The sequence below is a fragment of the Octopus sinensis genome, linkage group LG11, assembly GCF_006345805.1.
Source record: "Octopus sinensis linkage group LG11, ASM634580v1, whole genome shotgun sequence".
In the NCBI taxonomy this organism is placed as follows: domain Eukaryota; kingdom Metazoa; phylum Mollusca; class Cephalopoda; order Octopoda; family Octopodidae; genus Octopus; species Octopus sinensis.
The window spans coordinates 18477866-18549954 of record NC_043007.1 but is presented as its reverse complement, the minus strand read 5'-3'; the positions used below and the strand labels follow the sequence as shown (position 1 = coordinate 18549954).

At 37.5% G+C, this 72089-nt stretch overlaps 3 protein-coding genes across 6 annotated transcripts in view; all 3 read left to right on the top strand.

Annotated features, from left to right (window-relative positions):
- Positions 1 to 13687, top strand: part of LOC115217503 (probable ATP-dependent RNA helicase DDX28) — a 22658-nt gene extending 8971 nt beyond the window's left edge. For all 3 annotated transcript variants that reach the window (XM_029787220.2, XM_036507166.1, XM_036507165.1), the window contains exons 7-15: positions 714 to 785; positions 2993 to 3068; positions 3980 to 4086; positions 5324 to 5482; positions 6748 to 6844; positions 7384 to 7529; positions 9529 to 9621; positions 11497 to 11649; positions 12732 to 13687. In XM_029787220.2, the coding sequence (XP_029643080.1) occupies positions 714 to 785; positions 2993 to 3068; positions 3980 to 4086; positions 5324 to 5482; positions 6748 to 6844; positions 7384 to 7529; positions 9529 to 9621; positions 11497 to 11649; positions 12732 to 12824 (996 nt within the window). In that variant the 3' untranslated portion in view covers positions 12825 to 13687. The remainder of the gene's footprint in view (positions 1 to 713; positions 786 to 2992; positions 3069 to 3979; positions 4087 to 5323; positions 5483 to 6747; positions 6845 to 7383; positions 7530 to 9528; positions 9622 to 11496; positions 11650 to 12731) is intronic.
- Positions 13688 to 14932: 1245 nt separating this feature from the next.
- LOC115217504 (transmembrane protein 223) lies at positions 14933 to 22337 on the top strand. The gene is made up of 2 exons (XM_029787221.2): positions 14933 to 15513; positions 22022 to 22337. Exons 1-2 carry the CDS (start codon positions 15000 to 15002, stop codon positions 22306 to 22308), a joined length of 801 nt encoding a protein of 266 aa, XP_029643081.1. The 5' UTR covers positions 14933 to 14999; the 3' UTR covers positions 22309 to 22337.
- A 5095-nt stretch (positions 22338 to 27432) lies between these two features.
- Positions 27433 to 63899, top strand: LOC115217437 (flocculation protein FLO11). 2 transcript variants are annotated; one of them, XM_036507161.1, is made up of 17 exons: positions 28503 to 28602; positions 29781 to 29785; positions 32480 to 32649; positions 34444 to 34896; positions 41202 to 41969; positions 42422 to 42652; positions 45097 to 45324; positions 47121 to 47357; positions 48879 to 49005; positions 50070 to 50179; positions 51347 to 51496; positions 52514 to 52638; positions 53447 to 53541; positions 54753 to 54807; positions 55006 to 55167; positions 57014 to 57137; positions 62201 to 63899. In XM_036507161.1, the coding sequence occupies exons 3-17, from the start codon at positions 32483 to 32485 to the stop codon at positions 63693 to 63695; spliced, it is 4527 nt and encodes a 1508-aa protein (XP_036363054.1). In that variant the 5' UTR covers positions 28503 to 28602; positions 29781 to 29785; positions 32480 to 32482; the 3' UTR covers positions 63696 to 63899. The 2 variants fall into 2 exon arrangements, with proteins under 2 accessions (XP_029642996.1, XP_036363054.1); XM_029787136.2 differs by lacking the exons at positions 28503 to 28602; positions 29781 to 29785 and adding an exon at positions 27433 to 27576.
- Positions 63900 to 72089: the final 8190 nt, after the last annotated feature.

Below are 72089 nucleotides of genomic sequence, written 5' to 3'. Positions count from 1 at the left end.
CTGTGTAGTAAGAAGTCTGCTTCCTAACCACATGGTCTCAGGTTCAGTCCCACTGCATGGTGCCTTGAGCAGATGTCTTCTACTGTAGCCTGAGCCTTGTAAGTGGATTTGTTACATGGAACTGAAAGAAGCTTGTCATGTGTGTACGCGCATGTGTGTGTTTGTGTGTTTGTGTCTCCTTGTTCACTGACAAAATTCTGTGCTAGCAGAATATTTTGACAGATTAAATTTAAATGTTGAAGTGAATCTAACGGTTTTTGTGTGTTTCTTAAATGGCTTATAAACACCTTTCACACTGCAATTGTTTTCGTTCCAGCACACGATCTCAGATCAGGTCACTTGCTATGCAAGTACATCTCCGTAATTTCTAATATTTCTTTCCTGGTATTAATAATAATATATTATTATATAAAATATATATAATCGCTCGTATTAAATATATAAATACTTTAATAGTATTAATACTTTGATACAATTGAGCACTCAATATAAATTCAGTATATAATATTCTCATTAAATATATTTAACTAAAGATTTATATCCTTTCTGGGTTGATAAAATAAGTAACAGTTGAGCACTGGAGCCAATGTAATCAACCTACATTAGGAGTTTATTCCTAATGACAATTTTCTACAATAGCCTTTTGTAACTTCAGTATTTTCACACAAACTTTTGATTGTCCTTTCCATTCACTTTTTCATTTTTATTTCTAGTCTGTTATAAAGGACCTGACAAAAATTATGCCTTTAGAACCTCAGTTAATTCTTGGAAAAGTTGGATCAATGGTAAGATCTTTTGTCCTTAAAAAGAACTAATTCATCTCATTATTTCCTTAACTCAATCATACCCCACCCCCCACTTTATCTTCTATTTGTCTTGATCATGACTTTAACTACAGTCTATTTCTGTAAGTCATAAATTCCACCAGTAAAGATGCATCATCTAGTGGTTAAAATTTTGCACTCATAATTGTAAGATTGTGGTTTCAATTCCAGGACTGGGCAGTTCATTGTGTTCTTAAGCAAAACATTTCATTTCATATTGCTCCAGTCCACTTTGCTGTAAAATATGTAACCTTGTGACAGACTGGTGTCCCGTTGAGAGGTAGTGTTGTGATTTCAGTCATTTAGGTGCCATGGAAACTGGATAACCAGCCCTGTGAGTCCTAGGACTTGAAACAATAATGTCCAGAAAATGATAATAATAAATAATTGCACGTAAAAAGCGCCATCCAATCATGGCCATTGCCAGCCTCGCCTGGCCCCCATGCCAGTGGCACGTAAAAAGCATCATCCGACCGTGGCCGTTTGCCAGTCCCGTCTGGCACCTGTGCCAGTGGCACGTAAAAAGCACCTACTACACTCACGGAGTGGTTGGCATTAGGAAGGGCATCCAGCCGTAGAAACACTGCCAGATCAGACTGGGCCTGGTGCAACCTTCTGGCTTCCCAGACCCCAGTTGAACCGTCCAACCCATGCTAGCATGGAAAGTGGACACTAAATGATGATGATGATGATGATGATGCACTACTGTCTTCATCGTGAACAATACTTGTATCATAAGATCCTTTCAGTGTTCCATCATATTTCTTTAGTAATTAATAAACTTCATCCTCCTCATCATTATCAATTTATGTCTGCTTTCCCTGCTGGCATAGGTTGCACGATTCAGTTTTTATTTGAAATCACCAAATCACTAATCATTTGGGTCCTCTACCATCTCCTTAGTGAGGCTCATTCTTCGCTATTTCATCCCGCTTCATCCTAGGCCTCCAACTTCCACAGGTTCCATCCACATTTGGTGATTGGCACTTTGTCATGCAGCTGTCCTCATCCATTCACATCACATGACCATACCAGGCAGTCTCCTCTCTACCACTCTACATATGATGCCCCTTATGCCCAGTTTTTCTATCAATACATTTGAACTTTGTTGTACACGCACACTGATATTGCACACCCAATAGAGCCTGCTGGTTTCATTTCTTTCTGGTCTTCATATTTGCTCTGCATTTGCAGCCCAAGTTTCACACTCATGTAGCATTGTTGATTGTACACCAGCATCATTTACTCTTCCTTTTACTCTGAGAGAGAAGCCATTTTATACTAACAGAGCTTGTAGCTCTCGGAACTTTCTCCAGGCAGTTCATATCATAGTGACTATACTTTCTGAGCAATCTCCTCCACTGCAAAATAGATTACCTAAATGACAGGCACAATCTGCAACTCACCACTAAGGATCCTCCTGGGTTTTTGAGAAAATCTATTTTTTTGTTGTGTTCTTGGTGTTTATTGTTCCTACATGAAGGCACGTGGCTTTGTGGTTAGGGCATTCGGCTCACGATTGTAAGGTCGTGAGTTCAATTCCTGGCGACACGTTGTGTCCTTGAGCAAGACACTTTATTTCACATCGCTCCAGTCCACTCAGCTGGCAAAAATGAGTTGTACCTGTATTTCAAAGGGCCAGCCTTGTCACACTGAATCTCCCTGAGAACTACGTTAGGGGTACGTGTGTCTGTGGAGTGCTCAGTCACTTGCACGTTAATTTCATGAGTGACTCTGAAAGGATGGAAAGTGAGGTTGACTCTACTTTACATCATTTTGGAGTCAATGTGATTGACTTACCTCCTCCCTTTCAATGTGCTGGCCTTGTGCCAAGATTTGAAACTACTAATTATTATTATTCAGTAGTCTTATTTTTATCACGTACTTTCACTGCACTACCAAGCGCAGCTCTGTGTGCCTTGGGTATGTGCTGTGGTTTGTTGTGATACACTTATTTTTACTGTATTGAAAGTGTTTTACGCAGGATGTGTCCAGTGCCTAGTAGTGCTATATACTAACATATACTTGTTAGTCCTGGTGTTTTTGTTATGTATTTGTCTGAATATTATTATTATTATTGTTGTTGTTGTTGTTATTATTATTATTATTATTATTATTATTATTATTATTATTATTATTATTATTAGTTTCTCTGTATCTAATGTTAGGAACAGTTGGTCTTGAATAAAAAGATGGACATTCTAGTAACAACACCTGGAGCTTTGCAAGCAATGTTGGCAAAAAGTAAGTATTGGGACTGACATTTCTAGCAACTGTCTTTTAATAAATCATGAAGAAATGCGTATCTACACAGCACTAACCAAATCCATCTTAATCCCTCTAAGCTACAATCACTACCTTAACCTGAACATCAGAATCTTCATCATACCCACACTAGAACCCACCTTGTTAAACGACATTTCCACCCGACACTTTCAAAGTGTCACATTACGTTCTCACACTTCTATATACTGCATCCCATTCTTTGTACCCATGATTGTCGCACAATACACACCACTTTACAAACCTCACTGCTACGCACTGTTCCCTCTCGAGCCATGCCTGGCTCATAAGGGCCAGTTTCCTTGGCGTATAAGTTCCCCAAATGGACGGGATGCCGGTCCATCGCAGGTGAGCTGCTAGATGCAGGCGGAAAGAGTGAGAGAAAGTTGTGGTGAAGGAGTCAGCAGAAGTTCACTATTACCTTCTGCTGGAGCTGCGTGGAGCTTAGGTATTTCTCTCATAACACACACATTGTCCGGTCTGAGATTCGAACCCGCGATCCCTCGACCGCCCGTCTGCTGCTCTAACCACTAGGCCATGTGCCCCCACACTGCCATGCACTACTTCCTACTCTGCATGCTTACACTGTCTCATGCACTATATCTCACACAACATACCCACACCGTCACACTACATCCACTACAACATATCCACATTAGAACTCACACTGTTAAACGACACCCCTCACAACAAGCACATAGTATAATTTTCCACCCAAACTACTCTAAACATTCTGCACATATTATGTACCATCACAATAATCATCATCATCAACACCATCACCACCACCACCATCATCATCATCATCATTACCATCATCACCAACATTCACCAGTCACAATGAAGCTCTTTTCTAATTTTGCCACTTTCAGACAAAATAAAGTTCCATAACCTCCTGCAGCTGGTATTAGATGAAGCAGATACATTATTGGATGACAGCTTCCATTCCAATATTGTCAGCATCCTTAATCACATGAAAGTATGTATTTAGTTTCTTATGTATTTAATTTCTGTAGAAATTGGTGCACCAATGTACTGTCAGCGGAATCATTTAGGATTTCACTTTGCAATCATATGACTCCAAGTTTGATCCTGTTGTGTAGAACTTTGGGTAATTTGGGAAATAGAAACTCACATACATACACATATATATATATATATTGAGAGAGAGTCTTCAGTGTATTTCCCCACTGGACTAGATGCCTGTCCATCACAAGAATATAGGAATAATCATTTTTGGTAGCTGAGTGGACTGGAGCGATGTGAAATGAAGTGTTTTTCTGAAGAACACAATGCATCACCCAGTCCAGGAATTGAAACGCCGCTGGACAGTGGTGTATGTGCATTGACTATGATACATAGATGGCTATTTTAATTTAATGTTGCTTCAATTGTATACATTGGCTTTTTATTCAGCCCAGCATCTATTTGCAATATCAGTCACTATACTATTCGATCTTTCCTATGTTAGAGGTGACAGATTTCGTTTGAGCATGTGGTTGCAAGTAAACTGGGATAACATTTCATTTCTATTCTTTATATATTGTGTTTTTAAAAACGACATGTCTCTAAGAGATTTTATCTTGGACAGAAACTGCAATATCTTGCCTCTCGATGGTGTATATGTGTGTGTGTGTATATATATATATATATATATATATATATATATATATATATATATATATATATATATAGATTCAGTTGAATATGGTACTTAAGTTAAAGGCACCAGAATTTAGCATGGTATTATCCATATAATTCAAAATGGGGTGATTACTATCAAAATAAGCAACAAGGATATCCAGAGGTAATGCTGTACGATCGTTTCATGCAGCTGAAGATTGCTCTACATTTTAAAACTGATGTAATATTTGCATTGTTTAATTAAATGGAGTCGCATGAAACGATCGTACTGCATTACCTCTGGATATCCTTGTTGCTTATTTTGATTTTATATATATATATATATATATATATATAAATATATAGATAAGTTGAGTACAGAAATTCGGGGTGAGTACTTGATAATTATAAGCACCTGTGTATACCGTTTGGTGGTGTAGGTGGTGGAGTAAATTGATATAGATATATAAATATATATGAAGTATGATATATAGATGGGTGTCTTAATTTAATACTGCTGTTCACTGTTTTCTGTTTCAGTTTGTTGCTATCCTTCTGATTGTCTTGTCTCGATTTGTTCCTTTATATTACAGGCACACATCAAAACCATTTCACCTGCAGATCTCAGTGCTGCTGCTGCTGCTGTTTCTTCTTCTGAACACCCACCTATTTCAGTGAGTGGCACACAAATAATTCTTGCAAGTGCAACATTACCAACAAGTTTGGATGCAAAGATTGGTAACATTATTCCAGTAAGTTTTCCTTTCTTATATTACTTTTGGTTCTGGTTGGTTTCATGTTGCCGTTACTCTGATACTACCTTCTCATTCCTTCTCTCATCCCCTATATAGTCTCCCACCCCATTTCCAGGCTCCACACTTTCCATTACTTCCAATTCTTCCTTCCTAGAATATTGGCCCTTTGGAACTCTTTCTCTACACTCATCAGTTTGCAACTTATTCAAGACGAATAAGAACCTCACTGAACCTCAAGAACCTCACTGGGTCATAGCCCCTGCAAAGGCCATGAGATCACCCTTTTCTTCCACATCTAAAAAGCTACCTTCCTTCTCTCTCTTCCATGTCCTCTATCTTTCTCCTTTCTCTGTTTCTCTTCTTCTTTTCCCCAATCTTCCTCTTCCTTCTCTCTTTTCCATTCTACCATTCTCCCTTAAATCCATTGCATGCATATGTATGTATGTGTGCACATGTTCTATCAATGTCATCTAATCATCATCATCATCATTATTATCGTTTAACGTCCGCTTTCCATGCTAGCATGGGTTGGACGATTTGACTGAGGACTGGTGAACCAGATGGCCGCACCAGGCTCCAATCTGATCTGGCAGAGTTTCTACAGCTGGATGCCCTTCCTAACGCCAACCACTCCGAGAGTGAAGTGGGTGCTTTTTATGTGCCACCAGCACGTGGGCCACCACTAAGTTGGCGCATCTAATCTTCTAAACCAAGTACTATTGTTTGTTCCTTCTTGAGCCACGCCTGGCTCATAAGGGCCAGTTTCTCGGTTTCCTTAGCATATAGATTCCCCACCTGGATGGGACGCCGCTCCGTCACAGGTGAGCTGCAAGATGCAGGAGGAAAGAGTGAGAGAAAGAGTCAGCAGAAGTTCGCCATTACCTTCTGCTGGAGCTGCGTGGAGCTTAGGTGTTTTGCTCATAAACACTCACATCGCCCGGTCTGAGATTCAAACCCGCGATCCCTCAATCACGAGTCCACTGCTCTAACCACTAGGTCATGTGCTTCCACAAACTAAGTACCTTAGACTTGTATAGCTCACCTATGTAATGAATAAGTACAAAAGTGGTACATTTTGTCTCTGTATGTGGCTACCACACAGTAGTACTTTCTTCTGCAAACAGTAGGCACACTGTAAAATTACCAAATGTTTTGTTAGTTGTTTTACCCCATTTTATTCTGTTTAAGAATAAAGTCTTCAATGCTGTCTCAGTCATATTCTTCCCCAACTTTCCCTTACAACTTTACTCGTTATCTTACAGCTAGACACCTTTACCAGAGTGACTACAGAATATTTGCATCATATTCCACCTCACATCAAGCAGAAATTTGTCAGACTTTTACCTTCTGAAAAACCAGGTAAGTAACCCTAATGAATATCCATCATTAAGGGGAGCTGTTTGATCTTCGTAAGTTTTTGTGTGACCTTTGATGCCTTAACTACACTTTTATGTGTTTCAGTCATTTGACTGTGGCCATGCTGGAGCACCGCCTTTAGTCGAGGAAATCGACCCCAGGACTTATCCTTTGTAAGCCTAGTACTTATTCTATCGGTCTCTTTTGCCGAACCGCTAAGTTACGGGTATGTAAACACACCAGCATCAGTTGTCAAGTGATGTTGTTGGAGACAAACACAAACACACAAACGCACACACATATATATATATGATGGGCTTCTTTCAGTTTCCATCCACTCACAAGGCTTTGGTCAGCACAAGGCCATAGTAGAAGACACTTGCCCAAGGTGCCACACAGTGGGACTGAACCAAAGGCCACATGGCTGAGAATCAATTTTCTTAACTACACAACTATGCCTGCATTTGTATATGAAACTAATTATTATTCTGTTATGAAATGTGAGAAGATTAAATAGTAACAAAGAAAGATTTTGCTTTCAGGTTTTGTATTGAAGTTTGCCAAAAAGAATAAGATGTCTTCGGTGATGTTATTTTGCAAGGACAATTCTAGCAGTTATTGGTTATACAAGTTCTTAGAGGAAAATGGTGTATCAGCTGCTCTGTTTAATGGAAACGTCTTTGCTGAGGTTAGTGTGATCTCTTGAATAATTAAACTCTTTACCTATTTTAACACTTTTCTGTATCTTTTATTTTGTTACTTTACATTCTGTTTGCCATACTAAAATGTAAGGTCGTTTTCACAAATTTACACATCTCATCAACCTCTGGTCATTTACTGTCTTGAATATGTGGGTGCCATAGTGTATAAGTGATCAAAATCACAACATATCTTCTGAACAGGACCCCAGTCTATCACAACTGGTTAAATCTGGCTTCTGACACCTACCCTTCATTGATGTTCTAAAAATAGGCAATCACATCATTGAAATCTTGAGGCTACAAGTTAATGACTGTTAATTCAAACAATGTGAATAAATAAGCATTATATTCAACAGAAAAATCTGAATGCTAAAGGGTTAATCTTTTTGATTACCAACCCACCAGGGATTGCTCCTGGTTCTTTGATACAAACTTCTTGGAAAGTGAACTCCTTTGTGAGCCACTCTCCAGCTTTCTATAGCTATGGTGCGACCTCACCCGGAATTTGCATCACCAGTCTGGAACTCCTATCTTGCCCAGGATATTAATCGTCTGGAAGCCGTTCAGTGACGTGCAACCAAGAGAATACCCTCCATCAGGCATTTGCCATATTCTGAACGCCTTACTTCCCTGGGCATGGATACATTGAAACTCCAACGTCTGGCAGCGAACTTGGCAGACACCCATAAAATTATTAATCATCTTACAAACAATAACTCTGAGCACCTTTTCAAACTCCACCTGTCTAACACCCGTGGATATATTTACAAAGTCAGAAAACAGCACAGCTCCCATGACTTCAGGAAACATTTTTTCACGCTGAGAGTTGCTGAAGCATGGAACAAACTACCGCATCAGTTGTTAGTTGTCGGAGTACCACATCCTTCAAAACTTCCATGCTTCCTGAGATTCGCCAACACTACAAACCTGATTTTCTCCCCGCCATACACACGCAAGCATGTATCTGACTCATATACTGTTCGCTTTCCAGACATTTGTACATTACTGCATCTGCTTTATACGCACTTTTGACAAGTTGTGGTGCACCTGAGCACTGTATACAATAATTTCATTATTATTATTATTGAATTTAAACCTAACATCAAAATTTCATGATGTAGCCAAATCACCAGCTGAAGAATAACAATAGTTATTTCATTAAATTCTTCATCATCCTTCAGGTTCTGTATTTTAACAGAAATATGATAATAAATGGGTTAAACAGTAAAAAACAATATTTTATAATATACACTATGCTTATTCTATATCTTCAAGTAATGAGGGAAAGAACAAGGGTGATATCAAATATATTTTTCTGGCATATATTCACTTCAAGCTGAAGCATCCAGCAAGCGTCTTATAGCATGGCTCTTAATTATGCGATTATGTTTCAGTCATTGGACTATGGCCATGCTGGGGTACTACTTTAAAGGATATAGTTGATTAAATCAATCCAGTACTATGTTATGTTAAGTTCTTATTCTGTCAGTTTCTTTTTGCCAAACTGCTAAGTTACAAGGATGTAACTCACACACACACACACACACACACAAATACATACATACATACACACACACATATGCACACAAATACACATACACACATGACAGGCTTCAGCACAGTTTTTGTCTATAAGTTCACTCGCAAAGTATTCATTAACCTGAGGTTATAGAAGACACTTGACCAAAATGCTGCATAGTAGGAGAGAACCCCAAACCACCCAATTGCCAAGTGGATTCCTTAATCACACACCCATGCCTGTAATATGTTAATTCATTGAACAAGGATCAGCTATGAACCAACTTTTAAGGGATTATGTTTTGTGTGGAACTTACCTACAGTTTTATTATCCTGTATATGTTTTGTAAAATGAAGCATGACACATTTTGCCATTTTATAACTACATTGTTTTTTGGAGGTTTTTTTTTTTTTGATGGTAATGAATTTATGTTTATTAGTTTAATAAAAAAATGTTTTCCTTTTCAGGAAAGGAAAGATATTTATCAGAAATTTATGAATCAAGAATTCAGTATTCTAGTCTCTACAGACATTGCTTCCAGAGGTTTGGACACAACACATGTAAGTATGCTGGAATTATAATGGAATTAAACAAAGAAACAATTAGTTGAATTGGTAGAGTGATGGACAAAATGCCTTGTGGTACTTTACTTAATCAGTTATGTTCATAGTTCAAATCCCACTGAGGCCAGTTTTGCCATTCCTCCTTATGGAATGGATAAAACAAAATATTCTAGTATACTTCTCTTTTATTGAGCTTCTTGTAATTTGAAGATATACCCTGACACATCCCCACCACCATCTACTTTTTCTTTCAACTGGGGTAGGTGCTTATCTCTCCTATCACAAGAGACCTTTTCCTGTTCTCTATCATACTATAAACTTTCATCACCTGGCATAAAGCCACCTCCCTCAATACAACTCCCCACTCTGTTGCTGGATCTTGTCTTCTGAGTTACTTGTTGACCTCATTGGTGCCAGAGCCTCATAGAAAGCACCCAATGCACTCTGTAAAGTGATTGGCATTTGGAAACAGACAGTAAAACTCGGTGCTCTCTTTTGGCTTGCCAGTTCCTGTCAAACCATCCAACCCATGCCAGCATGGAAAACAGATGTTAAATGATGAGGATGTGGTTGATATAATCAACTGCTGTTTGCTTCCCCAAGATGTGGGGTTTTCTGAGTAGCTTATACACCATTTGTTTTTTAAAATATTAAGTTGTTGCATATAAATCATTGAAAGTGGGCAGTCTTAAAGAAACCTATTGAAAATCTATGTTGTTGCACTTACTGCAGTAAGGGGTACCCATGTTGGAGAGTAGAAACTCTGAATCAAATGTTATAGAGAGGAGTAGAGACACTTAATTCTATCAGACAGCTTCTCTAGCGTCTGTGGCACAATAAATATCAAGTCATCCCATAAGTTCTGTCCAATTTTACCATTTTAAAAAATTGAATGAAATTTAATAGTATTTTAGAATGTCTAATGGAATTAAAAATTACTTTTATGCATTTGTGTCCATTTAAACTAATTAAATATTATGAGTACAAAAAAGGAAACTCTGCAACTGAAGCGACTCGAAACATACACTCAGTTTATGGGAAAGAATGCTTGAATGAAAGAACTTGCAGAAGATGGTTTGCAAAATTCAGAAGTGGAGATTTCGGCCTTGAATGTATGTCTGGGTGTGTCTCTCTTACTATATGTGTGTCACTGTATGTCAGAATGTATGTGTGATAATTTTTATTTTCATTTGGATTAAAACACACATCTACACATACTTATACATATGTGACAACTGCAAAAAGCAATGAGGTGAAAAGCCATGTATGTCTGTGTGTTCTGTCTTCTTTTTGTATTTGAGTCTCATCACATTTTGTATATGAATGTGTCTGTGAGTGTGTATGTGGCTCAGTTTATGTTTCTTATTCTACAGCCACACCAGCAATCCAATGTCAACCCGTCACCTTCCGTAACATTTCAACAGTTCAGTTCCCTGTTGCCATCTTCCATTGTAGCCCATTCGCAGAATGTACCCATTTACATACATCTCTATTACACCTACATTCATTCAACTGTCAACCATACAATGGGTTGTGTTACATGCAGCACCGACCACCGCAAAGGAGAGTATATCCACTGACAGCTTTCCAGTGCATTCAAAAATCACTTACTCACCAACCCCAATTTTCCATGACAGGTTAGGACCTGGATTGCTCCAAATGGACGCATGACATGTCGCTTAGTCGAATTAGCCCATCATTTACTCCACAAATGTTTTGTTGTCAATGCTTCACTTTCCTGTACCACCTGTTTCAATATAACTGTAATATATATATACAAACTATGCCATTTTAAACCTGAGCAACGCCAGGTATCTCTGCTAATATATATATATATATTCATTTATTTATTTTCTGTTTTTTTGTGTCTAGGTGCAAACTGTTATGAACTATGATTTCCCTCATTTTGTCTCCGATTACATCCACCGTGTCGGGCGTGTTGGACGTCTTGGTTCAAATGCAACCTCTGAAGTAATTTCTTTAGTGGCACACAAGTATGAAGTGGAAATAGTGTGGTTGCTTGAAGTAAGTATCTCTAACTAATTGACAATAATATTGCTTATTGAAGCCAGCCTTCTTTTTTTCTTTTTTTTTTTTCTTTTTTTTTTTTCTTCATGTTTTTAAGAGATTTGTCTGATGAAGAAATCTACAGTGATTTAGTGAATTCAGAGTCAGAACTTGCATCAGCACATATTAGTTGCTTACCCTTGACAAAGGCACAGACATCACTGGGGTTAAGAAGTTTGCTTTCCAATCACTTGGTTCCAGGTTCAATTCCACCATGTCGCACCTTGAACAAGTGTGTGTTCTACTTTAGACTCAGGCTAACCAAAGCCTTGTGAATGGATTTGTTAGATGGAAACCGACAGAAGCCTGTCATATATGCATATATACATATGTAGTGTGTGTGTTACTCTCTCCTTGTCTAGACATTGCATAATAGCTGTAAATGAGAGTCATTATCATATAAGGGGTGTCATTCACATCTGTCCATGTGGAAACGTTATCTTTCTTGAAAACAGTGCTCCAGCATAGCCACCATCCAATGACTGAAACAAGTAAAACATAAGAGATAATTCTTTGCTCTCCATCCATATGTTGCTTTGAGCAATTTAGCTAAAAAGACCAACCCTTTACCAGCTCGGTTATTGCAATGCCATATTCTTTTTGCATCTTCAATTTTATAATTACGGAGATGTACTTGCATAGCAAGTGACCTGATCTGAGATCGTGTGCTGGAACGAAAACAACTGCAGCGTGGAAGGTGTTTGTAAGCCATTTAAGAAACACACAAAAGCCATTCGATTCACTTCAACATTTAAGTTTAATTTGTCAAAATATTTTCTTCGCTTTAAGACCGCGACCTGTTCACTGACAAAACTCCGTGCTGCATCTCCGGATTTTTGTCAGTGAACAGGTCTTATAGCGACGAAAATATTTTGACAAATTAAACTTAAATATTGAAGTGAATCGAACGGCTTTTGTGTGTTTCTTAAATGGCTTACAAACACCTTCAACGTTGCAATAATTTTATAATTGAAGACAGCAAAAAAACATTTTGGCAGAATTTGACTTTTAATGTTTCTTTTTCCCTCCTTTATTTCCAGATGGCGGCTCGGAAAATGACCCAAATCCACAATGTCAATGCAAATATCAAACGCAAACTTGTAGGGCGGCATGCACAGACAGATGGAAAATAACTAATTTGAAAACTTTTAAGGATTTTGAGACTGTGTATGTGTGTACAAGTGTGTGTATGTGTATATATATATTTGTGTGTGTGAGTGTATGACAATTTCTTATCAAAGACAATGTTTATGGTGATGAAATATGTGTGCTGTGCATTTGCTCACTCCTTTCATCAAACCAATCTTGCTTGAACAGGTGCACCATACATCACATGTCAGGTGTTGAACTAATTACAGAGCAATGTGAAAGGAAGTGTTTTGCTCAAGAACAACAACACACTACCCGGTCCAGGAATTGAAATCACAATCTCACGATCATGTGCGCAACACCCTAACCACTGAGCCATGTGCCCTCACATATATACCTTAGGACTCTCATTGATTTGGCATATGAGGGCTCTGCAAGCCAGCTACATCTTGTTCTCAAAGTGTGGTGGTGTTGGTGTCTCATTCTGCTGAACAGCCTGTCTGATGAATATTATTATAGTGGGCATTGTTTGTGCAGAGCCAGTTCCACTCTCATCTTTCAAACTTGTATTGGTTTGGTGCAACAAAAGCCCAGTGGTTACCAGGAAGCAGGATTTGTGTGGAATTACCTTCTCCTAGAAAAGCAGTTAAAAAGCTGAAAAGCCCTGGGTTTGTTGAATGGCCTGTGAGTGACATTCTTCCAATGACTTGTTAATTAACTCATAGCTGGGGCCCTGGCAAGTGCTACTACTCCAAGTTAGAGTAAAACAGTGACCATTATGGTTCCACATTCCTTGGAACCCTTAAACCAAGGCCTCTATACCAAATGCAGTTTAAAGTCACACCAAGGACTCTGTGTGTGTGTAATATACACATGCACACAAAATAAATTCTTTTTAAAACAAGTTGTTATGTTTTGGCGTTTATTTCTATATTGATTTCTTTTTAATCACTGCTAATTAAACTTAATCATCAATATAAACAGTTGAATCTTCAATATCATCATATTACACACCTTGTGATTGTTTAGACCCAAGTGAGTCCCAATTGAATGGACCTATGATTAAGCACAGTATATCTATGATTATACTATCCAATATATTTCAATATTAAAGAAATCCAGCATCTTTACTCCATAAAGCCTCCAGGAAAATTAACTGACTGTATTACACTTCATAAGCGAATTCAAAGATCCAATTTTTTGTAACACAACTTAAACTTTTCTAAGAACACTGATTCAACTGTACATCATACTAACCAGACAGTACATGGAGGAAAAGATGGTAGCCTTTTTTTTTTTAAGATAATGATAATTAGTCACAAACATAGGGGCAACAGCACAGATTCGGAGAGAATATGGTCAAATTATCGACACTTGTTAGTATTTTCTTTGCCGTCATGTTTCCAAAGTCAATAAAGTTAACTTTGACAAGATTCGATCTCAGAACATGAAAGACAGCAACTAAATATCATAACAAATTTGATCTGGTGTGCTACTGATTTTCCCTTTTTTTTTATATCCCACTCAAAAAAATAAAAATGACACTCGGTCACATATTTAGGGGTGGAAGCACCACCTTGAATGGCACCGTGACCTGCTGATCTTGAGGAGACCTATTGAGTCACATACATCAACATCAAAATAAAAATCAAATGGAAATTGTAGCTGTGATACCTGTGCCAGTGGCACGTAAAAAGCATCATCCGATGCCAGCGCCGCCTTGACTGGCTTCTGTGCCAGTGACACGTAAAAGCCGCCAATCGATCGTTGCCGGTGGTACGTAAAAGCACCCACTACTTTCATGGAGCGGTTGGCGTAAGGAAGGGCATCCAGCTGTAGAAACACTGCCAGATCAGACTGGTACCTGGTGCAGCCTCCTGGCTTCCCAGACCCCAGTCGAACCGTCCAACCTGTGCTATCACGGAAAACGGACGTTAAACGATGATGATGTTGATGATATCGACCTTAATATTTGACAACGATTTTATTCAGTACCAGAAGAGTTAAAAGCAAAGATGACCTCAATGGTATTTGAACTTAGAACGCGAAAAGAAGTAATTAAATACTAAGTTTGCCCGTTGCTCTACCGATTTTGTGTTACCGTTTAACCGATGAGGTCAAGGTCATGTTCTTAGATTATTTCCCTTCGTTACGGGAGAATAATCTCCCTTCGTACTTTTGCTCTTCATTGAATCCATAACAACCGCAGTAATTCGAAGATGCATGTGTTATTGTATCGAAGTTTGTGTTTAGGACGATGTTCTTCATTCAAACCTGTGTTTAGGTTCAAAGACTCAATATGCAATCAAAGATATATTGGCCAAGTGAATAACCTCATTAAACCCGGCAACAAACCATCTCTTTCGGCGATACCCTTGAGATCGCACCTTGCACCTTTACTCTCAACTTTCGTTTTGAATAGACACATCTTTACTTCTGCTTCTCGTCAGCTTCCGACTGGACTACCGTTCGAAGTAAACGACCGAGTGACTGAAGACACTTTAATATATTCATATAAGAACGATAAATTTTACAAACTTCTGGCTTTCCTCGGTATTTTACAGTTCTTTTTCTGGGTCCACCTGGCCGGTTTCTCCTACACAACATTGAGAGACGTGAAACCCAAAGAACAGGAAGCAAATGAGAATTCTACTAAGCCACCCTGGTGGAAAAGAATTAATTTAGGAGAGAACAAGTATCGAAACGGCATAGCTTTACTTTGTATATCTGTTGGTTGGTATTTTTATTCATATTTTTTGTGTTTGTTAGTTTCTTTCTTTGTGGTGATTATGATGTGGAGCTACCTTCTGGGCGAATCGTGTCTGTAACACGAAATTATATCTATTTCTTTATTACCCACAAGGGGCTAAACATAGAGGGGACAGACATAGGTATTAAGTCGATTACATCGACCCCAGTGCGTAACTGGTACCTAATTTATCGACCCCGAAAGGATGAAAGGCAAAGTCGACCTCGACGGAATTTGAACTCAGAACGTAGCGGCAGATGAAATACTTTGCAACTAAATGAGTATCATGAGGAGCTGGGGTTTAACCTTTCGGTGGATTTGGCTCTCCGTATAAGAATCCTGGTTTGTCTGGTATTCTCAGTCGCTTAATAGCCGTAGAATCCGGTTTACCTCCGGCCAAGTGAGCCGAGACACACCTGAACTTTTTAAAACTTTGCAAAGAGCCTTTGAAACAAATGTACGGGTAAATGTTCTTATTTGGCATTCTTTCGAAATAACTCGACGAAATTATGCCAGCAATGTCTCATTTCAAACTTGAAGAAAAAAAGCCTTGCATATTTGTTCTTACCTGCTTCAGGTGTTTATGTAAAATCCGCAAATTTCCAAGCAGAAAACAGAATCGAACTGTCATTTGCTTCCACGGAAATACCAGAAGTGGAATGTTTTGATTTTGTCCAAGTTATATCGAAGGAATGCCTCTTATTTTTATTTTATCCTTTCCTAGAAGGAGCCTATATGTATTCACTCGACCTGCTAAAAACAGTAACTAAATATCTATCAACTCAAACACTACCACCCTAAAAAAAGGGATGGTGGAGGAGACATTAAATGATGTATTCCTAGAAACCCACCAAAAGACAACGTTATCATAGATGAAAATGCCTTTGACCATTGGTCTGCTTGAGCAGGGTTGTTCTGAGGGTAAACAATATCTGTACTGAAAATCACAGTTGTCCGAGTGAGTTCGATATTGTCTTATAGGTGTTGATATGTGAGTTTTGTAATGATACATAACCTCGTAGTGCAATTAGCTATAAATAGGTGTTACGAAGAGAAATGGTATCTTTTCGGTTTGAACGGCAGTTTTTTAAAATAATTTCCACGTAACTAAGCACTTTTAAACTTTGTATACTGGTAGAATGTGTTTATAAAAAATCTTTTTCTCTTGGCTTTATTGAGAAAATTATATAGTTTGTAAGATATTTGTTGTTTTTTTCTTCAATTTCTGAAATTTCAACTAATCAATGACGTCCATTGAGGTAAAAAAAACATTCTGTGCCGTATGAATATGTCCCTCGTTTAAGAAACAGATTGGGTTTATTTACATTTCTGAACAAAAAAAGATACCCCAACCCTAACCCTAAAATAGATTGAAATGCAATAGATCGATACTAGGGTCATAATTATGGGTGACAATTTCATATGACACCGCTAGAAAAAACTGCTGTTCAAACCGAAAAGATCCTGATACTCTGTGATAGGTGTTGATATGTGAGTTTTGTAATGATACATAACCTCGTAGTGCAATTAGCCATAAATAATAGGTGTCACGAAGAGAAATGTTGTAGGCAACCGAGTACATTGAATAATTAAGGGATTTTCATTAATTGCTTAGCCACTGGTCAGTTTTGTTTTATCTCAACCTATGATCAGAGACATTTCTGTCTTAACTATTCTGTCGTTTTTTTCCCAGCCACATGTATCTAAGACTACACTGACTAATGTGTCCATCGTTTCTTTAATACAATAGGATGTGATTTTAGAGAGATTAGTTAGTATTCTAGTGGATTATGTAGAAATCTTGTTTGGTTGTGCTTCATTAGCTTACACGCTGGTTCAAATCCTGGCACAACCCCTCTCTCTTTACTCTTTTACTTGTTTCAGTCATTTGACTGCGGCCATGCTGGAGCACTGCCTTTAGTCGAGCAAATCGACCCCGGGACTTATTCTTTGTAAGCCCAGTACTTATTCTATTGGTCTCTTTTGCCGAACCCCTAAGTGACGGAGATGTAAACACACCAGCATCGGTTGTCAAGCAATGCTAGGGGGACAAACACAGACACACAAACATATACATATATATACATATATACGACAGGCTTCTTTCAGTTTCCGTCTACCAAATCCACTCACAAGGCATTGGTCGGCCCGGGGCTATAGTAGAAGACACTTGCCCAAGATGCCACGCAGTGGGACTGAACCTGGAACCATGAGGCTGGTAAGCAAGCTACTTACCATAAAGCCGCTCCTGCACCTGTGAAAATAATATATTATTCTTTTGCATCACTGCAGTATTCACTGTCAGGACACTAGGTTTATAGTACTAATGTTTCATGTTTAAGTGACTTCTCTGATCTAATTTCCAATGAACAATGGACATGGGAATACATACTGAGAACCCTGTGGCATCAAAGCTTGGAATGGACTATCAATGACCATTCAGAAACTCAGACCATCTGATTCAATGCTTTCTACCATAATTTTTCTTTACTGCTAGCCATCTCTCTTTCTCTCTCTTACCATTACATCTTTCAGTCCTTCAGTATTTCTGTTACATTATTCTCTTCTATCATTCTTCGTTAACAATATCCCAGTTCCTCATCTCCTACACTATCACCTCCTTATCACCCTTTTTTCCATCATGCCTCTTTTCTAGTCAGTCTCCTTGCCAACAACCAGCATGCAGCTGCCAATCACTGTCTCTCAGAGTTATAGAGGACTCTTTAGGTTTCCCCGAGGACACAGCAATCTCTCTAATGTTGATGCCACAATAAAATGCACCCAGTAAACACTTTAAAGTAGTTGGCATTAGGAAGGGCTTCTGACCATAGAAACCACTCCAAGATTGGAAAATGTGAGCAAGATTTGATGTTACTGTCTTTCAATTCATCTAAGGAAGCAGTAACTCCAAATAAGAATTGACTTGGACTATAACAACCCATCCAACAAATGTTAGCATAGGAAACAGATATGATGATGATGAAGAGGAGGCTATACTGCTATATTCTACGTAGGCTTACAAAGAATAAGTCCTGGGGTCAATTTGCTTGACTAAAGGCAGTGCTCCAGCATGACTGAAACAAGTAAAAGAGTATCTTTTATATAATAGATAAAAAGAAAAGATAAAGACCTCCCACCCTTTGGTCATGAATAACCATGGGATTGCACCTAGAAAGTTCCCCTCAGAGGCACAAGTCCAGGCAAGTTTGTTTATAGGAGACCAGTAGTCGCCCATGCATACCAGCCGATACAGCTTGGCACCAGTCACATTGCAACTCATTTCTACAGCTGAGTGGACTGGAGCAACGTGAAATAAAGTTTCTTGCTCAAGAACACAACACACATGATTTTCAGTCCAGTGCACTATTACTTCTGCCGTCTACCATACTCTTATGTTTATTCATTTTATTATTATTATTTTTTATTCTCCTGTTGTAAATGACAGATACAGGTTCTGCAATTTCTTGCTGAACAACCTTCATTGATGATTTGTTTGTATAATGTTTGTGCTGCACATTAGCTTCCTCCTTCCTTCAAATCAACATTGCAGCAGTGTGTTGTTAGATATCAGCTGTCAAAGTAATCATAGAGCAACATGAAATGAAGTGTTTTGCTCAAGAACACATCATGCTGCTGAGTCTAGGAATTGAAACCTTGTGCATGGCAATGGTGATGGCAACACTTTAACCAAAAGCCACGTGCAATCACTTTGTGATAAGTGATAAATAACAACAGAGACAGTTGACAACTGACAACACCTGATGTTGTACATCAAGGAAAATCAGAATCTATGAATGTTATGTAACAAAAACACATTCTTATGTCTTTATGGTACTAAGCCCTTCATCACTAACACAAGATTGTTTTCAGAATCCACATTCATCTATCAATTCATTTATTTTTGTATTATAAGCTTCTTCTATCTCTGGTCTGTGTTGTGTAGATTTCTGATGGTCTGATCTAAAAGTAGCAAAAGAGTTACCATATTTAATGGTATATATGACACACTTAAAAAAAAAAGGCCCGAAAGAATCACTTTGGGTCCTACATGCGAAGCTTTACACTCCGGGTCCTATATGCGAAGTTGCTCCAGTTCACTCAGCTATAAAAATGAGTTGCAATGTCACTGGTGCCAAGCAGTATCGGCTTTTGGCTTTCCTTTCGATAACATTGGTGGCATGGAGAGGAGAGGCTGGTCTCCTATAAACAAATTTGTCTGGACTTGTGCTTCGGAGGGCAACTTTCTAGGTAGAACCCTGTGGTCATTCATGACCGAAGCGAGGTCTATATGTTCTAATATACCAAAAAGTATATTTTTGTTGAATATGCGCTGCTAAAATTGGTTTACGTCTGGCATGCCTGTGCATCATCTAATGCAATCAAATATGTATACTCTGTTTTCACCTCAACAAGTGCTTGAAATTTTGTCCTTGCTGTAAAAGGGTGTACAGATGATTGATCTGATCTTATTTTAATTGTTCGTGACAGATGAAAGCCGAAGTTAATCTCTGTAAAATTTGAGCTAAAAATATTCCAATCAAGTAGCTGGCCTGGCTAGAGTTATGTCGAAGGGAGACAAGTAAGAAATGCTCTGCCAAGATGGGAGATAATTAAATTCTGTCAATATCACATCAACATAAGCAAATTTCTTTATAAAAACCCTTTATCAAAATCAGTCAAAAAAAAAACTACATATAAGAGGCAGAAATAGAAGGCAAAAGACACACATCTTTACTACTTCTATACCACCTCTACTTCGCTAGCGAAAGTGAGTTGGTACTTGTACCACGCTTATGCTAGTTGTCTTGGATGCTCCCATGAGCAGACAGACAGACATCCTCTTGATTTTGATTTTTCCACTCGTAACACAACAGAACATCGAATCGAAGATGTGGTAACTGAAGGTAAGAAGAACTACACCGGCAGTCAGCTGGTACTTGTTTTCAGTGTTGAATAGGCTAGAGTAACATAAAAAGTACCGTAAAAAAAAAAATCAAATTTCACAAATTCATAAACACACTAAAACACAAAGGCACTTGAAAATTTTTCTTTACTCTCTAACATTTTAAACTACCCGTTTCAACACTGCTAAATCTCCAGAATTTGAAAACTGGGAAGTCATCACAATTATCAAACTTAAAATGGGCAGTTTCCACACAATCTTATGCCAGCTTAATCTTAACTTAAAAATCTTAGAATAATTAAAACACTACAAACCCTCACGTTCTTATTTCCAGCTCGTGATAAGGATTGAAACCACTGCACTCATCCACCACAATACTAGCAAACTATTCATGTACTATCTTTCATTATCTCACGACCATGCCAAGACTTGTCCATATTTTTTCTGAGATGAAAAAATATGGAGAGTAAATAGAATAATTAGTCTAACCCTTAAGTACCTTAAAATGACAATGTTATCATTCTTCAGTGCAGTAGGTCAGTGGTGAAAACATCTGGCTCACTTGGTAAAATAAAGATACCTATTTCTTTATTACCCACAAGGGGCTAAACATAGAGGGGACAAACAAGGACAAACAAAGGGATTAAGTCGATTACATCGACCCCAGTGCGTAACTGGTACTTAACTTTTCGACCCCGAAAGGATGAAAGGCAAAGTCGACCTCGGCGGAATTTGAACTCAGAACGTAAAGGCAGACGAAATACCTATTTCTTTACTACCCACAAGGGGCTAAACATAGAGGGGACAAACAAGGACAAACAAAGGGATTAAGTCGATTACATCGACCCCAGTGCGTAACTGGTACTTAACTTTTCGACCCCGAAAGGATGAAAGGCAAAGTCGACCTCGGCGGAATTTGAACTCAGAACGTAAAGGCAGACGAAATACCTATTTCTTTACTACCCACAAGGGGCTAAACATAGAGGGGACAAACAAGGACAGACAAACGGATTAAGTCGATTACATCGACCCCAGTGCATAACTGGTACTTAATTTATCAACCCCGAAAGGATAAAAGGCAAAGTCGACCTCGGCGGAATTTGAACTCAGAACGTAAAGGCAGACGAAATACCTATTTCTTTACTACCCACAAGGTGCTAAACATAGAGGGGACAAACAAGGACAGACAAAGGGATTAAGTCGATTACATCGACCCCAGTGCGTAACTGCTACTTAATTTATCGACACCGAAAGGATGAAAGGCAAAGTCGACCTCGGCGGAATTTGAACTCGGAACGTAACGGCAGACGAAATACGGCTACGCATTTTGCCCGGCGTGCTAACGTTTCTGCCAGCTTGCCGCCTTTTGCTCAAACACTGGTTAAGCTCACAAGTGCCACATGAAGACAATTAGGGGAAATGCCAACTGAGGTGTTATGTCAACAGTTCTGCATTTGTGGTGAAAATTTGTTCAAGCAGAACTGATCAGGGCTACTCAACAATAACAAGAACAACCCTATCTGTTTCAGCTATTACATTCCATCTCCTTCATCGAAGATAGTTATCTTTTTGTCTTCTTTCTCTTGCAGGTTATCTTGTACTATTCATTAGCATCATCTATCCGCGCCGAGCGGTCAAACAACTGTGGCTCCTGAAAGGCGGGCGTGCTGTGAAAATTGACACATTTGGTTACAAGTCTCATTACGTTGCACCCCTGGATTCAATTAGCTGTCTCCAGCAACGAGATTCACCTAAAACACAGATCCCATTGAAGATGAAAGGGAAATGGTTCCATTTCCTACTGGATAAAAAAGGAGTTTTTCACCAAGAGAAACTATTTGATTTTAGTATTGGATTAAAACGAAATTTAAATTAAAAATAACACTTTTTGTTTTGTTTTGTTTTGTTTGTTTTTTTTTTCATTTTTCATATGGTCATTGCCATTCTTGTTGTGTTTTGTTGCTTCTGGTGCTTGTTTTTTTTTTTTACCAAAGACCGGTGTTGCTTTTGGTTATGCAGTTCTTTGAATGAGGTTAGTATGATTATGGTCCTCAAAGAGTTGGAGATAAGTGTTTTGTAAAAACACACAGGAAAAGATGGAGGGATTTTTATGCTGAGGATAAAATACCATACGTTTGGTGGTGGAGTTCAGGGTGAAAGAAACAGTATAAATAGGAAGAAGAGAGGTGAGGGGCAGGAGGGAGGGAGGCATCAGACAAGTCTTATTGAAGGTTGTTGGCAGGTGTGGGGGGAGTGGTAAAGATCTACAGAACAGAATTATAAAGTGGAGGAGAAAAATCACAGAAGACAGAGCGGCAGCAGCTGTTAGCTAGCAAAGCTTTGTGTATATAATTCCTTCTAATTTTGACACAAGCACACCAATTTTGAGGGGAGAAATCCAATACTTGATTGGTTCTTTATTTTATCGACCACAAAGGGTTGAAAGGCAAAATTGACCCTGATGGAATTTGAACTCAGAACATAATGGATCTGAAGAAATTCCACCTGACATTTTGTCTACCACTCTAACAATTCTGCCAGCTCATTCTTTAAATAAAGCTATGAGATCATTTTTGAATTTTAGTTTTAAAGTTAATATGTTCAAATCTTGTCTTTAGCTTCACAATTGGTATTTATGCAAGATACACAGTACCCAGCCTTACTTCAGCCAAAGTCAACCTAGAACAATGTTTCTCAATATATTTATTTCATCATAGCTTGCACTGAGTACACCTTATGGAGTTTCTATCTACATCTTTTCTACACATTGAGCAGGGCCATCTCCTTCAAGGGATTTCTAACTTGTCTGTTTTCCTACTTACTAAGACTTTGATCTTTGCTATATTAGCTCTAAGGCCCTTTGATTCCAGACCTTGCTTCCACACCTAAAATTTCTTCTCTAGTTTTGGTAGTGATTCAGCTATAAGAACAAGGTCATCAGCATAGAGGAACTCCTAAGGGCAGCCTGTCTTAAATTCCTCTGTTATTGCCTGGAAGACTATGGTGAACTCCTACTTGTACACTGAATTCATTTCTGCACTCATCTTACGGACAGCATCCCTGCAAATGGCTTATACAGGTCTCATCAACCACTCAACTATCTATAGTTTTCACATTGAGTACAGATAAAGGAGTGGAGTATCCTATCTAAGGCTTCCTTCATGTTAACAAAACCCTAGCACAGCGGTTTATTTTTGGCTAAGTACTTCTGCAGCTGCCTTACCAGGAATATAGCATCAGTAGTGCTTCTCCCTAACAACACCAAACTTCATCTCATCTAGATTAACTCTCTTCCTAACTAGGTGAGCTTTGACCCTCTTTGTAAATTTCATCACCTGATAAATGTATGTATGTGTGTATTATTATCATCATCATTGTATAACGTCCGTTTTCCATGCTGGCATGGGTTGGACGGTTTGACAGGACTGGCAAGCCAGTAGGCTGCACCAGGCTCCAATCTGTTCTGGCAAGGTTTCTACAGCAGGACACTCTTCCTAAGGCCAACCACTCCAGGAGTGTAGTGGGTGCTTTTTACGTGCCATCGGCATGGGAGCCAGTCAGGAGTCAATGGCATTGACCATGTTCAGATGGTGCTTTTTACATGCCACCCAGCACAGAAGCCAGTCAAGGGACATTGGTATTGACCACATTCGAATGGTGTTTTTCGTGTCACTGGCATTGAAGCAAGTCAAACAGCCCTAGCATCGATCCCAGCTTGAATGGTGCTTATTATATGCCACCAACACGGATACCAGTAAGGCGGCACTGGCATCGGCCACGACTACGATTTCATTTGACTCAACAGGTCTTCTCAAGCACAGCGTGTCGCCCAGTGATTCAAGGGTACTTTTAAAATGGCTGGTTATGCGACACTGGTATCGACCACAGCTGTGATCTCACTTAACTTGCTGGGTCTTCTTAATCACAGCATATCTCCAAAGGTCTCGATCTCTTGTCATCGCTTCTGTGAGGCCCAGTATTCAAAGGCTGTGCTTCACCACCTCATCCCATGTCTTCCTGGGTCTATCCCTTTCACAGGTTCCTTTTACTGTTAGGGTGTGACACTTCTTCACACAGCTGTCCTCATCCATACGTAGCACGTGACCATACCAGTGCAGTCGTTACATACATACATACATACAAGACAGTGTGTGAGAGAAAATTGTGATGTCATAGGAGGGAAACGTATCTGCATGGATGATGATGCACTTGCATTTAATGACTCTGCAAAGAAAAAGGCTTGGAGGTGCCATTATGAAAATCTGCTGAACATGGAGAATGAATGCTCAGGTTATTCTTATTCTAGTGGCTACACTCTCTAAGCATCCACCCCCACTACAGACTCAGTCACCTAGGTAGCAGAAGCTATCAACTACTTCTAGTTTCTCCCCCTGGCATGTGATGGAATCTGTTTTCTGTACATTTTTGGTATTTATTACCTCTGTGCATCTACCACACACATTGACCCAATTGAGGAACCAGCTACTCCCATCAACAGTACCCTGGTAGATAAAGCAATTAATGATATGAAGACAGGGAAAGCCCCTGGCCCATTAGGAATCACTACTGAGATGCTTAAAATATCTGAGGGTGTGGATTATGATCTAGTCACCTGTATTGTAAACGGCGTCATAACCAATGACTGGCATAGCAGCACCATAGTCTCTCACTCAGAGTAAAAAGTAGACTCTATGATGTATGTGTGCGAACAGCCATGCTACATGGTAGTGAAACATGGGCCATTACTGCCGAGGACATGCGTAGACTTGAAACAAATGAAGCTAGTATGAGCCGCTGGATGTGTAATGCCAGTGTGCATATTAGCTTCATTTGTTTTGAGTCTATGCATGTCCTCGGCAGTAATGGCCCATGTTTCACTGCCATGTAGCATGGCTGTTCGCACATATGCATCATAGAGTCTACTTTTCACACTGAGTGAGAGGCCCTTTGTTACCAGCAGAGGTAGGAGCTTTCTAAAATTTGCTCAGGTTATTCTTATTCTAGTGGCTACACTCTCTAAGCATCCACCCCCACTACAGACTCAGTCACCTATGTAGCAGAAGCTATCAACTACTTCTAGTTTCTCCCCCTGGCATGTGATGGAATCTGTTTTCTGTACATTTTTGGTATTTATTGCCTCTGTGCATCTACCACACACAAAAATTATCTTTCTGGTGAACCTTTCTTTGATATTGCTGCATCTCTTGTGTCCATAGCTTACACCAGGTACATCGTTTGGAGTTTCTACCTATGCCTTTTCTACAGATTGAGCAGGGCCATCTACTTGAAGGGGTTTGTGATTTGTCTGTCTTCCTACTTACTAGGACTTTGGTTTTTGCTAGATTGACTCGAATGCACTTCGATTCTAGATCTTGCCTCAACATCTGAAATTTCATCTCTAGTTCTGGTAGTGACTCAGCTATTAGAGCAAGATAGAGGAGCTCCCAGGGTCAGCCTGTCTAGAATTCCTCTGTTATTGACTGGAAGACTATGATGAATAAGAAGGAGCTGATGACTGGTCCCTAGTGAACACCTACTTCTGCCCAGAATTCCTCACTATACTCATTGCCAACAATCACCTTACTGACTACATCCCTGTCTTGTATGTATGTATGTATGTATGGGAAACGTATGTACATATGTATGTATCACACCCATGCTAGCATGAAACGCAGACTTTAAATGTGGATGATGATAAGGATATATATATATAAAAGTTCCATTTCTTCTGTTTTGCAATATATTTTAATTTCTTTGACAAGAAGGCTTAAGAAAAGGGGTCGAAATTGTGTGACACTCGTACCATTACCAAAAACATTAGAATCATGAATTAAGTGATGTAACTACAACTCTTCTTCCAAACTGGATTGCCAAATGCTTTCCTCTTCTCTTTGAAGCTCACCATATAATATCCTTTTTGACAGGATAGAATGGTTGGCAGAACTTTGGGATAGCTATCAATACCGGATGGGCAAGGAAAGGATCAAGTAATTTATTATTATTCCTATGTTTCATACAATGATAATTACGATTTGGAAAAAAATGTTTTTATTATTTCAGTATTTTATGTTTTTACCCCTCTTCCCATCTCCATGGCATTTTCATTCGTATTTTGAAACACAGTTGAATGGGCAATATTTTTAGGGGACAAACCAAACTAAAACAAACTATGGAATTTGGTGTGACTCCAGGCCTTATCAGTTCCTCTCAAGCCGTCCAACCCATGCCAGCATGGAAAATAGTATTAAATGTTGTTGATGATGATGATGATTTTGCGTGCAGATCTTTCGTTAAAATACATTCAACATTTAAATAAATTTATAGGAATGTTATCACTCATCTCACAAATAGTTAGGTTATGCACACCTCAATTTGCAAAGCATTATTTTAAAGCAAAAATTGATCTAGCGCCATCCTTTGTCCCTTGTAGGCCTTGACCAGCTTTAAATTCTGCATATGAAATGCATACCATAATGTAGGAACGTAAGGAGGAGTTGGGCAGCTTCCCTCGACTAGAATCACCAAAAAATAATGATGACAGGTATTAGGCAAACACATTTTGTTGGGGACAAATGTAGTCAATTGCATAGGTCCAGTTCATAACTCTTACCTATTAAATCAATGTCGAAAGGATAAAAAAAACACGAAGCCGATCCTGGTGGAATTTGAACTCAGATAAGATACTCAAAGGGATGTAGCTAAAATTAGCAAGGCATTTTGTCCTTCACTTTACAGCTCCAACGAGGAGTTCACGTGGACATTTGACAGGTTCTTAATAAATTAGTGTTTGAAAGTCGAAAGACTGAATTAATCCCGGACAGTATTTGAACTCAAAACGTAAAGTGTTGAAACTAAATACTGTTAATTTAATTTAATTTAATTTAATTTAATTTATCGGCCGCTCTGCCGTTTCTGCCAAACCAACGTCCTGAAAGGGTATGATAAAAATGTTCTTATTTTATTGGTGAATTAATTTATTGCGACACCGTCTGTTCTGCTAACGAAGATCTTCTAAGTGCTTCAGTGGCCAAGATGGCAGCATTTCTGTGATCAGAGATTTGCCTCGACATAAAAGGGACACGCGTACACGGAATATTGACTTTGTATTTATTTTATACACCAGTATTTAATACAACAATCGAAGGTATTTAATAATTTCCAGCAATTCCTTGTGGTTCGTCTAATCCCACGATACGTGCATGTGTCAATGCGTCTGTTTTCTTAATTAAAGACTCCTAAATTCTTTATTTATTTATTTACACGTTTTGCTCAAAGATATTTAAAATCAAAATTAATTATCGCAAATACTGCTCATAACTATTCTGAATTATTATTATTAAGGTAGAATGTTTTTGCTGTTATCTTACGTATCGTTCAAGATAATTATTATTTCTGACTGCCTGGAATTGCTTTTTATGAAATTCTCTTCAAAAGCCGTCTTCCCTGACCATTCATGCCTCTCCCTGTCCTGTCTACACACCGATAACGAAATACCTATTAATCCCTTATATATCATCCTTTAGATAATTCTAAAACAATAATATATACCGCAAAATAAACAGGTACTCATTTATTATATCCACATAGTACCTTTAATATTAATTAAGATTGATTTTTTAAAATTACTTATATTTATTTATTTTTTTTAGATAATTATGTCACCTCGGCATTTCTAAATGCTTATTTTTCGCTCGTCCTTTCTCCATGAATTTAACTCGCCAAACCATTTTAAAGTCATTAACATTTTACTACTAAATCATTTGCTTGTGTTTTCTTTTTTCTTTCTTAATTACTTCTAATATTCTCCCATTTACTGGTTCACTCCCAGATAGATACTTCTAAGTACATTTTCCACTACTCCAACGTGACTCAAACAGTCCATTTGACGTAGACTTTTTTATTGTAAATAGTCTAATTAGTAGTCTGATAGTGAGAAAGGGGCATTGGTTTGTGTCTCAGCCAAAGTTCTATAGGTTGGACAAATTTTCATTTGATAAAGAAGTTCATTAAAATAGGTACCACTATTCCACCCTGGCCCGTTTTACACTGTCTATTCTATAGGAATAATAAACGAAGACCAGAATTTATGACATTTTTGCATATGTTTAGGGAGTAAAAGCTGAATTCTGTTATACTGTTTTAGAATATGTTTGGCTATCGAAGAAAAAAAAAATATTTATAAGTTTTTCATTTTTTTTTTATTACAACAAGTGGTGGCGAAAGTAAAAACATTATACAAGGGTTTTTAATATTGGTAGAAACCCCTAATATTTGGCGACAGGGAAAGTGTAGAATCGATTAAATCAACAGTTCTTTTACAGGTACCTATTTTTATTTTATACTCCCACCCAACCCCGAAGAATGGAAAGCAAAGTCGACTCTACTGCATGGCTGACAGAAATACCTCAGGGATGTGTTAGGCATGCTGAATACAACAAATACAGCAGTGTTTCACGAGACTTGACAATATTCGACTTTACTGTGCTTTGAACTCAGACTTAAAAGGACAGCTAAATACCGCAATGCATTTACTATAGTATTCTACCGTTTCGGCTATTATTTCATCACCCTAGTGGTAGTAGTTATAATGATAAGATATTTATTCCTCCGGGGATCACGGATGTAGACCATTACTGGGACACTCGGCGAAGGTAAAGAATACGCACACTCGGTGTGTAGGGACTAGGTTTAGGGTCACGCCGAAAACGGGTGGTGTGCGTATTCTTTCCTACTCTTGGCACAAGGCCAGAAATGTTGGGGGAGGGGCCAGTCGATTAGATCGATCCCAGTACGCAACTGGTACTTAATTTATCGACCCCGAAAGGATGAAAGGCAAAGTCGACCTCGGCGTAATTTGAACTCAGAAGGTAAATACAGACGAAATACAGCTAAGCATTTCACCCGGTGTGCTAACGTTCCTGCCAGCTCGCCGCATTTGGTGTGTGTATTCTTTACCTCCGCCGGACACTCAGTTTACATTGTAATCGAATGAGGTGGGGGTGAGTTTACGTGGATAGCTCCCTTTTAGTCCATTTTTTTTTAGCTTGATTAGCTATTCTTGTAACTCATTCTTGATTTTTTTTCCGCCTAGTTGATAACCCTCTACATGGATGGCATGTAGCAAAGATTACAGTGGTCAGAGTTCTTCCTCACAAAGATCAATCCAGCGTGATGGCAATGGTCAAGAACATGTAGAGGTTATAGAACATGTGACAAAACTATAAACAACAGGCATAGGCGTGGCTGTGTGGTAAGAAGCTTGCTTCTCAACCACATGGTTTCGGGTTCAGTCCCATTGTGTGGCACCTTGAGCAAACCTTGTGAGTGTATTTAGTGTGTGTGTGTGTGTCTTTGTTTGCTTTCGCCCTTCCCCCCCTCGATTGACAACCGGTGTCGGTTTGTTTTCGTTCCCGTAACTTAGAGGCTCGTCAAAAAATATTGGTAGACTAAGTACCAGGCTTAAAAATATATATGTACTGGGGTCAGTTCATTCAACTATACACATTCATCAAGGTGGTGCTCCAGCATGGCCACAGTCTAATGACTGAAACAAGTAAAAACTAAAAGAACAATTCTTTTCTACTCTAGGCACAAGGCCAGAAATTTTGGGGGAGGGCACCAGTATGCAACTGGTACTTAATTTATCGACTCTGAAAGGATGAAAGGCAAAGTTGACCTCGGTGGAATTTGAACTCTGAATGTAAAGATAGACGAAATACCTATTTCTTTACTACCCACAAGGGGCTAAATACAGAGGGGACAAACAAAGACAGACAAACGGATTAAGTCGATTACATCGACCCCAGTGTGTAACTGGTACTTAATTTATCAACCCCGAAAGAATGAAAGGCTAAGTCAACCTCAGTGGAATTTGAACTCAAAACGTAACAGCAGATGAAATACCACTAAGCATTTCACCCGGCGTGCTAACGTTTCTGCCAGCTTGCCACCTTAAAAGAAAAAGAACGGAACAATTGTTGGAATTGTTGTTAGGGTGATGGATTTGCAAAATTGTAACTCTTTTACTTGTTTCAGTCATTTGACTGTGGCCATGCTGGAGCACCGCCTTTAGTCGAACGAATCGACCCCAGGACTTATTCTTTGTAAGCCTAGTACTCATTTGATGTAAACACACCAGCATCGGTTGTCAAGTGATGTTGGGGGGACAGACACACAAACAAATACACACACATCAAATAAAATCAAAAACAGAACCCAAAGGATATCGTGGTACACGTGTTTCAAGCTTTATAAACAACCCGTTCTTACATCAGTGTATAATTGATATAAAAGATGGTTTAAAGCTCTCTTCAGCCGCAAACATTGTTATTCCAAAGAGTTACATCACACTATAAAAAATATGAAAAGTACATGTAGTGTTACCTATTATAATAGGTATATCATGTGTGGAGATATGTGTGTAGTTCCATATTTTAATGCTGTGTATATCAGGCTGTGCTGTATGAGATATACTTATATATATATGTGGACGAGTAAGTATATACACACACACACATATACTATAAACTTATAAAGCCAGTAACTTGTAGTGGCAGATGTGTGTAAGCTGACCACTCACCACAGAGATATCAAATTTCAACCTTGAAACTAAGAATTGATTTATGACCATAACCACCCCATCAAAGCCAAAATCTCAACATCAGAGCCATATTCTCAACATATCTCTTTATCTCTTACTCTAGCTTATAGTCTCAATTCTTTTATCTTTATTATTATATTTTTTGTTACTTTATCCTTTTTTTTTTTTTTTTAGCTAATTCTTATTTATTGTGGTTCTAACTTTATTATACTTTTTTACTATATTTTTGCGTTTTTTATTACCCTTGTCTTTTGCTTCCATTGTCTTTTACATCAAGTACCCTTATTTCTTATTTTTAACGTTTATTCCTTCTCTCTATTTTCTCTTCTCTCTTTTTTTCTCTCTATTTTTCTTCTTTTTTCCTTTTTTTTCTTTTTCTTTCTATTTTCCTTCCTATCTTTACAAGAGAAATGAATACAAACACATTCCATTCCATTTAACATTCACTCTATGTTGACTGGTGATACAGTATGGCCAGATTTTCGAAATCCAATGAATCGTTATACAGTTATGAAATTTTACAAATACACTTTCTCAGGGAGATATGATATACCTATTATATACATAATAGGTAACACTACATGTACTTTTCATATTTTTTATAGTGTGATGTAACTCTTTGGAATAACAATGTTTGCAGCTGAAGAGAGCTTTAGACCATCTTTTATATCAATTATACACTGATGTAAGAACGGGTTGTTTATAAAGCTTGAAACACGTGTACCGCGATATCCTTTGTGTTCTGTTTTTGATTTTATTTGATATATTCCCTCTCACCTCTGCCACTATCTGGCATATACAGGTGCTTACACTTATCAAGTATTCACCCTGAATTTACAGTACATACATGCATCTATATATATATATATATATATACACATACACAAACACACACATATACGACGGGCTTCTTTCAGTTTCCGTCTACCAAATCCATTCACAAGGTTTTGGTCGGCCCAAGGCTATAGTAGAAGGCACTTGCCCAAGGTGCCACACAGTGGGACTGAACCCAGAACCATGTGGTTCATAAGCAAGCTATGTACCACACAGCCACTCCTACGCCTATGTAAGAGCATCAAATTTAAATACTTTGTGAGATTTGTACCAGCTCTTTGTGGTCCGAATTCAAATCCTGCTGAAATCATCTTTACCATTCATCTCTCTAGTTTTGATAGAATCAAAAACTAGCCAAGTGCTTGGCAGAAGTAGAACAGTCAATAATACTGACCCTTTTCAGGCCTTATGCCTCTGTTAGAATCAGTTGTTAGGGGCATTTTGTCCATCTTTATGTTCTGAGTTTGACTTTGCCCTTTATCCTTTTGGGGTTGATGAAGTAAATACCAATTAAGCACTGGGGTCACTGTAATTGACTTACCCCCTCCCCTGAAATTGCTGGTCTTGTGCTAAAATTTGAAACCGTTATTATTATTGTTGTTATTTGTTGCAGACAATGACTGCCAGACGTGCCAAAATACAGATAAAACCAAAGATTGTTCCAGGAATCTCGAAACGTGATTCCAACAGAAATGGAACAAATAAAACTTCAAATGAAATTCCAGGAGAACATTCCACTCTTCAAGAGTCAAGTTCTGGACCATCGGATACAGATAAACAAAGGTATGATTGTCGTTGCCCTAATTATTTCTCTTGTTGTTTCTCCATCCCTCGGGTCAGCTTTGATCCAATAGACCTCTGATTAGATTGACTAAATATATGCAAATCATAGAATTCATGATATGTAGTTGGGTGAGATGTTAGAAATAAATGCATCCAGCATGCACCAGCATGAACGACAGAATTTAGAATGTTGAATTTCAATAAAAACTGTAGTTTAGTGGAAAGCTTCGATACAGTCCTCATACAGAAAAGCCCCACACAAATGACTGGCATAAAGTCATTCACAGTAGCTGGCCTTTAGTGCTGTCAAGAACTTGTAAGCAGGAGAAACAACTCTGGTGTTTGTTGTCCAGTTATCTATCCATCTCTCCAGCGGAGAAGAGGTATAAAATGTACTTGGAACTGATATTAGGACTCATCTTAAAGTGAGACTAAAGAGAACCGAGTGGAGGCACATGGCCTAGTGGTTAGAGCAGCGGACTCGCGGTCGAGGGATCGCAGGTTCGAATCTCAGACCGGGCGATGTGTGTGTTTATGAGCAAAACACCTAAGCTCCATGCGGCTCCGGCAGAAAGTAATGGCAAACTTCTGTTGACTCTTTCGCCACAACTTTCTCTTATTCTTTCCTCCTGCATCTTGCAGCTCACCCATGATGGACTGGTGTCTCATCCAGGTGGGTAACCTATACGCCAAGGAAACCGGGAAACCGGCCCTTATTAACCAGGTGTGGCTTGAGAAGGATCAGACAAAGAGAAACGAGCTGTACTGAAACTCCAGTATGCACTGGTGCTTTTACATAGCACCTGCACTGGCACTTTTATGTGGCACCAGCACCCATGAGCTTGCAAGACTAGAATATCTTGGCTGAGAGAGGGATGTAGAGGAGGTGCCTGTATGCATGGACAGACATAATTTTACTTAGCTTGATGTCTTCTCAAGCACAGCAAACCATCAGAAGCCTTGGTCTCTTGCCATCTCCTCTGTGAGGCCCAACATCTGAAGATCCTTTCTCACTACTTCATCCTGTGTCTTCCTGGGTCTCCCTCTTTCACACATGTCCTCCACTATTAGAGATAGGCAGCTTCTTTATGCAGTTGTCCTCATCTATATGCATCATTTGACCATACCAGCACAGGCTTCTCTCTTGCACACTACATCTGATGTCTCATGTACCCAGTTTTACTCTCAAATCACTTACACTCTGTCATACATACACAAAGACATTACCAGTGCAGTGGGGGATGCACCAGGCTCCAATCTCATCTGGCAGCGTTTCTACAGCTGGATGCCCTTCCTAACGCCAACCACTCCAAGAGTGTAGTGGGTAAAGTTTGAGTAATAAATTGGTTATACATCCATACACAAAATATTTTAACAATTTTTACATGAGTCCTAATAATGTTTAAGTATAAAAATACCAAAGGGTGGATTTTTTAAAACATGGAATGGCTATGAGGGTCCACCCAAGTGAATAGGAATCAAAGGGTCCATAGGTAAAAAATGGCTGAGAACCCCTGGTGTAAACGGTATGTGGTATGAACTAAAATTACTTCAACAATTGAAAGTTTACTCTGATTTACCATCTTTTAATGTGTATAAGGAACCCTTTTTTAAGTTGAAAAAATACAAGTTTCATTTACATGGATTGTATTATAATCCCTTACAAAACCTTTTTTGCAAATTTTAAGACCCCAAAATTAAGGGGTTCCTTATGCATGTTAAAATACGGTAGTTTTTCCTTTAATGCTCTTTATGATTTTGCTAAAAAGAAATGTTTTTTCTATATTTCTTCAGTAACACTAAACCCATTCAGCAACAATCTGCATTTTCTCTTCGACCAAAAACTGGTTTGCGTGGTTCTGTTGCACCTCGTCTACATGGCTCAATGGACTCAATGAAACACATTCCAACAGCAGCACCTGGTAATGTGCCATCTGACCCGAATAGTGAGGCTGCAGTTTCTGTTGCAACTGACCAATGTAGCAACAGTGATACAACACCTAGTACTGTGGTAGCTGCTGACCAGAGTATTAATGCAACACCTGGAAATCAGGTGGCTGAGCTGTCTACTCCTGTTGTGGCCCCAGTTAAAGACTCAGAGAAGCAACCCGATGAGACTATTAAAGGGACCCTCACTGCAAATATTTTGGAGGCTGAAAATGCTGAGAACTCTTCCCAAGTATCTTCTTCTGTTAAAGAAGTGGAAAAGAGTCCACTGACTACAGAAAATACTCCAAAACCTGCTGCGTGAGTAACTTTATATTTCATAAACAGTGAAGTTCTTCCAGCTCTTTTGTTTTCTCTCTCTCTCTCTCTCTCTCTCTCTCTCTTTCTCTTTTTTGTTATATGCTTCTTAGATATTTTTTCCAGTGAGATCTCTAGATTTATAAATTATCAAATGGAAGTATGGTACTGTGTGGTAGTGGATGTTGATTAAGAGGAATGAGTTGACTATCATTTGGATATGCAAGTTTAACTTTTGAGAAAGTTTGCGTTCAAATAAACTCGAAGAAAAAAAGGGATTTGGTATCAACAATTAGATCTAATGTCTGTACAAGAGACTTATGTTGGTTTTGACTTTTAATGTAAAAGGGTGATACATACTTGGTCAAAGATGTTGGTGGCACAAGGTAGACTTATTTTCTGGATAACTGAAGGAAAATATTCCATTTTTTTGTATTTGGTGTGCAAGGTACTAAACATGGACTTATGTTGAAACAGATTTTGTTGGAAAAAATTATTAGGCCTAATAATAAACATGTGCACTAGTTCAATTTCACTTATTTATTATTCGTTAATAATTAACCATCTAATTGATTGTTTAATTAATTATTCAGTCAATCAATCAATCAGCTCAGTTTGTCATTTGCAGCCTCATCAATGACATGCTGTCTCTACCTCAGGTTTGGAAGCAGATGAAAGGTGATGAAAAGACTTTTAACAAGTCTAGCTGATTAATTGAACGAATGATTAAATCAAACAATTAACTCATCATCATCATCATCATCGTTTAATGTCCGCCTTCCATGCTAGTATGGATTGGACGATTTGACTGAGGACTGGTGAACCAGATGGCTGCACCAGGCTCCAATCTGATCTGGCATGGTTTCTAACACCAACCACTCTGAGAGTGTTGTGGGTACTTTTATATGCTACCAGCACGAGGGCCAGTCAGGCAGTACTGGCAACAGCTACGCTCAAATGGTGCCTTTTATGTGCCACCTGCACCGGAGCCAGTCCAGCAGCACTGGCAACGACTAACTAATAATAATAAAAGTAGGGAAATAGAACCAGAACATGTGTTTATTATTGCCATACCTTATATACTATAACATAAAATAATGTCCCACAGAAGACCACAGTGCAATACCAGCCATAAATATCAACTGGCAACATTTAAAGCAATTAATCACAGCACAATTATGTGCGTGTTGGTATGTAATCCATTTGACCATCACACTGACTGATTTATACTTTCATTATATAGTTTATTATTTCAGTGTGATGCTTTCTCTGTTGACTTCCCCCCACATTAGATGGTTTCATGTTGATGATTTTGCAAACTAAATTATTCTTTTTCTAATGTTGCTTAAATGAAACAGCCCCCCCATTAAAATTGTAGTCTTCCAATGATTTTGCAAGGTCCCAAAGTTAGTGTGATTGTCTCTTATAAATCTTCCAGTCTCAGTGAGTCATTGGAGAAAGTATCTTCCTCAACTCTTATTACAGAAAACATTCAAAAAAAGATTTTCTTTTAAGAAAGAGCCAGAACATTCTTAATGTAAAAAGGAAGACAGACAAAAAGTTGTGGTCAGATTTTTTTTTCATAAACAAAAAAAGAAGGAAGATATATGTGCTTTTAGGAGCTTATTAAAATCCAGATGTATTCAAATGGTTTGACAAGAAATCTAAATGAAACATATGTACATTTACATTTGACAGGTATTTGTCCTCATCTTATTTGTTGTTTCGGTTGATATACCCTCCAGCTTTCATCAGGTGTCTTGGGGAAATTTCAAACCTGGGTTCTCATTACTAGGTATTTTTCGATGTTCTTATTATTATTGTTATTGTTCAGGTTACTGCTTGAAATCGAACTCGGAATCTTGGGATTAGTTGCTCGTGCTCTTAACCACTACGCCATATGCCCGTGGGCAATTATGGAGTGAATTTTAGGGCTTATAAACCTAATATTCTCCTATCCTTCTTAATACTGGTTCCCATATGCTGCTCATATCTGCACTTGGTCTGCTTAGGAGGTTGTTGTGTCCTAGCATATGTGCTGCTTCTTTTAGTTTTCGCATTTTCCAGTGGTGTTCTCTGTCTTATTTTAACTTCATCCCACTATGCCATACGTCCACTGGGATATGGCATAGTGGTTAAGAGTGTGGGCAACTAACCCCAAGATTCCGAGTTCGATTCCAAGCAGTGACCTGAATAATAATAATAACAATAATAACAACATTGAAAAATACCTTAGGAATGAGAATCCAGGTTCGAAATTTCCCCAAGATACCTGACGAAGGCTGGAGGGTATATCAGCAGAAATGTGTTAACAACAAAGAAGATAAGGACAAATATCTGTCAAATGTAAATAAACTAAATAATGTACATAATTCCTCATCTTTTAAATATAGAACTGAAACATATTTAGTTAACCTGAATGGTAAAATTGAACTTGGTGATCAGTCTTGATTAATTCAAGAGAAATGGAGTCAGTGAAATATTTATATTGTAATCATTGTAGAAACAATTCTTGGATATCAGAGTAGAAAGTAGTGACCTGACATTATGTATTTCTTTTATTGCTTATTCAGGAGGAAGGGACAGTACCCTTGGCTCTTTCTAGGGCCTCTGAGATTAGTGGGAGGGAAAGAGAGGAAGGTGTCCTGAAACTGGAGCCTTAGCTTAAATGTTAAGGTGCAGAAGTACCGTACTTGGAAACATGTAAGGGTTGGAAACAGGAAGGATATCTGGCTATAGAAAAACCTACCTCAAAACATTGCCTATGTCCCATGCAAGCATGGAAAAGCATCTAGCTGTAAAAACCATCCCCCAAAATAATGTATGTGCCAATAGCAGTGTTGGGTAGTTTTTGTTGTTGCTGTGTCAGATAATGAAAAAACACTGAATCAATGGAAATTCCTGTATATTTACTATAGAGAGTGAATTATAAAGACAAGACAATAATATAACAGAAGTATAGAGAGTGAGTGAATGAAAGTGAAAATATGGTAGTGAAATTTGTATGATATCAAACTCTGTGTGGATTAGGTGTAGAATGTTGGGATATGAAGAAAAGGTCAAGAATTAGAATTTGAATGAGGAAGCATTATATAGATAGAGAAAAGTATGTGAGTGAGAATAATGGTGAATGAGGGAATGAAAATACAAAGATGAAAAGTGAAGAGCCAACTTTTCAAATATATGACAGGTTAACTGCAAGTCAGTCACAGAAGTTCTCAGTCGCAATGACTCTAAGCTTGGAATGCAGAAGGAAGATGACTGTCACAAAAAGGGGTCAGTGCTTGGCATGATTTTGAGAGAAATTCTGCAAAGCAACAAGTAACACAAGAAGAAAGAGAAGCATGGTTTGAAGTAGAAAGAGTAACTGGAAGAAGACCAAAGGAAACACGGGAAGAAAATGGAGCAAGGCTTGAAGAGTAAAAGAAACAAATAAATCCTGTCATTTTTGACAGGTACTATGCTAGTATATTTATCTGATATATCTCTTCTAGCAATCTTCCTACAGTTATGAAATGGACACTACATGATGGCAGCAGGCAGATATAGATATTATCTTTTACTTGTTTTAGTTAGTTATTGTGCTGTGGCCATGCTGGGGCACCACCTTGAAGGGTTTAGTTGAACAAATTGACTCTGGTACTTATGTTTTTTTTAAAGTCTGGTACTTATTTCATTAGTTTCTCTTGTTGAACCACTAAGTTAAGGGGGGCTTAAACACACCAACATCACTTGTCAGGCAGTTGTGAGTGGGTAACCAACACACACACACACACACACACACAGGGTTCCACTCAGTTTCCACTTACCAATTTTACATGGTATTAGTTGGCCTGGAACTATAGTAAAAGACACTTGCCCAAGTTACCACACAATGGGACTGAACCCAAAACCATGTGGTTTCAAAGTGAGCTTCTAATCCACACAGCCATGTCTGCAATTATATTAGACAACTGCTTTTCTTATTTTATTTTCTCTCTGTCTGGCTTTTCCTTAATTCTATTTGGCTGTTGGTGCCACAAATCTCTTTGACTGTTGCCATGTGTTAAAAAACAACATAAACTGTCACTGTGCCAAAGAAATACTTATAAAGAGGAATGAGTTGGCTGCTGTTAGTCTGATGTGCAAAGTTAACTTGTAATAAAGTGCCAGTGCAAATGAGTTCAGAAAGTAACTGGATGTCAATAGTGGGGTCTAATGTACGCATGAGAGACAACCTGTGTGCTATAGGGCCATTCACATGTATGCTTTTTGTAAAAGTAAGGAATTTGCTTGTTGTTAATTAGTATGCTGTTAATTACTATGCTCTGCTTAATTTGCTCTATTGTAACAGTGGAATGCTGATTTGTCTTTGTGTGAGTTTAATCTTTGAGGGGTTAGCTGAGACTGGTAACTAATTTTAGAGGTTTTCTTTACTAGTAAGGTGGCAAAATAGTGATAAAGGTTCAATAATGTATGGTGATGGTTGCTGCTGCTGCTGCTACTACTACTACTACTACTAATAATAATAATAATAATAATAAAATAATAAACGTTGCCCTTTTCAAGTCTAGTCAGGCTCATGGGCCCGGTTTCTGTGTTAGTGTTTCAGTTTGTTGTTGAAACTTTCATTTCACCTACACCGCTAATCCTTTGGAAAATGCAAAACATTAACCCTTTAGCACTTAAATAAGCTATATCCAGCCTGAATATTCTCCCTGTTTTATTTTCAAACCAACCAGGTCCTGCCTCTTACACTTACTCTACAATGCTATTCTAAAAATTAATAATGTCATTGAAACCTTGAAGCCAGAAGGTAAAGCATGATTAACTGGAAACGATATGACTAAATAAGCATTATATTTGAGAAAGTAATCTGAATGCTAAAGGATTAATGTTCCATATTTCCTTTCCTCTAAAAAAGTCCCCTTTTTTTTTTTTTTGTACTTTTAGCAAAGATTATTTTTTATCCATGTAGCACTAAGCAGTACACTCATTGACTTAATCCACAGTCACTGACCTTGCAGATAGGTAACCCCTTGAGATGTAGCAAGTTATTTGCTAGCATTTAACCCTTTCGTTACTGTATTTATTTTGAGATGCTGTGTTTCTTTCAATTACTTTAAATATAACAAAGAATTTAGTAAAATAACTTGGTTATCATTAAGCCAGTGTTAGGAACATAAATTGTGACTAAGGTTTGGTGGAAGATTTTAATTCAAAACTTATGAAAACAAGACATCTGTACTCAGAGCCAGAGCCGGTTAAGCAGAAATGTTCTTTCATAAGATGTTTTTGCTGGAATTAATTCATATATAGGTTTAAGTGCTCAGTTTTTATGTAAAATATACATTAGTTAATCAAAAAATTAACCTTTAATAATTGACCATTTCTCTTCCGCTGACCTTTATATCCAAGTACTGTTCATGGTTTAATAGTTTCTACAGATACAAAATCCAGCATTATCCGAAATGATATATATCTGACCCATGCAAGCATAGCAAAATAGACATTAAAATGATGATGATGATATATTGTGAAGTTCCAGACTCTGCTCTCAATATCATCACATTATCACTAAATATTCACCTGTTCTTAAATATTCTTTAAAATAATAGCTTTAAGTTACACATCCACACGGGGACGGTAACATCGTTGATTTTGTCTGCCGTAAGGCTTAATTCTCACTCAATACACCAGCTGAGTTTAGTTCGTCTCTGGTTGAAAGATGCCTGTTGTTGTGTCCTGTTATTTTTATTATTATTGTTTTCTTGCATTTATATTCGTATTATTTTATATTTTTTTTTGTATTTATATTCATGTAACATCGTCCGTTTTTCTGTCCTTGTTTCGTACACATTCGATCCTTTTTCCAAGGAATCTAATGCTCTTAGCTTAGTTTTTCCTTGGGGCTGGCCAGATTGGAGCAATCTCAAGATTAATCAGCCGAAATTGCGAGGATGATCTGGTTCTTGACTGAAGATTAAAGGCTCCGAATGACCCGTCCGTGTTTTTTGTATCGTCTATTTGGATGTTTTGCGTTCTTGTCCCATTTTGTATTTTTATATATATATATATATATATATATATATATATATAGTATGTGTTTGTGTGAATTTTGAAATGGTATGAAAATTGAAAATTATGTCCTTTTCTGTAACTTTAAGTTTGTAGTTTTCTCTTTGTGATTACCAAATCGGTTAACATATTTGAATTATCAAGGTATGAATGAAAAATAGTAAAGGAAACATCTATAAAGATTTTTGAGTCAATCTGTTAATTCTGGTTACTTAAGAAATGCTAATTTCAATTGGTTTGTTATTTTTCAGGAAGCCTGTTATTTCTAGACGGTCACGGTTCTCTGTGCAACCAAAGATCAGGACAAAAGTTCCAAATCTGTCTGGTATTAGCAGTAGCCCCAGTAAACCAGCCACTCCTTCTGTGTTGGAAAGCCAACATGTTTCTTCAGAAGTCCAAAAAGCATCTCCTGCAACAAAGAATGATGAACCAAAATTGCAGTCGAAATCTGTGTCAGAAAATAATGATATGACTGAATTGGTAGGAGAAGGCATAGCACAAGAGACTCGGATAGATTTATCCAAACCTAACACTGATGCAGTTGAGAAGATTGAAAAAAGTGTATCTAATGACAAAACTTTGTCCAGTAGTGATAAACCAGCCGTGGGTGCAACAGCAGATGGTAAAAGCTTAGCCAACAGTGGTAAAACAGCTAATGATGTAGTATCAGATAACAAAACACTACCTGTCAGTGGTAAGACACTCTCTACTGCATCACCTGAGGATAAAGACTTAGGTAGTAGTGAAACAGCTAACGATGTGACAACAGATGGTACAAACTTACCTGCCAGTGGTAATACAGTTACTGTTTCGACATCTGATGATAAGAACATACCAAGCAGTGGTAAAACAGTTGCTGATACGACATCTGATAGCAAAGCCCCACTCAGCAATGATAAACCCACTACCGATGCAGCATCTGGTGGTACGACATTACCCAGTTCTGGTAAACCAGTTACTGATGAAACATCTAATGATAAGACCTTATCCAACAGCAATAAACCAACTACTATTACTCCGTAAGTATATTCTCACTTAATGTCATTGTAAACTTTTTACTTTCATTTTTTTCTAATACATTCTTTTCCATCTCACTGACATGGGTTGAATGTTTATGTAAATTTAGATGTTTGCATCAGACTTTCTGTATTAGTTCCCAGATACTTTCCTTAGCATTTTTTTGATTAGTACTTAATTGAAGAAAAGTTTGTAATCAGTAATTAGAATTGAGTGGCAGAACTGATTTCAGCAGGATTTGAACTCAGAACGTTTTTTTTACCAAGCAATCTATATAATGAGCTAACAATTCTGCCAATCGACCATTTTATAATTGAGGTACAAGGCCAGTAATTTTGTGGTGGGGAAAGTATCATTATCATAATTTATGTATCAGAATTCCTATGAACAAGAAAGACCCAAACCCTCCAAAATGCAAGCAAAATAATTCCAGCAATTTTTTGTTTTATTTCAGTCAAAAAGTTATTTCCAGGAGGTCAAGGTTTGCTCTTCAGCCAAAAATCGGTGCCAGGCCAGGCAATCGTCCTTTTTGTACAAGTAGTCCCCAAGTGAAACCAACTGTTAGATTTCAAGACCTGGAGAGAAAGCAGCAGTTACCAGAACACTTACAAAAACTTTCTGAAGAGAAAACAATTGGATTATCAACCGTAGTGGTGTTTCAAGATGGTAAAGAGTGTGAAGTGATGTGAGTGTTTTGTTGATTCCTTCCTTGTTTTACACCATTTTTCTTTAGTTCTTGTAGTAGTGGTAGCAACAGCAGTGTCTGCTCTGTGTGTGTGGGTTGTGCATTGCTGTTACTCACAAATGGGGTTGACATGGTAACATGTGCCATGCTTTTGCTAATTGTTTTAGGTGTTTCTCTATTTGTGAGCAGACCCAGACACCCTCTTGGCTCTCCTTGCCTTGACCCCAGTGAACATCAAGCATATGACAGCTGGAAGGAGAGAGGAGGCTGCACCAGTGCTGAGTTGGTTCCGATCTCCACCTGGGTAGATTGGTGCAACATGTTACAGAGTGTCTTGCTCAAGGAGGCAATGCATTCTCCATTTCAGGAATTGATCATGTGATTGTGACCCAACACCCTTAACTATGAGGCTTAGTGCCTTCACAGTAGCTGTATTAATAGCATTTTATAGAATACTAGCAGTATCACCCGGCGTTGCTCGGGTTTGTAAGGGAAATAACTATATAAGCATTTTTAGAGATGTAAAGTATAATAGCCATCTCAATATGGCTAACCACCAAAGGGGGGGGGGTTACTGTAGCTTTTTACGTTCTGAGATTTAATAATACATTTTTAGAGAGTTACTTCCCTTATATAAACCGAGCGAAAATGCATTAAAAATGTGAAAAATTGATGGTAAATTTTTTTTTTAAATCGTAGACTCATTGTAGATGCGTGCTAATACCCAGAAGGGCTCGATATGAATCACGACTATAAGATACCCACTTTTGGTTACACTGCACCGCAAAATGTGGGAGTAGTTAGGAATCTAAATCGTAGGAGACAGACACACAATTTCACTTTTATATATAAAGATAATAGAAGCAGATGAAATGCTGATGTGACAGTCTTTGAATGCTTTTAATGATGTTTGGGTGTGACACTGGCTGTGGTGTTGTGCTGCGACTCTTGTGATTTTGCTGAGCTGCAATGTTTTTGCTCATCAGTTGCGTTTCAGTTTCAGTCTATGATTCAAGTAGAAGTTAGTTTATACCTCATCGTCATAACTTAATACTGATATTTCCCCACTTTTCCTGTGTGTTGTCAGCCATCTCCCACTCTCTCCCTTATAAGCACACTAGCAGTATCGCCTGGCGTCACTCGGGTTTGTTTCGACCCTTTAGAATTAGAATTTTTGAAAAGTAAAAATTTTGCATTATGTAGCTTGTTATTCTCTTCAAGTGAACATTTTTCTGGTTGAAGTACACTGAAAAATGATGACACAGCAATAAAAAAACCGTAAAAAATAGGGATTTTCATAGAAAAAAAAAAAAGCACCTTTTTGATGTAAATAATGTTTGGTGTTAACATGGTCTGATTTGAATTTTATCTTCTACAGAAGGAAGAGCAAGCCTTCTTCTATCATACTCTCAACTTTGGTCAACTTGTGCCACAGGGTCTCGGAGGAGATAATGTTAGTTGAAGGCCATACACAGACAACTTCAGCTTTATATATATAGATTACTTATAAGTACTTATAACTCAACAGGTCACCATCACCCCTTATCCACCTCTCAATCCTACCCAGTCTCTGCAGTTGCCTCCTACTCTTTCCTATCTCCCCTACTAATCATCCCTCTACATTTATGCAGAATGTAGAGAGTTGGAACAAATACTGCAAAGCATTCTGTCCAACATTATAATGAGTCTGTCAGTTTGCCACATGTGAGAGGATATTGGTATCTGCGGTAGAGGGAGCTAAGAGACATTTAAGAGGATAGTATTTAGTTTAGACCTGAAAAGTTGGGTCTTACGAAGCTTAAGTTAAATGCAAAGATACTGTATGGCATGGATAGACTGACTGGAAGTGTTTTCGTTCTTTATGAAGTTACGGCTATGCTTCCTGCTAGGAGCACCAAAATGGGATCTTTTCGGTTTGAACAGCAGTTTTTTCTAGCTGTGTCATATGAAATTGTCACCCATAATTATGACCCTAGTATCGATCTATTGCATTTCAATCTATTTTAGGGTTAGGGTTAGTTAGGGTTAGGAGTGGGGGGAAGGGTATCTTTTTTCTTCACAAATGTAAATAAACCCAATCTGTTTCTTAAACGAGGGACATATTCATACGACACAGAATGTTTTTTTTACCTCAATGGACGTCAGTGATTGGTTGAAATTGCAGAAATTGAAGAAAAAAACAACAAATATCTTACAAACTATAGAATTTTCTCAATAAAGCCAAGAGAAAAAGATGTTTTATAAACACATTCTACCAGTATACGAAGTTTAAAATTTTTTAGTTACCTAGAAATTATGTTAAAAACTGCCGTTCAAACCGAAAAGATTCCCAAAATGACCTATCTTAAGAATATAATAGATTAACCAGTTGAAAGTAGACACAGATATAGATTAACAATTTCCACTATATGTCTGGCAACTGAATATGCTTGATCAATTTTCAGTGACCCGACACCCCTTTCAGCTGAGCCTGAATCATCTCCATCACCAAAAAGTGCCACTTCAGAAATATGTTCAAGCAGTCAGGTGGAATCCCTCAGTCCATCAGTAGAATCTGGTGATGTGACAGATTCATCATCACTAAGTGAGAAAAACAAACCGATTCCACAGATAAAATCTTCTGATGAAATTGCTGCTGCTGCTACAAATGTTTCCAAAAGCCAAGAGCTTGAGTAAGTTGTCTCAATATTTTCTTCATCTTTATAATTGGAACTATTTCTGGTTTTCTTCCTCAATTTCAGTAGTTTTATGTTTTCAAATTATATTTTTCTTACAAATTGTTGGAGCAGGTTATTTAGATTATTGATGTTTTACCTACTTTTAACTCTTCAACTGTGAAAAGTTTTCAGCAAGGCAAATGAAGCAAGCTGTGTGATACATCATCATCATCGTTTAACGTCCACTTTCCATGCTAGCATAGGGTGGACGATTTGACTGAGGACTGGTGAACCAGATGGCTGCGCCAGGCTCCAATCTAATCTGGCAGAGTTTCTACAGCTGGATACCCTTCCTAACGCCAACCACTCCGAGAGTGTAGTGGGTGCTTTTACATGCTACCGGCACGAGGGCCAGTCAGGCAGTACTGGCAACGGCCATGCTCAAATGGTGTTTTTTTACATGCCACCTGCACTGGAGCCAGTCCAGCGGCACTGGCAACGACCTCGCTCGAATGTTTTTTCACGTGCCACCAGCACAAGTGCCAGTAAGGTGACGCTGGTACATCCAGATAAATTGCATTGTATCCCTACATCACAACACAATAGATTTAGTAAGGGTTCAACTTTTAGACGACCGTTCTGTTTGGTAATTCAATGTAATCAACTATAAAGGTGGGGAGAAGTTATACTCAATTTTCAGCTGAGAAGATGGAAGAAATGGGATCATGCTGTGATTGTCAAGCATTTTCATCCACAGCACACTGAAGAAGGCACTAGAAGTGTCAAGGAACACCAGAAGCATTAAAAGAAATTTTATTATGCCTGCACCATAAGTGTATGTATGTTTATCTATGAGGCATGTCAAACTTGCTTATGAAGATATCACAATACAGTTCATGTGCCTAATTTATTTTCATGTCCCAGTCTTACTGGTGTATTTCATTTATGTTGTGATGTATTCACATGGCATTAAAGCAAAATTACAACATCATTCAAATATGATTGATGGGGTAGGTAGAGTCAGGTGATCCATTTAGTTTCCCTCTCCTCTTTTATATTACTGATTTATTTTATCAACAAGAAAGTTTACTTGCCAAGATCTGAATTCAAGTTGTGTGGTACTAAACTGTAAATAATTCATAAGCCGAATTGTTTGAGACCTATTGAGTCACATACATCAACATCAAAAAATCAAATGGAAATTGTAGTTGTGATACCTGTGCCAGTGGCACGTAAAAAGCACCATCCGAACGTGGCCAATGCCAGCGTCGCCTTGACTGGCTTCCGTGCCGGTGGCACGTAAAAAACAGCAACCGATCATGGCTATTGCCAGCCTCTCCTGGCACCTGTGCCAGTGGCATGTAAAAAGCACCCACTACACTCATGGAGTGGTTGGCATTAGGAAAGGCATCCAGCTGTAGAAACACTGCTACACCAGACTGGAGCCTGGTGCAGTCTCCTGGCTTCCCAGACCCCTGTCAAACTGTCCAGCCCATGCTAGCATGGAAAATGGATAGTAAATGATGATGATGGCAGTATTTCATTCTTTATAAAGCGGCTAGCTAACAGAATCATTAGCATGCTAGGCAAAATGCTTTCTGGCATTTTGTCCGTCTTAATGTTCTGGATTCAAATTCTGCCACGGTTGACTTTGCCTTTTATCCTTTCAGGGTTGATAAAATAAATACCAGTTAAGCACTGGGGTCAATGTCACCAACTTAACCATTCCCCAAACTTGTTGATCTTGGGCCAAAATTTGAAATCAATATTTCACTCTTTCTCCATTTTTTTTTTTTTTGTTTTCCGTCCAGAACCAAATCCCCTGTTTCAAGACGTTCAAAGTTTCAAGTACGACCAAAGTTGGGAATTACCAAAAGACCAGAGAACACAACTGAAGAATGTGCAAACCAAGAAACTCAAAAGTCAACAAAAATTTTGAAACCAACCATCTCCAAATTACCTTTAACCAAAGCTGTTAAAAATTTGGGAACAGCCAATAGCTTTACTAAGCTGGTCAATTCAGAACCAGATGGATCTTCTACAGACCAGTAAGATATCTCTGACTTTTATATATATTTTTTGCATGTTTTTATTTAAATATTGGAAGAGAAAAAATGTGGTTTGAAACTATCTCAAACAACTATTTAAAAGATATTGTGTTTCAAAACCTGAATTTTCGTTTATTTATTCATTCAGTTGTGGAGGTGCGAGGCTTAGTGGTTAGGGTGTCAGCATCATGATCATAAGATTGTGGTTTCGATTCCTGGACCAGTCGACACGTTGTGTTCTTGAGCAAAACACTTCATTTCACGTTGCTCCAGTCCACTCAGCTGGTAAAAATGAGTAACACTGCGATGGGCTAGCGTCCCATCCAGCTGGGGAACACAAACACCATTGAAACCAGGAAACCGGGCCCATGAGCCTGGCTAAGCTTTAAAAGGATGCATTTATTATTTATTTATTATTCATTCAGTTACCACTCCTGTGTAAGATAAAAAATACATTCACTAGAAAACTCTTCTGCCTGATTAACATACCTTTCCTCAGTGAAAAAAAAAAAAACATCATTTTCTGATCTATCTCTTATAGATTAAAAAATCGCACTCTATCTTTACACGAATACCTCCAGTGGTAATTGCTGTTCTGTTTCTTGCTATCCATAGTTAGTTTCTTCCCTTAGACCATACAGCAAACATTTCTTGCTGTCTTAAAATACTTTAGATTTTATAGATGTTTCCATTTGTTTTCGTGGTACACTACTTCACACTTCAACTGCCTCAATTTTCTCATCATTCTCTTGATGTAAGAAGGCCTTCGTTGGCCATCGAGTTACATATTTGTTCAGATTAATCACTGAAGAAGATTATTCTCTTAATTTCACTAATTAGCATATGTCTTATGACTTTACTGAACACTTCTCCCTCTTCTATTTAGAACCCTCTCTTCTGACAAACTCCTACACACCCTCTCTCTCTCACTCACACACAGTCATCTCTGCATATCGGGTTGATGATACTTCTCTAACTACCATTTTTAATGGCATAAAAGATGCACAGGCATATTAGAATCCCCTCCATTTCAGCAGCACATACTAAGGCCAATAAATGCTTTTAGTGCATTCAAGCTTATGGGAAGCCCAATTTCTTTTATAGTACCTGGGATAATTCTTTGAAACATATATTTGGGGAAAATGCTACAAGTCCTATGAAGTAAGTATCTTAAGACTTTAGGGAGGTGGTTGGGAAGATATCATTATGCTGTTATTTGAAGTGAAATAGAAGAGATATCTTTGTGTCTTGCATTCTATATTCTATTAGTAGCACTACTACCACACAACTATCAGTAGTACTACTACCACTAAACTATTACTAATACTTCTACTAGTTCTATGACCACAATAAACTACCAATAACACTACAAGTACAGTTGTAGCTCTACTACTACTACCACAACTATTATTACTAGCACCACCACTACTAGTACAGCTACTACTACTACCGATATTCTATCACTACTATTAGTAACATCATTATGACAATTCTACTACTAATACTATTTTACTATTGCAGCACTCCTCCCAAAGTTCCAAGGATCATGAAGGATGATAGCCATGTAGACAACACCAAACAGAAGGATTATCCGGTCACCTTGCCTAAGACAGTTACAAAATCCAGAAAAACTCTTCCTCTTCGAGAGGTAAAGACCTTTTTCATTCACTGTTTCTCAAATAAACATTTGTGTGGCTTTTTTGAATGTTTTTCATTGATCTTGTGGATTCCATGGGGTTAACCTGATGTTCTTTCATCTCTTTGCCTACTATGTGGAACTAACCATTTGCTCTCCTGCTTCTATCAACTATTTGGTACATTGACCAATTGACCTTTTCCAGTTGGGAATTAAGAGGCCCTTCTCATTCCTTGCCATCTAACGAGGCTTATTAACTGGATGTTCCTCCTCATGGTTCTCCTTCTCATCCTTCTTCCATATCAGTGAAAATACTAAGCAGACATAGCTGGTTTTAAATTTTAGCACAAGGCCTGCAATTTCATGAAAGCAGGTAAATTGATTACACTGACCCCCACTGCTCAACTGGTACTTCTTTTATCAACCCAGAAAGGATGAAAGGCGAAGTCGCCGAATTTGACCTCAGAATGTCTGAAATGTCACTAAGCATTTTGCCAGGTGTACCAACGGCTCTGCCATCTTGCACCACCTTAAAGGCACAATAAACATTGATTTCAAATTATGGCACAAGGCCAGCAATTTGGAGGGAGGGGTTAAGTTGATTACATTGACCCCAGTGCTTAACTGATACTTATTTTATCGATCCCAAAAGGATGAAGGGCAAAGTTGGCCTTGGTGGGATTTGAACTCAGAACGTAAAGGCAGACAAAATACTGCTAAGCATTTTGTCCAACATGCAAGTGATTCTTCCAGCTTGCCGTCTTATAACCAGACATAATAAACCAATACAGATTACACAAGATATATGAGGATTAGAAGAATGATTTGTCCAATGTGCTAACAATTCTGCTGGCTTACCACCTTATGATCTGTAAATCTACAACTTATGTTAGCTGGATCTTTCTTCTTACTTTTGCATTTAAAGGTTAAGGAATTTGAACATCTCAGTGGTTAAAATCTGTGAAAAGTTTAAATAATTGTTATGAGTGACAAAAAAAAAAGTTATAAAATTCAAATTAAAAGGCAAAACAAAAAAAAAACTAGTTGTTAAGAAACTTATTCTTGGATGCTTTCAGAAACAAAAGAAGCCTGACCTTTCCGAACATCCTGCTGACAAGCCACCAGATCGATCTAAAATGAAAATGAGGGATTTAATATATTGGAATCCAATATCAAGTCCTATGAAGTAAGTATCTTAAGTCTTTAGGGAAGTGGTTGAGAAGATATCATTAAGCTGTTATTTGAAGTGAAATAGAAGAGATTTTTGGTATTCCACAGTGAAGACTTTATTGAGTTGATATATGAGATATCTTTATGATAACTCCATACTTTAAAGCTGCTCAAAGCTGACGAGGTATGGTTATTCAAAGAGAACTGACCATCTATTAGCAATATCCAACTGTAGAAATATTCGCTCCATCAATTTATATACTAGTATCAATTATACGCAAGCATCTTAATACTAGTATGGTTCTAGGTTGTCTCACTGTGTGACCCATTGGGTAAGTGTCTTCTATAGTACATGACCAATCAAAGCCTTGTGAAAGGATTGGTAAATGGAAACTGAAAGAATCCCATCTTATGTTTGTGTGAATGTTTGTGTCTCCTTGTCTTGACATTACATGATTGTTGTAAATGAGTGTCACTGTCATAGAAGCAGTGTCGTTCATTTCCAATATTCTGCAAAAATATGTCTAATCATGGAGAAATATTTGCCTTGCTTAGAAACAGGTAAGGGTTTGCAACAGGAAGGGTATCCATTCATGGAAAATCTGCCTCGATAAACTCCTTCCAACCCATGTAAAAATGGATGTTAAAATTATGATATTAAGTCGGTCAAAATTATCAAAAAGGAAAATGGTGAAAATTGCCATGGATTGGCTCCCATGCCAGTGGCACATAAAAAGCACCATTTGAGCATGATTGTTGCGAGCGTCGCCTTACTGGCACATGTGCCGGTAGCACGTGAAAAACAGCATTTGAGCATGGCTGTTGCCAGTGCCGCCGGACTGGCTCCTGTGCAGGTAGCACACAGAAATCACCTTTTGAGTGTGGTCATTGCTAGAACCACCTGAGTGGTCCTTGTGCCAGTAGCATGTAAAAAGCACCCACTACACTCTCGGAGTGATTGGCGTTAGGAAGGGCATCCAGCTGTAAAAACTTTGCCAGATCAGATTGAGCCTGGTGCAGCCTTCTGGCTCACCAGTCCTCAGTCAAACCGTCCAGCCCATGTCAGCATGGAAAGCGGACGTTAAACGACAATGATGATGATGAATAATTATGAATTTTTGTAATGTATTAATATCTGCTGTGGTTTTATCTTTACCCTTCTTCTCCATGTTTAATTTTACAGATCTCCCGAAAAGAAAACTACTCGGACAATACGAATTGGAGAAGAAGTGCCACCTAAGGTCCCTGAAACACAAAGTAATGAAAACGAGCCTTTTGCAGTGCCTCAGGTTAAGATTGGTGCCGATGGAAACATTGTTATCAATGAAGAAAGGTAATCCATCAAAGTTATCCTAAGTCGTATTGCTATTTAACTTCTAGGCTAGGTAATTCTCTACTTTTCTAAATTTGTCAGAATATTTTAGAATTCGTATTGGGGAAACACCCTGTAATACAATGGAACCTTGGCTTGTGAATGCCTCTCATCACAGACAAATCAGTTTGCAACAATTTTTTAGCATAAAACATCTTGGGTGATGAATGGTGTTCCAAGTAACAAACATTCATGCCAGCAACAACAGTTGGCAACAAGCTGGACGTATCGAAGGGAGAGCATCAGTTGTCTAGCTTTCACCATGCACATCCCTGCTGCGATTAACTGCTTTCTCTTGACTTTCTTATGGAAAAAATACTGTAAATCTTCGAGTATAGTCCGCCCTTGAGTATAATACGCAGGGAATTTTTAGGGGGCTGTACCTCTGAAAAGCCCAAACCTTGTGTTTAATATGCACCCCTTCTCTAACTTGAGTTGTGTGTAATTAGGCCAGCAACACCTAGTTGAACAAACACTTCTGCGTATGCGTAATACAATAATGGTGATGTTCTTAACTGTTATATGGGAATGTAAATATGTTTGCAAATTGTTTTTGCTACATGTTATTCTGTGTTGTGAATACTTTTATTTTAATAAATGTTACTTACTGCAAGTTATGGATGATTCTTTTATGACTTCATTGCATTCAGGTATTTTCGCACCCGACATCACAAAATGCGTCTGAATAAACATTGCCAGACAGCAAATAGAGACTCAGACATTGCTTAGAAAATATTTTTTCATTTTTAACCTTGTATATAGTACGCACTAAGGATTTTGACCTTTAAATTTTGGGGAAAAAAATGCAGATTATACCCGATTTACGGTAGTTTCATTTTACAAACATTTTGGGTGATGACCAGCCTTCAAGAATGCATTAAATTCATAAACCAAGGTTCCATGTACTTACACTGCTGCTAATTTTATTTCTATCTTCAGTTTCCTTCTGCTGTAAATATTTCTTAATTCCTTCAACAGTTTAGTAATCAGCAATACTCAACCATCAGCTCCTATTTGCTCCGAGACTGTAGACGAGACAGATATTTATTCAAATTATGGTAGTTTCCGGAAATATACTCCCAAGTCTAAATGGTCTCTGAAAGGTAAGTATTTCCTTTGGAAAATTTATTTTTTTAACAACCCCGCCCCTGTTCTTTGAGATGGTTAAGATTCTGAAATATTGGGCTGAAGGTCAAACCTTTATTTAAGCCTATCAACAGTCAACTTTTGTCAGTGTTGGTTATCTGTTTAAAAGACATCCATCCATTTGTTTCCACTACTTACTATTGCTGGGAAGGTAGAGTTGGGGTAGAGTCCTCAGGCATTTCTTCCATAAATTCTATCAGAAGCAATTAGCATTACATTTTATGGTTGGATTCCAAGTATGACTGACTGAGACGGTGGATATCCTTCAACCATCTTGCTCTTAGGTCTCCTGTCAGTTGGCTTGGCTTAAAGAAGAATCTGTCTTGCAGTCCTTCTCTGTGGCATTTTAACCACATGTCCATAGTACCAAGCTGTAATCTCTCAGTGAACTAAAATTATTTGCTCTAACAATTCTATAAATATTACCCAGAATATTGGAGAATTTATTGGCAAGAATTGATATTTTTAATTTCAATTAAACTGACTATACCCTTGTCAGCACTGAACTGATCTTTTAACTAGTCAAAAGAAATATATTTTCTATTGTAAAAGTGTGGTAACGACGTTTTGTTAAAGGACTCTTTTTTTAAACACATGGTGTCTCATTAGCATAAGGGAGATGAGATAATCATTTCTTGTATAATATTTGGTGGGATTAGAAATTTGAAATCGAGGTTCAAAGATGCATTTCTCCATTTCAAATTCAAACTTTGTTTTAAATTTCTATTTTTCATTTTGTTCCTTTTTAAATTTTGTTATCTTCAGAAACAAAGAAATTTTTCCTGGCTCTAAGTACAGTTGGAACTGATTTCTCAATGATGTCAAATTTGTTTCCCAATAAAACTAGGAGAGATCTGAAGGTCAGTATTAATTTGATTGGAATTTCATATTTGTCATGTTGTTCAGTGTTTATTCAAATACAATTGTATTTTATATATGATCCTTTACATTGAAGTTTTATCATAAATAAATAACCAAAGTGTTACATTGAACTTGTAGCTACCATAAACAGACTCAATCATGTACAAGCATGCAAAGTGAATGCAATAATATTAACACATACACACACAGTATATATGTGTGTGTGTATATATATATAAAATATAAATTAGAGATAAAACCACTATTATGCAACTCAAACAGTGATAGACATAAACCAATACATAAATAACAAATAATATATATTTTTATAAAACATATAACTTATAACTAGATCTCAAAAAGTATAAAATGAATGTTAAATATATAATAAGTAAAAACACTACGTACATTTCATGGCTACAATTAAATTCGATTTAAAATTATAGTCAATCTTCAGGTTAATGATAATAGTTAAATAAATAAGCAAATAGAGTTAAACAATATTTATTTAAGAAATAAATAAAATAATAATTTTTCTTATGGAAAAAAAAATCCATTAACTAAATTAGAAACTTAAAACATTAGGATTATTTCATACAACACACACACATATGTATAAATGTATTTGTGTACTCTTGTTGTAACATAATGTCTTTGAATGATCATCATAGTCATAGCATGTGTGGCCATGGGAAAATATTACCTTGTTTGGAAACAGGTGAGAGTTGGTTTTCAGGAAGGGATTCAAGCCATAGAAAATCTAACTCAGCAAATTGTGTCTGATCCATGCAAGCATGGAAAAATGGATGCTAAATGATGTTGATGGCTTGAATCTTCTATTTTCGTTTTTAATTCATTTTGCATGTAATTCTAGTTTCATGTTTCATAAGTGTTTTGTGATTTGACAGAACTAGTGGAGATTGGCAGAGAAAATACCTTGTTGTATTTAGTTACACCCCTTCACATTCTAAGTTTAAATCCTTTCAATGGTTATGGTTGGGTAGGGGGGTCAATAAATTAAATACCAGTCAAGTACTGGGGTTGAACTAATTGACTGTACTCTCCAAAATTTATAGCTTTGTGTTTATGCTGGAAAGTATTTTTTTGTTTTTGTAAAGCAATGAATTTATTATAACTAATTCAGTACTTTAAAGAAAATGTATTTTATCTTATCCTATTGTTGCTTATTGAACATTATTTTATATAATAGAATAAATTTAAACGTGAAGAGAGAAAAAACAGATGGCTGATAGACAAAGCAATAAGTAAGTATAAGTAGTCACTCAGTTTTTCCTCGGTACTTAAGATCACTAACACATTTACACTTAAAATATGTGAATAGTATTTCCTGCCAAGATGAAAAGTTTTCCCTTTCATCTTACATTCATTATTGACCCAAACATACTTCTCTTTTAAACGGTTTGAGAATAAATTTTTGCTGTTGTTTATGTGTTTACCTGCAGAACAACAGCTACATTTTGATGAACATTTGTTTGAAGACAAATCTGAGAGCGAAGATGAGGCAGATGAAGAGGAAGCTTCTGCCAAGAAGACGAAGGCTGCCAAAATAAAGAAGAATAATAAAACAGCAGCTGCAAATACTTCCAAGAAAAAACAAAAGAAAGGTTAACTTTTTTGCTATTGATTTTCATTTCATCTTGTCTTTCCTTTAGCACCTTCAGTATTGTGTAACAACTGAATTATCAACACACTCTTTTTCTTAGGTTTTCACACTGATTCTTTAACACACTGTGTTGTTTGTCTGCAAATTAGGTCATGCATCTACACATAGACTGGCACATCTATGCACTGAGTGACATAGTTGTGAACTATATAATATGACTGGCCCCAGTCAGTTCCTGTTTACAACACCCACTCACAAGGCTTTGTTTGGCCCAGGGCTATAGGAGAAACAACACTTGCTCCGGGTGCCATACAGTAAGATTGAATGCGAAACCATATGGTTGGGAAGCTAGCAACTTAACCACATAACCACACTATTGTCTCTAGGTGAAAGCATGGAAGTGTGGTTAATAAGTTTGTTTTGTAACCATGTGGTTTCATGTTTGGTACTACTTTGTACCATGTTGGCAAGCTTCTTCTATTATATCACTGGCTTGACTGAACCCAGTGTGAGAAATTTGGTGGACAGAAACGTACAGAACCTCGTGTGTGTGTGTGTTTATATCTATGTTCAGCATCACTCTGGTACCATTTATCAAATGGTTTTCATGTTTACGTTCCACATGTTCCAGGTCTGCTGTTTATGTAAAGTTATGAAATAGAGTACTATATTATTATTATCATCATCATCGTCGTTTAATGTCCACTTTCCATGCTGGCATGTGTTGGACGATTTGACTGAGGGCTGGTGAACCAGACAGCCACGCCAGGCTCCAGTCTTGATTTGGCAGAGTTTCTACAGCTGGATGCCCTTCCTAACACCAACCACTCCGAGAGTGTAGTGCTTTTACATGCCACCGGCACGGGGGCCAGTCAGGTGGTTCTGGCAACGACCTCGTTGAACAAAAGGGCTAACTGACCATACAGTACAGCCCCATTTAGTGGTGGCAGCATGTTATTGAAGAGAGACAGACACAGAGCTATGGCTAGACTAGTTAACAGAGTATCAAGTGATGTAATCATTTTCAGAAAAGATGAGGACATTTCATATATTGTCATAGGTTATCATAAGGAATTATCTCTGTCTGTGTGTCCATCCATCCATCCATCCATTTCACTTTTTTATTCAGAAGATTTAACTTCTATTGGAAACAATTAACGATCACATTTTAGCTATTATATGAAATGTAATTTATATAAACCCTCTAAAAAACTAGTTATTAAATCATTAATCTGATTTTTCTTGGGGTTGATAAAATAAAGTACTAAATGAATACTGGGGCCTCTATAATCAACTGACCCCTTTCCTGTAAAATTTCTTGCCTGGTGCCAAAACTTGAAACCATTATTATTATAAATATTGAAATATAAAAAAATACATTGTTAACCCTTAAGCATTTAAACCAGTCATAGCCAGCTCAAATTTTCTACCTGTTTTATGTTCAACCCAGCTAGATCTGGCCTCTCACACCTACCCTTCAATATCATCATTTCATCATTTTAATGTCTGTGTCCCATGTTGGTATGGATTGGACAGGAGCTGGCAAGCCTAAGATCTGCTCCAGTCGCCTGTTTTGGCATGGTTTCTATGGCTGGATGCCCTTCCTAATGCCAACCACTTCACAATGTACTGGGAGCTTTTTACGAAGCACCAACATATCGTTCTAAAAATATACAATCATATCATTGAAATCTGAAAGCTATGAGATAATGCATGATAAATTCAAAACAATTTGAATAAATAAGCATTACATTTGACAATAATTTAAATGCTAAAGGATTAATATTATATTTGCTTCAAAAAAATTGTTTATCTTCCATTCAACAATGAATTTTTACCCTGCACAGTTTGCAAAAAGGATTTCATCATTGAGTCAGAAGCTGGTTCCTCTCCCCCACAAGAAGTTGTTATGGAAGAAGCTGTCCAAGATGATATAATCATCATACCAGAACAGGAACCTTATGTTTCAAGGTTCGTTTGTCATTTTTTCATTGAATTTGCTTTCCTCTCCCTGTCTACCTTCACTGTTTACTGTCTTACAAACGGTCACCATAATTTATCAATCCCTATATGTCTTTTTTGGTATAGATCAGATTCATTTGTCCATATATTTTTTGATTTTGTATGGGGTTTAGTCTATTAAGATCTGATGTAATTACTTTTGTCTTAGTCTCCTTTGCATTATTTCAAACTTTTATTACCCCCCCCTCTCTCTCTCTGTCAAACCTCACCAGTTTGTCATCTTACATTTGCCACACTGCTTGCATTATAACTCTATGATGGTTTCTCTCATTAGCTTGTTACACACTTCAACTCAAAATTTCTCAGTACACGCTCAACATCCCATACTGAAATAATTCTTTTGCCTGTTTCCACTACTCTTCTATCGTCATGGTTTATTTATGTCAATCATTTATCTCCATACACCATTACAGCTACATATCATCATGCAGCATGTTACAACCATGCAACACCATGCAGTTTGTTACAATCATAAGTCACCACTTCATGTGTCACAAACATTCAGAACTATTCTGTATGTCATCATCATCATTCATTGTTCGACCATGGTCAAGACAATGGAATTTACTGTTATGCCAGACTTCACGGTCCATCATAGCATTACGGAGGTCCTGTTGCTGGATGCCTGTATCCCTGGAGATTACATCAGGGTAGGAGAGTGTGCACCCTCTGGTATCGCGAGCAGATGGCTTCCAGAGGAGAAGAGTAGAAATTACCTCATTTTCAGGTCTACAACAATGTCCAGCAAACTGGACTCTTCTACCTTTCACAAGAGATGATACAGGTGGTAGTTTCCCATATATTTGCATTTTGGTTGGATGACGCTTCCACGAGAGATTTTGAGCTCTCATAAGGAGGCGAGTGTAAGTTCCATCCAACCGCCTCTCAAGCTTCTTTGATAACGTCCAGGTTTTTGAGCCATATAGTAGAATTGGTTTGACTGTAGCTTTGAAGATTTTAAGTTTGAAATCTCTACTTAGATTTGATGACCAGATCTTATGCATGTCATTACAGGCTGTTATGTGGTTTGTGTCTCTCCTCTCTATTGTTCTTTGACTCCTCTTGATCATTCTCTCACCGTCTTCTCTAAAGTACGAGTACTCCTATAGCTCCTCTACAGCAAGGAACTTGTTCTGCTCTGTCTTTGAAAACGCATTAGATAAGATAGTCCTATGCACAGTGTATCTTCAAAACAAACAAAAAACATGAGATGGTCCTGGCTGGAATGCTTTTGATCATGTGACTACTCAGTCATATTTCAATTTGAGATAAGCAACTTGCTGTATTGGTCCCATTTAGAAAGTTCCGGAAAGATAGAACGCATCAGTCTTTACATCTTACTTTACTGTAGGTATCACCTTTTGTTGCTTTGTAGTGTGACTGTGTCAAGTTACATTAGTTATCTCGCTTTTTTTCTCCTCCCTTTTATCTCTTCTCTCCCTTTCTCCCTTCCTCTTTTTCTCTTCTACCCCCCCCCACCGTCTATTATGTCCTTCTTTCTGTCTCCCTTGTTTCTTCCTCTCTAGACCACTACCTTTGTTCCTCAATATTTAATGAAACACAATTCAACAGTTCTTTTTGTGATATGATAATCAATTATTATAATTAGGTGCTTATATGTGTTAAGTCAGATGTTTATATATATATATATATATATATCTATATATATATATACACACAATCTATGCTAGCATGGAAAGCAGACGTTAAATGATAATGATATATATATATATATATCATTATCATTTAACGTCTGCTTTCCATGCTAGTATGGATTGTATATATATATATATATATATATGTGTGTGTGTATATATATATATATAATATATATATAAAGAATTTTTTGTGTAATACGATAAAAAAACCAAGGCTGTGTAGATATTAGAGCATTTATAGATATTAGGTCTTACAGCTGTTTCTAGGATATTTATTAATTATATCCCTTCATCGGGATATAATTCACCTTCTTTCGCATTTATTTGCTTACTCCAGTATATATACATATATTTAAAGACAAATGTAAATTATGAACTAACAACTTCTTTTCAGTAGTTCTCTTTGATTTTTACCAATTCCAGGTGAGACCTACAAACCTATAAATTATTTATGTAACTCAGGCCTTACATCTTTCCAACCATTTTTTAAACAATGGTTTTTTTGGTTTTTTTTTGTATTCTTGCATTATCTTTAAATTGAGTTTCTCTCTTATTAGATTGATCTTTCCATTATTTTGTGGGTTCAAAGTTGGTTCCTATACAAAAAAAAATTTAGTGGTTTACGTCTGAGGTAGTCTATAACCAATGAGGGTCATTTGATAGTCATTGTGATCTGTTGGGAATAAATGCTTTGTTTTTTATATGGGTGTTACTGAGATTTGATCATCCTGGTATAGTTTTGTATCTTTGTATTTCTATTCATGTATTTTCTCAATAGTTCGTTTTTAGAACTTTGGAATTTAGAAAAGTCTGAAAGGCCTGATTTGATTCAGTTATAACCACGGAACTCAAAATTGGTGAAGCTACAAATAATAGCATGTAATAGTGGAATGTCTGTCTTCTTTACAGGTGATGTGGGTTCAAGTTTCACAGGCAGCAATCAACTTTTTATACCCAAAGGGTTTTTAAACCCAATATTTATACACTATTATTTATAGCTTTATCTACTTTGAGCTCCATTGTTGAAATCAAATCATTTCACTTTTAGCCATGTTGTACAGTTGTTGTTTCAGTCTGCACATATTCCTAGTTGGTTGCAATTAACTAAATTAAATGGTGATATTTCTTAATTGCAGTTGCACAAGTCTGTTTGCACAATAATTTTAGCATAATATTTGGGTTTACTAGGCATTAAATTATTAGGTCAATTCTTGCCTGCACTGTTATTTAAGGTTATACAATTATTTGGGGAATTTTCTGTTTTTATTCTAGGCAGCGTAGGTGTGTACATGTGCACATATATAAGCGATTGTTTACACAGAACTATGAATTTAGAATTTGGCACCTCACTGTCACTAAAGAGAAAGTTGTTTGCCATATTGGTATCATCTTCATTTTCATGATCAGTTTTCTTTTGTTTTGTATCTTTTACTTGTTTCAGTCATTGGACTGTAGCCTTGCTGTAGCACTGCCTCAAAGGGTTTTGTCAAAGAAATCGATTTTAGTATATATATTTTTAAGCCTGGTACTTATTCTATCAGCCTCTTTTGCTGAACTGCTAAGTTACTGGGATGTAAACAAACCAATACTGGTTGTCAAGTAGTAGTGAAGGAACAAATGCAGACATATACACATATGCATGAATATATACTGACTGTCCCACACTTTCTATACTGCTGTCATATTGGTCTGAAATTTGATCAGTCTTTGTCTCTGCTATGTTGGTCTAGAACAAGTACAAGTAACTTTTTTCCCAGGAGTGGACTACATGAGACTTGCCTCATCATCAAGTGGGCTGTGCTACTAAAAAAAACTCAAATTATTTTTTCATTGGGCATGCCTTTCAAAAAGTCCTGCAGGTTGCAATCTGCCTGGTCTATCTTTTTTGCTGCTGTTGTGTTGGTCTAATATTAAGTCTTTCTTTTTTCTCTGAGAGCTTAGTCTGAATTTTCCATTCTCAGTATTTAATACATCACTAACTTCTAACTATTCTTCCGTCTAACTTACTTTCATCAGTAGCACTGATTCAAATTTGGTGTGAAAATACCATCAACTAATTATTATAATTAACAGCTCATTGTTTTGTCTGCTGAAACTGTTATATTACATGATTTATTATCTTAATTACTCATTTTCTTAATGACACTGATTACTGTATGACCTTCAGTTAATTCAACTTATTATTCATCGTCAATATTACCTTTGTTGTAACGTATTTTTTCATACTGCCATGATATGGACCAAATGTTCATTCATCTATTTAATCCAGACACTTTTACTACTTAATATCTGGACCTTTAATATTAATTGCTGCTAAATTATAATTTGATACAGGAAGTATGAAATTGTTTCTTTTTTTTTAAATTCTCATTATGACATTCTTTGTTGTATCTTGGGGGGGGGGGTCATTGTGCTGATAATACACACACGCACTGGTTCTATTTCACTTGGCAAACTGGCAGAATCGTCAGCACACCAGGCAAAATGCTTAGCAGCAGTTCATCCATCTTTACTTTCTGAGTTCAAATCCTGCCATGGTCGACTTTGCCATTCATCATTTTGGGGTCAGTAAAATAAGTACCAGTTGAACAGTGGGGTTGATGCAATCAACATACTCCTTTCCCCAAAATTGCTGGCCTTGTGTCAAAATTTGAAATTACCATTATTATTAGCCAATTAGTTAACACCATTTAACTAATCAATTGTTTGATTTATCATTTGGACAATCAATTTGTCAGCTATGTTGGTCAAAGTCCTTTAGTTACTAATTGTGATGTCATCAATGATTTGCCCTCTCTACTCCGGGTCTACTTTAGGTCTGTTTGCCTAGCTGATTGATTGACTTGAAAGATCAATGGAAGACCAATTAATTAATTGGTTAAATGTTAGTCAATTGATAAATAGTAATTCAAGAAGCGAAATAGAACAAGTGCATGTATGTTTGTTATTGGCATAATGACCTTTCCAAGATACAACATAATCTGTTTCAACACATGAGTTCACAACAAGAAGCTTACAAACCAAATGAAAAAACAAAATAAGACATCTTTGCTGACTATATATAATAACATTGTACTGAAATTACATTTAAAACGAAAGAAATCTAATAAAATACCAGATGAAACTCATGTTGTTTCTTTCATTTTCTCCCTATTTTTTTGCTATCTTCTCTCTCTCTCTCTCCCCCACCTTTTCTCTGACTAGTTACATCATTTTGGTTGTCTCACAAACATCTATATATATCCCATGATTGTTCTTGAATCTGTATAGTTATTGCTAGTTTTGTAAAAGCCAAAGAGATTTTGATATACTGTCTGTTCTTCAATTTGTTAATTTCATGAACTTGTTTTGCAGCACTGGGAACGCAACCGGTAAAAAGCCCAACAACGTGGTCCAAAGAGCTCAACAGAAGAACGTCGGCAACAACCAAACGAATGCAGAGGAAGAGGTCGTGGGCATATTAATGGAACTTGGTCGGAGCGGATCAGTGAGTACAGGTGAAGAGAATGCTACAACCAGTGTTGTGGACAGCAGCAAGACTTGTCCATCCACTATCACAGTGGGAACTCCAGGGTCAACCGGAGCAGTTGGTGGGAAAGAGGTTGCTGCAACTAATCAAAATGCCACACCAAGTTTGCTGGATAACTCTGCTGACGTTGTTAAAGATAGCAGTTCGTTGGCAAGAACGTTTCTACAGCAAATGGGCTTGAACAAACACATCAATACTCTACAAGATGAGATTGTCAGCATCACTGAAGCTGAGATCAGCAATGATAACGGTACACAGAAAGTAATATTAGTTGAAGTACGTCCTAAGAACCAAAAGCAGACTGTTGTCCACATGTACCTCGTGTCTCCGACAATTGCACCAAAGACGGACGCGGGTCAAAACAGCTCAGCCGGGAACCCAACAAATGTGAATCCTGGCGTTCCCCAGATGTCGGTACCAGCACTGGTAACAACAACTACGTTACCGCCTCCTCCTCCACCGACATCCACGCTGGAAACCGCGGCATTACCTCCCCCTCTTGTGCAAAGACCAGTAACTACAACACTACCACCAGCCCCTGCGCAAATGCTGGCCACCACATTACCGCCTCCTGCAGCTACACAAGTGACCTCTATGTTACCTCTCCCTCCTACTCAAACACAAGTAACTACAACATTACCCCCTCCTCCTCCTGCACAAACACAAGTGACCTCTCTGTTGCTACTGCCTCCAGGGCAGACACCAGTGACCTCTACAATACCTACCCCTTCTACGTCCACTCTAGTAACTGCAACGTTACCTCCTCCTCCTCCTGCACAAAAACAAGCCACCTGTATGTTGCCCCTGCCTCCGGGACAGACACCAGTGACCTCTACAATACCTACCCCTTCTACGTCCACTCTAGTAACTGCAACGTTACCTCCTCCACCTCCTCCTCCTGCACAAACACAAGTGACCTCTCTGTTGCCCCTGCCTCCAGGGCAGACACCAGTGACCTCTACAATACCTACCCCTTCTACGTCCACCCTAGTAACTGCAACGTTACCTCCTCCTCCTCCTCCTGCACAAAAACAAGCCACCTGTATGTTGCCCCTGCCTCCGGGACAGACACCAGTAACCTCTACAATACCTACCCCTTCTATGTCCACCCTAGTAACTGCAACGTTACCCCCTACTGTGCCTACAGTGGTAACTTCAACGTTAACAACTCCTCCCCCTGTACCCATACCGATAACCCCACTGTTACCTACACAAACAGAAGTAGCAGCAGCAACAACAACAACAACTAGTTCTACAGTTGTTACTACTAATGTTACTGCAGAAACTGCTTCTGCTACAGTATTTGCACCAAGCAGGTGACCAAATCTGTAATTTAAGTCTTCTGTTAAATATCTATATGTTGAATCACTGTATTATATTTACTGATTATCAAATGTATTGATTGTTATATGTTGTCTGTCATACATACATACATACATACATAAATAAATACATACCCACACAATATATAATAATAATATGAAGGAATATTATTCCAAACTTACAGGGAAAAATTCAATTTAGAAATACTAAATCAAATTTCACAAAATATAATATATATATAAATTAGAAAATAAACCACCTTTTATCAATTCAATAATGAAAAATTAAATTATACCATTTAGAAAAATTACATATTATAGAAAGATTAAATATACGATAAAATATATAGCGATGATTAAGTAATGTGCAAAATAATAAATAAAACGTATATATTTGGTTTTATTTATTATTTTGCACATTACTTAATCATCGTTATATGTTTTATCTTATATTTAATCTTTCTATAATATGTAATTTTCTAAATGGTATAATTTAATTTTTCATTATTGAATTGATAAAAGGTGGGTTTTTTTCTAATTTATATATATATATAATATATATATATATATATATATAAATAAATAGATGAGTGTATTTTTACGTTGTTAAAAATTAACACGGAAAAATAAATAATTAGTTACCAGGGCAGCAAAAATATTTTGAATAGTATCAGTGGAATTTTCGAAACATGTGTCGAAAGTAAAAATATTTGTTTACACCTGCGTTAACTCCATTTTTTATTCATATATATATATATATACATATATATATATATATTATATATATATATATATATATATATATGTATCATTTAGTAAAATTGACAAAAAGAATTCAGTGAACTTGCTGTGTGGAAAGGAAAGCTCAATGTTTCTGACAGAGTTCTCATTCAGGGGGGAAATTGACTGGAGAGAAATTAAAAAAAGAGTCAGTAGTAGAATTTTCCTAACATAGAGGATGTAAAACTCTGTGGTCTCTTAATTTCTCTTCTGTTGACTTTTCCTCAGAGGAAAACACTTGTCTGAAACTTTTTGTTTTTCCACTCCCCATGATGGAAATTCAGGCACAGACCAACACAAGTCTCATCTCTTTTTCGAGTCATTTTGATCACACACATGCACACATGTACACACATACAGTGAAGGTATATGGCTAAGTGGTTAGGGTGTTGAACTCCCAATTGCAAGCTTGTGATTTCAACTCCCAGACTGGTGGTGCATTGTGTTCTTGAGCAAGACACTTCACTTCATATTACTCCAATCCATTCAGCTGTAAATGAGTATCTTGCAATGGACTGGCATGTGGACCTACCTGCCTTGCCACTGGAGTGACATCATTTGAAAGACACAATGTAAGGAGCTGCCAATTTAGCAGCAGTGTATAATGCTACCAGTCTGGTTAATAACAATAACATACATATATATATATAATAATAGTAGGAAATATATATGTATATATATATATATATATATATATATTAGTAGGGAACATATATAATAATAATAATAATAATAATAGTAGGGAATATAATTCCAAACTTACAGGGAAAAATTCAATTTAGCAATTCTAAATCAAATTTCACAATATATAATATATGTATATAATTGAGAGAAATAACCTCTATTAATCAATTCAATAGTGAAAGACATTATCCATATTATATAGAAAAAGTTTAAGTATGCTATAATAAATATTATTCAAAAAATCAATAAATTAAATATTTATTGATTTTTTAAAAATAATATTTATGGTATATTTAAATTTTTTCTATGTAATATGGATAATGTCTTTCACTATTGAATTGATTAATAGAGGTTATTTCCCTTAATTATATATATATATATATAATTTAAATATAGGATAAAATCTTTATAAGAATTTATCAAGTAGTTAGCGTGAAAAACCTCATAAGGGAAAAATTTATTAATTTTTCCCTATAAATGTATTTATTTATATTAAGGGCATTTATGTATAGTAATGCCCTTAATATAAATAAATAAATGTATGTATTGATTCATTGATTGTCATGTATGTTGTCTGATTGTCATGTTTTGTTTGGTTATCACATGTTAAAACTGAGGGCCATATTTCATCAGAAAAATAAATGGTGAATGACTTGGTACTTCATTGTTAAAATTCTGCCAAGTAACCTTATATGTGATCTAGATAAATGTGAATGTATTGCTGTGCCATTTCATGTGACACCAGCACCATTCTCAACTATGGTCATATGATATTTAATGCATTTAGTCTTGAAAATTGTAACAAATAAATGTTTTCTCTTACATGGTTCTCACTGCCAAAAAGAAAGACAATGATGAGGATGATGGTGATGAAGATAATGATATTATTAATAATAATATAATAATAATAATAAAATGCTGAGATAATAATCTTCCCAGATTATTTTTCAAACCATTAATTTATTCTGAAGCTCTGATTGCTTAATATTTCTCTGTATTTGACTGATAAATGTAGATATTGAATCATTGAAGATAAAATGATATGAAAGAATATTAAAAAATAAAATGACAAAAAAAAAACTGGTGTAAGACCAGATGAGTTTTTGATTAATTCATTTTTTTAATTCTAGATTCTGTTATTCTGATGTCTACTTTTGACATCCTATAGACTCACTCTTTTTGTTATGCCATACCTCTTCCTTTTCTTCCCTCTTGTCTTCTCTCTTCTTTGTTCTTTTTTTCCTCTCAGATGCAGTCACAAACATTCATTCTATTATTTACTGAATAACTACTTTTTTCATTCATTTCATCACCACCATCTTTATCTCTCTCTTTCTCTTCCCTGCCTCATGCTAATTATTTTCACCCGCCTTATATAATGTGAGTACTGGCACGGAGGCCAGCTTGTTGCCAAAAAACATCATTCAAACATGATCGTTACCTGTGTCGCCTTACTGGCGCTTGTGCTGGTGGCACATAAAAAAACAATCGAGCGAGGTCATTGCCAGTGCTGCTGGACTGGCTCCTGTGCAGGCGGCACATAAAAAACACCATTTGAGCGTGGCCATTGCCAGTACCGCCTGACTGGCCCTCGTGCCGGTGGCATGTAAAAGCACCCACTAGACTCTCGGAGTGGTTGGCATTAGGAAAGGCATCCAGCTGTAGAAACTCTGCAGGATCAGATTAGAGCCTGGTGCAGCCATCTGGTTCGCCAGACCTCAGTCAAATCGTCCAACACATGCTAGCATGGAAAGTGGATGTTAAACGATGATGTGTATCTCCTCTATGGCAAGAATCCTATTCTTGCCTCTTCTTTCATACTTTAACCTCTCAACACTTAGCACACAGACCTACTCAAATGAAGCTTAATGAAATCTTAGTCCTGCAAGCCATATGCTATCTTCATTTGTGCTCATGTCAAGAGAAAAAGCACCAGGTTCCCTCGGGGCTGAGCATTTGAAGATCCTTTCTCACCACTTCATCCTATGTTTTCCTGGGTCTACACCTTCAGCAGGTTCCTGCCACAATTACAGCTTGGCACTTCTTTACACAGCTGTCTTTCTGTGTTGGGGGGGGGGGTGTCTAACCATAAGATATTACCTTAATTAGAAACAGGTGAAGGTTGGTGACAGAAAGGGCACCCAGCTGAAAAACATGTACCTCAGCAAATGATGTTAGTAAGAAGTTTGCTTCCCAACCACATGGTTCCCAGGTTCTGTCCCACTGTGTGGCACCTTGGGCAAGTGTCTTGTACTATCCTCAGGCCAACCAAACCATTGTGAATGTATCAGGTAGATGGAAACTGAAATAATCTTGTCGTGTATATATATATTTGTGTGTGTGTGTGTGCATCTTTGCGTTTATCCCCACTGTCAATGTTTGACAATCAGGGTTGGTGGGTTCCTGTAACGCAACAATTCAGCAAAAGTGGCCAATAGAATTAGTACCAGACTTGCAAAAAATAATTACTAGGGTTGCTTCATTTAACTAGTAATTCTTCAAGGCAGTACCCCAGCATGGCCACAGTCTAATAACTGAAACAAGTAAAAGTTAAGATATATTCAGCTGTAGAAACATTGCCAGGTCAGACTGGAGCCTGGTGGAACCACTGGCTCTCCAGACTTCAGTCAAACCATCCAACCCATGCCAGCATGGAAAACAGATGTTAAACAATGATGATGAACTTTTATGTGGGAAATGTTGGTTGGTTTTTGAAGTTTCTGTTTACTCACCTTCACCAAAACATCAAAGGTAAGTAATCTGTATTTTTGAGGATTCTGTCAAACTTTTCTTAGCAAAAGTTTATTAAACGTACACAAGTAAAAAATCTTGAGTAAACCCTCAGTTCAATGTTAAATTGATTTATGCCTCACTTGCCATAAAAATACTTGACCATGGGATTGCACCTGGAAAAAGTTACCCTCTGAGGCACAAGTCTGTGGAAGACCAACAATCGGCCATGCATCCCAGACTCCCCTCTCCATGCCACTGATGTTGCCTGGAAAAAAGCAAAGAACGATATAACTTGGCACCAGTGATGTTGCAACTCATTTCTACAGCTGAGTGACCTGGAGCAACATGAAATATAGTGTCTTGCTCAAGAACACAACACAAACCTAGTTTGGGTATCAAACTCAATATCTCATGTTTGTGAGCCTGATATATATATATATATATATATATATATACATGTGGAGGCACGTGGCTTAGTGGTTAGGGTGTCAGCATCATGATCATAAGATTGTGGTTTCGATTCCTGGACCAGGCAACGCGTTGTGTTCTTGAGCAAAACACTTCATTTCATGTTGCTCCAGTCCACTCAGCTGGCAAAAATGAGTAACACTGCGATGGACTGGCGTCCCGTCCAGCTGGGGAACACATACACTATTGAAACTGGGAAACTGGGCCCATGAGCCTGGCTAGGCTTTAAAAGGGCACACTTATTATTTATATATGTATACATAAGCAGTAAAGCCTTGGTTTGCAAACGCTGCTCATCATAAACAAATTGGTTTACAATATTTTGAACATAAAATGCTTTGCATGACAAACAGTGTTCCAAGTAATGAACATGCAAGCTGGGAACACCAGTGGGAAAGAATCAGTTGTGTTCTAGCTTCCACTGAGTGCACATCCTTGCTTGAATTTGTTGTCTTCTCTTGAATTTCCTATGAGAAAAATAGTTTGTTACAACGGCCTTCAGGAATGAATTACTTTCTTAGACCAGGATTCCATGATATATCTATATATATAAAACTCAGCTTGTGTGTCTGCGTGTTTAACTTCCCGGCACATCTCCTAGCCAACAAATCGTAGAACCACCAAAAATGGGTTACTTAAAGTTTAGGCGAATGAAAATTGAACTGCGCTATTTCTGTTCCGAAATTCATCTCACAAGTGCAAAAATCAATAATGTGTTTGTTTAGGCCTTATCCCATGCATTGAATAGTGAACTTTAATCAGTCAGCTGTTTGACGTGAACTGTGTTCACCACGCGTGCAAGCATGCGTAAATTGCATGAAAAATAAAAAATCAAGATATAAAAACGAATCGCCGTAAACATTGTAGAAATTTGGCAAAGAAATGAATTTTCAGGATGTATCCTGGAGGGTTTTTTTCTTATTAATCGTTTGGACTTTGTGAACACATACCAATTGTTTTCATAACATTTTTAACAGTTTGAATTAAATGTGACCATTTTGCGTTGAGTCTGCAGTTTGAATCACTTAAACCAAATTTTAGCAGGCCAGATTTCTGATCATCACGATACATTGCCAGCAACTCCCTGAAACTCTCCCCTGAAATCTCCGTTGAGAAATACCGATCTAAAAGAATAATTCAACAATGCAATTATTTGATCAACAAAAATTTATGAAATGCTTCTACGAACTTCCTATTGAGGAAATGGAACACATAAGCGCAAAAATAGAGGGCATTAAATGCTTGATTTTAAAACCAAAATAATTGAACTTCATCCAAGTTTAGCTTAATTCGCGCGTGCATAGAATGCACGAGCCGGGCAATACTGCTAGTATATATATATATATATATGTGTGTGTGTATATTATATAAAATCCGTTCTGCCTGTCTGCGTGTGTGTCTTCTAGGATCTCAGGCATCCTCCATCCGATTGCGCTCAAATTTGATATGTAGATACTGACGGTATCAGGGCGTGTACAAGTCTTGGAAAAATTACAAAAATCAATTCCAGGTTAGAATGCGATTGATAAAGCCGTGGGAACATGCATTTGTATGCACAAGTACATCAGCTGTTGTGATCGATACTAGGTGTACATGAGAAAAGTGCACGTGCAGTTTGTGCAAAAAAGCCGACTGGTTCGAAATAATGCCACAAAATGCAGTATATTTAAGAGACCAAAAAAGTAAGATGCAAAAGAGATATTTTCTTCAAACTTGGCATGAAGGAAGGAAAGACTATTAGGTTTCTCAAGAAGTTTTTTTTTTTTTTTGCCTTAACTTTCTATCTTTATTTCTTCTTTTGCTGGTATCTCAAATTTAGGTTAAATCAGTGTTTCTCAAAGGGGAGGCCTATGGGACGGTCGGACAAGTTGTTTTGAGGGGTGGGGTGCGTTTTGCTCATGTATATATATATATATATATATATATACATAGAGAGAGAGAGACATACATATGAACATATATCCAAATCTTTATTACACAATTCTTAGTATTTTTAGTACATGAAGTAAAACACAGAAACAATATCAGTTTGCTTTCTGACATGCATAATTATATGGTTATACGGTCTTGTTGAAGGGTGTCATAGATATAACTAGCCTTCTGGAGATCATTGCGAAGTTTTAAGAGCCCACATAATGAGTATATAGTGTAAATGAGCAATGTCTGTGTGAGTATATATATCACAAAGCAAGGAAGTGAGATAAAATATTGAGTTGAAGTTTGCCCGACAGTTAATAAGAAAGAAGCCTACCAAAGTCATTATGACAAAAATTTAGGAATGTGTGTGTGTGTGCCACAATGATGCAAAGGCTTGGGGAAAAGTTAGCTGATGATAGAGCTGCATGGAAAACCTCTTGGGTTTTGGAGTGATCACTAGTGATGGCAATGTTATGCCTCCCTTCATCTTCCCATACAACCTCAGGCTCAACATGGAGGCCTACATTAAGTGTTTGACGGAGGTAGTGCTGATCTGGGTCAAAAGGGTGACTGCTGGAAGGTCCTATGTCTGGCAACAGGATTCTGCACCATGCCACACAAGCAGGAGAACTCAGTCATGGCTGTCAGACAATTTCTGCAACCACATCAGCCCTAACATCTGACCATCTACCTCCCCAGACTGCATTCCCCTTGATTATTATGTGTGGGGCACAGTTGAACGAGAGACCAACAAAACTCCTTGTACCACCAAAGATGAACTGAAGGCAAGGATTATAGCAGCATTTACCAACTTAAATAAGGAGACCATGCAGAAGAGTTGCAAGAGATTCAGAATTCGTCTGGAGGATATGGTTAAAGCCAATGGCAATTTTATTGAATAAATTTACTCTTTAGTATTTCAAGATATTTTTATGTATATACACACACAAATGTGCAAAACAAGGTGGAAAAATAGTTCTCAAATACCAAAAGAAGAGTAAGATGCAGAACCTGTCCAATAAATAGTAACATGAAACTCTGAGTAACAGTTTTCTGATAAAGTAGCAGCTTTGATATAAATACATATGGAGCCTGGTGCAACCACTGGCTCTCCAGACCTCAGTGAATCGGTCCAACCCATGCCAGCATGGAAAATGGACGTTAAATGATGATGATGATGATATATACAGTTGAAATTTATAGAAAAGCAAAAGACGCAGACAGGTGTATAAACAACAAACAGGTGTATTAGTTTGATGCTTGGAAAAATGAAGTCTTTTACGTTTTGATCCTACATTCTTCAATAGAGAGGAATAACAGGAAATAAACAGAGAATGAAGAAAATGCCTGTAGATTTAGCTTTCAAGCATGGCGATTGGAAGAAAGGGAGGTAATAAAGTGATGGTGCTCCCATATGAAGGTGCACGTGTGTGTGTGTGTGAATAGGGGCTAGTGAATTTGATATGTGGGTGTGTGCATCTGTAACGTGTAGCTGATCAATATAATGGTATGTGTGATGACACTATTGATTGTGTTGATGATGGTGTGTGGGTGCTGGGAAGTGTTTTAATATCAATGAAGAGAGTAAGTAGGTGTTAGATGAAGAGAGGAGGGGAGTTGAGCCCATGTGGTGCAAAGGAGCATACATATATGTATGTATGTATGTGTGTATCTCTTATGATAATATATATATATATGTACATAGGGAGAGTTTAAGGAAAAAACAAAAGACGAAGAGATGTGGTGTACAAAGCAAACAGATGTATTAGTGTAACGCTTAGGAATAGAAAAAGTCTTTTACGTTTCGAGC

Excerpts from the sequence above, each read along its gene's own strand:
- LOC115217504 (XM_029787221.2), top strand. The coding sequence starts at position 15,000 with ATGCATGTGTTATTGTATCGAAGTTTGTGTTTAGGACGATGTTCTTCA. Across the intron at positions 15,514-22,021 it reads TTTACTTTGTATATCTGTTG|GTTATCTTGTACTATTCATT; the intron begins GTTGGTATTTTT and ends TTTCTCTTGCAG.
- LOC115217437 (XM_029787136.2), top strand. The coding sequence starts at position 32,483 with ATGACTGCCAGACGTGCCAAAATACAGATAAAACCAAAGATTGTTCCA. Across the intron at positions 41,970-42,421 it reads AAACCAACTACTATTACTCC|TCAAAAAGTTATTTCCAGGA; the intron begins GTAAGTATATTC and ends GTTTTATTTCAG. Across the intron at positions 57,138-62,200 it reads CAGGAACCTTATGTTTCAAG|CACTGGGAACGCAACCGGTA; the intron begins GTTCGTTTGTCA and ends CTTGTTTTGCAG.